Here is a 72,089-nt window from a genome sequence, read left to right on the forward strand (position 1 = left end):
GGAAGTTCTGGCTCCTGACATTCCCTGTTGCACAGCCTTTCTAGAGTTGGCATTTTCATTGACGTAGCCTAATTAAGACTGCTGAAATATTAAGGTCAACATTTTATTTATAAATGGTATTTGAAAAGACAGCACAGTTGGCAATACTCGGAGGTGAACCACAGAGGCGCTTCTGCGCATCGGTGTCTGTGGCCGGCACATCTCCCATCAAGCACAGCTCCTCCTTGGGTAGAAGGTCGCAGGCTCTATTAACACGCCCTCATCAGTCAGCAGTTTGACTGGACGCTGTGACTGAGAGTCTGATGGTAAAATATGATTCCTAAGGACAGATTATTTCTACACTTTCATTTCTAACATTTCCTTTACTTCACTCCACAGTTAAGAATAAAGAGGTAATTTTCTACCAGGAGGTTAGAACACTCATCTTAAATGCCCAGGTGACACAAAATAATTCCATTTGACAATTGCTGGCTGTGTATCAGTGCCACTAATCACAAGATACATTTCTTCTACTTTTTCATTCTCTTTCTTTATTTCTCTCATTCCAATTTACACTTACAACTCCCACCCTCACACACACACACAGAAAGAGAGAGAGAAACACAAACTCTACAACCAATGAAAAGCCAATATAATACAATTCATAAAATAGCATATGGTAATTTCAACTATCTTTTAGATATTATGTCCTTCCTAATTTTTGAATTTTCAATTTTCTAAGCTTCCTGAGTTACAGTCAATATGTATAAATTGTGTATTCACCGTGTATAAAGTGACTTAGGAATAGGCACATGCTGGATAATTATTACCATAGCAGTTTTAAACAGCTTCCTTCCATATCATATTTGCATATGTGTGTGTAAGAGAGAAGACAGGGCTAAAGAGAATAAAGATGAGGGTTGTAAAATAATAGAAAAAGACCTCTATGTTTAGGGGAGAGTTGTAGATTTTGAGAAAGGCTTCCAAATTCTGCATCCTGTACAGGCAGAGTTAACCTGCTGGTCTCTATAATCCTTTGACATGACACCACCCCGGCCCTCCTTAGTGCTCTGGCAGAAGAAGCTATTATATGCAAATGTTACTGATTTCAGCCTCTATTTTTCCCATGCTACCCTGGTCTTCTGCTTGGGTTTGAATGACAGCCTCACTCCTCTGAGATGGTGTTGGGTTGTGTACATTGCTTAAACTGCATGAATAGTGCAGAACATGGAATATTGTAGATGTCCAGTATACTGTTGTTTTATCACTGTGATAGTAAAACTTGATTTCAGGCCTGGCATGGTGGGGCACACCTTTAATACTCTGGAGGAAGATGTAGGAGGATCACCGTGAGTTCGAGACCACTCTGAAACTACACAGTAAATTCTAGTTCAACCTGGACTAGAGTGAAACCCTACCTGGAAAAAACAAACAAACAAACAACAACAAAAAAAAAATTGCTTTCAGGAATATGTGCTTCTTCCATCCTGTTACCTTTACCCAATCAAGTCTTCAGAGTTGAGCCTTGTTAAATATTTGTAGGTTTGATCTGCTACTACATTTTAGCCTTCAATGACCTCATTTTGAATGCCTGCACCATGAGTCAGGTGACTCCTTTTCACCCAGCAGTGACAAGCTACTGAAAGCCCAGCTTGTTTCCCCACTGCCTTTAAGCAGGCATGCCTTCCTTGGTTCCTCACTCCACATAGTACGAGAGTAGATACTGTTAGGCACAAAGCAAGGTGGAGCATTGTGCTGTGGCTCCAAATCCCCACAACTTTTGTGACTTTTGCTACGGTGTCTTCAAGAGCCATGGAAAGCATGCCCGCACGTTGGTCACAGGGTCACTGTGAACCTTAGACATTGTGGAGGCTGACACTGGTCTCAAATGGATCTCAAGTGGATCACACACTTGCTTGAGTTAATTCTCTTTCTTTTCAGAATTTGTGAACTTCATTTTGGGTAATTTATCTATGCTGTAAATCAGTGAAAGAGCACTGGTTTTCCCATTGTCTTTCTTTCTACCTGAAAGTTTGACTAATACTCTCTCTCTCTGTCTCTCTCTCTTTCTATGTAAACCATATAATGGAATCAACTTTCTTCTCTTTCAAGAAGATAATGGCCATACTAAAAGAGTCAAAAACAGATTCATGAAGACCACTGAGAGAGAATTGGAGCCTTGGCTCATGCTTAGACTCAAAAACATTTAAAACACACAAAAGAGAGAACTTTTTGTTTCTTGGCTTCCTTATTTCTAGATCATCTGTCTCAGTAGGAAATTGTTTACTAAACTTGAAATGGATGCTATGATGTCATCTGCCAGACCATTAAAATAACGTCTTTTAGAATATGATTTAGAAAAAAAAAATCAAGTTTGGGATACAAATCATAAATCAGGAAAACTATTCTCATTATCAGTCTTTGTGTATAGGACCTTTTGTACAGATATAAAATTTTAAATATTAACTTTATTCTAATACTTAACTTCAAGAATTTACTTAAACTTATTAACCTCATAACAAATTGAAAATATATAATATGGGCTGAAGAGATTGCTTAGTGGTTAAGTGCTTGCCTGTGAAGGTGAAGCCTAAGGACCCCTGTTCGAGGCTCCCAGGACCCACATTAACCTGATGCACAAGAGGAGCATGCATCTGGAGTTTATTTGCAGTGACTGGAGGATCTGGCATGCCCATTCTCTCTCTTTGTCTGCCTCTTTCTCTGTCTGTCACTCTCAAATAAATAAATAAACAAAAATGCATAATACATACTAAAATATCTATAACATATAATAACAATAGCTTCAAGATATTTTCCAAATTAAATCACTTGTGCTGACCTAAATTTGTGTCCACCCTAAGACTCTTTCTCACTTGCAGTGACATTTCTATTTTGTAGTTTCTGTGATCATTCTCAAAACTCCTTCTCTAATCCTTATTTAATTTGCTTTTCAAGAAACATCAAAGAATTTTGAAGTACATTTTAGCATGTCACAAATTCTTTTATTCCTCTCCATCAACGTGAATTTTTAAGAATAAGAATGTTTCTTCATAAATTACCATTCATTATCATTCTCAATAAAAATTAAATTATTTCAATGGCATTTATTTATATGATATCCATCAAAATTTTCTCAAGTGTCATGTAATTTCCCTAATTCTTTTTTTTCAAATTAGCATCGTACTTATGTTTTACATTTCTTTATTATAAAGTGAGGATTTTCAATCTCTGGTTTTCTTCAATATTTATTAGATGCTAATACTCTCTAAGTAGCTGAAAGGCATTGTTCTTCCACCTTCAACCTTAAGTCCCCTCTCTCCCTCAGTCTCTGTCTTTCTGTCTCTCTCCTCTCTCTCTTTCTTTCACACACACACACACACACACACACACACACCTCTGATCTCTTACACACTGAATCTGCATTAACTAGCATCATGTGCTTCTCCATGAGTACTAGAACTTTTGGGTCTTAGTAAAGAATTAGTGACATATATTTGGGCCTGGGCATGGGTTTTCTTCCATGAGATATTTCAAGGTACATGAAGTAACATTGAATCTTATGTTTACCAGATACTATCCTGATGTTTCTTTCTTTCTCTATTTATATTCCCTTTTGCATACAAAGAAACATAGGAAGGTTAAGTCAGATTGTAAGGAAAATGGTGAGTTTTTGGAATATGACCAATGTGAGGAGCTTGGAATGTGAATAAATGCATTGGTTGTATATTTTCCAGAGTTAACTTTGAAGTATTCTGTATATTAAACACTTTAATTGTTCAAAGCTGATAAAAATCATATCCTGAAATATGAAGTTTAGTGTGAGTTACATTATCACTGTGAAATCGGTTTTGTTAATAGTGCAAGCTCTATATAGTTGTCTTTGATTAGTGTTAAAGTCAAGCCTCACTCCTTGTTTCACTTAATGATCTTGTATCATCTTATTTGAACAGGCCATTTATGAACATCCAAATATTACAACCCCTTTATGTATTTATGTAATATTGAGCGAATGAATTTTCATTAATATGTGTTTTCAACCCAATAACTTAAATTTACCAGACAGACTGCTTCCCAACACATGCAACAAATGTATAAACCAGGCTATGCCCTTAGGAACTCCCAGTGAGTTAAAGGAATCCAAATATGTCACAACCCACACAGACTATGAAAGGGTAGAGTACTTACTTTCAGCAAAATATGTTGAATTCACAGAACCTAAACTGTGTCTTTCTTCTAAAAACTTAAGTGATTATACAAAATATAAACAAAACCTGACACTTAAGTATTTCAGTTCGGATAAGCTAAGAAATGGTGTTCTACATGGAAAATCATAACCCAAGCTCAAGTTTTTCCATTCATCATTTTCCTAGTCAAACATATCACGTCTAAAGGAATCAGATACTGAACAAGATGAAAACCACTTCTACTAGAGAAAATAGCTCAACCTACAAATAAGCAACCATCTCCCATGCTGAGATATGTTTGGGTTCAATTGGAGAAAAATGAAAACCTGCAGGATACAATATGAGAAAAGTAATTGGAAACCAGGTGTACTGATACCAAAAAATAACATCCTATGACATTTCGAATGTGCATTGGTTAAAACCAGTAGTTAACATGCAGCAGTCTTTATTCACATCAGGAACAGCTTTTAGCAGACGTTTCAACAGGTCCATTCCAGATAGCCATTATGTTTCTAGGTAGTTTAATGAAGGTATTGTTCCTAATGTTAGCCAGTAGAGAGGGAGAGGGAGAAGGAGGGAGGGAAGATCTAGAAGATTTAGGTTAGATTTAATCCTACCCTCTCCAGTATCTTATGGTTCAGGTGTTTCCTGTAAGGGCCTGGTGAAGGGTCAGCCATTTAGCCTGCCTTTTAGGAAGTAGAGTTTTATGGTACCATTGCTGTTTGGGTCTAAATCAATCATGGGCTACAAGAGGGCCTACACCTATTAAACTCTGTATAAAAAAAGTAAGGGTTATCTCATTTGTCCTGGTGCTAACTTACTCTCTGTTGGAGACTCTGCTTCTCTCTTTCAGAGAGATGCAGATCCTAAGGAGAGAGCCACCCCATCATACCTCAAAAGGGGCCCGGCTGAAACTAAGGAAAATTGCCGAAACAAGCAAGGGTGCTGTTTTCCTGATGAACTGGATACCAGCACATGCGGGAAGAAGAACAACACAGAGAAAAATCAACTCCTACCAAATCAGAGAGCCAGAGCCTCAGAGGCCCCCAAAACCTCATCACTGCAACAGACCAAAAATGAACCCAACATGGCTCAGGGAAATTTTGCAGAAGAGTGGGCAGAAAGAATGTCAGAGCCACAGTTGGGTCATGATATGCAGAGACATTTATCATACCGATAACTGTGGGCTAACTCCACAATGCACAACCCATATACCTCAACAAGGAGGGGCCAATGGGGAGGGGGTAGGTCACAGATGAGCCTAATAATGGTACCAAACTGCCTGTATTTGCTGAATAGATAACTAATAAAAAAAATTATAAAAAAATCACATGTCAATTGTACATTAAAGTGACAATAGTTTGAATACATTAAGACAAATAAAATATAATAAGAAATTTTAAAAAAGAAAGATTCAAATGTTTGCTTATTATACTTTTGAAATGGTTTAGGAAATCATTTTTATATACCAAGTACATAAATATATGATCAAACCCAAAAACATATCTTGCATATATTTTCTATGAGGAGAGATTAGGGTTGATACAAATAAATCATAATTGTTTATATTGATGAAGATAAAATAGCTGGAGCAAAAATTTATTATACCATTGAGATGATAGAATCATTTTTGGGTTTTTTTGAGATTTTTTTATTCATATTTTTATTAATTGGTTTTGTACTCAGTGCATACAGTCAAGCTTATACCATTGTTTTGTTTTTGAAACAGAATTTCTCACCTTCCTCCCACCTCCTCCATGGATCTCCCTGTCACCGCCATCCCTGGACAGGGATCACACGCCTCTACCACGGCGCCTCACTTTTTTTTAAGCATCAAAAATATATCTTCCTGATTTTAAGGCAAACATGTTATCAAACAAACAAGCTATATGCTGAATGCCTATAAAGGTTTCTTACAATATTTGTAGAATTTGATTACTTGACAGATAGCAAACATGCTGATAATATTTGGATTGTGGCACTGATATCTCAAATGACATTAACATGGTGAATGGTGAATCTATTCATAATTCTGTTTGTTGACATGACAAATTAAACAGCTGTCAGTCACATCTGGGAATGTATGTCTGAAGCAGATAATCTGTTAAGTCATGTGGCTTAAATGTATGGCTTTTGTTTAACTTTGGAAGGTTAAATTTATGGTAACGTAATTAGACTTTAATAATATGATTAGATATTTCAAATAAATTATTTTACAGGGAAAATGTAACAGTATATTTTGATGTATACTTTTTGCAAAATTAATTTATTTCCTGGTATAGTAATTCATTTAAATATACTATATATATTATATATTAGCAAATCTTATCTATTGATTTATTCTGATTTTTAATTAGCCATCATGAAGTAGGTTGTTATAATTACTTGTCTGATTGATTTCAAAGATACTAACAGTGTCTTGCTAGGTGGTGCCGGCTAGACTCAATCTCAGAATCCTCTAACCTGTTTCTCATCAGGAGTGGACTAACAGACCTGAGACACCATACCCGGCACTCATACGCTTCTTAAAAAAAAAAACAGAAATATCTTTATTATGGTACCTTTATTTCATCTCAGCGTGTATAAAACTGACAGATTCTGAATTGCTTTACCCTGTGGTAAGATTTTGCACACATTGGTTCCACCTGGTTCCATTGGTTTCACCTGGTCTCTGGCTCAAGAGTGACAGGTGAAGAGGTGGTTTATCTCCTCATTCTGGCTGCCTTCTAAAGAAGAGAAACAGATCCTCCAAAGGCCTCTGAGGTCTGCATAGGTTCAATGGGAGAAGCATTATTAATTAAGAGAGATTTTAGTGGATGTAGCCTCGCTTTTAGCTAAAGACTAGTGAGAGCTTCTTGTTAGAGTCTGTGATTTTGTTATGACTGACCTTTATTTCTCCCACCAAATTTAAATGATGGTATTATTGAAATAGCAAACCTTTCTTGGCAATTAATTAGTCTCAAGGTTTGCAATATATTATCCCATGCTTTTCTCACATTTGAAATTTCTGCTTAAGGAGTTTAGGACATTCTGATGGCCTCTTGAGTAATTTCTCTCTTCTCTCTTGAAGCGTTCATATTCTTTCTGCTGAAAATTTCTCTTTTCATTACAATGAAATGTGGAGAGTTTCTTTTCTAGTAATGGTGAATCAGGATTCTAACTGCCTCTTATATATTTTGATGTGAATACTGTTCCTTAGATTTGTGATATATTTTGTAACTTAATTTTATTACATTCATTTTCTATGAATTTATTTTAATCTCACCTTCTTTTACAATAAGCATTCTTTGGTTTAGTCCTTTGGTTGGATACCAGGGTTCTTTTTAAATTTATTTATTTATTTATTTATTTATTTATTTATTTATTTATTTATTTATTTATTTATGGAGGCGGGGGACAAAGAGGCAGAAACTGGGAGGAGCATTGGTGTTGCAGAGCCTCCTGCCCACCAAAAACAAACTCCATACACATCTGCCACTTTGTGCAACTGTCTTTAAGTGGGCAGTGGAGAATCAAACACAGGCTGGAATTTGCTGCAACCAAGCACCTTTAACCACTGAGCCATCTCCCTGGCACCTGGTCTTTTACATCCAGCGCTAGTTCCCATGGGTGGCACCTTTATCTGCCCTCTGTACCACAGCAGCCCTGGGTCTGTGTCCAACTCATAACCAATCAACTGGCCCCACACTGGGGAGGGGAGGGGAAGGGGAAGGGGAAGGGGAAGGGGAAGGGGAAGGGGAAGGGGAAGGGGAAGGGGAAGGGGAAAGGGAAGGGGAAAGGGAAGGGGAAAGGGAAGGGGAAAGGGAAGGGGAAAGGGAAGGGGAAAGGGAAGGGGAAAGGGAAGGGGAAAGGGAAGGGGAAAGGGAAGGGGAAAGGGAAGGGGAAAGGGAAGGGGAAAGGGAAGGGGAAGGGGAAGGGGAAAGGGAAGGGGAAGGGAAGAGGAAAAGGGAAGGGGAAAGGGAAGGGGAAAGGGAAGGGGAAGGGGAAGGGGAAAGGGAAGAAAAAGGAAAGAAAAAGGAAAGAAGGAGGCTGGAGAAATGGCTTAGTGGTTAAGTGCTTGCCTATGAACCCTAAGGACCCCGGATTGAGGCTGATTCCCCGGACCCTGGTTAACCAGATGCACAAGGGTGCGCACGTGTCTGAGTTCGTTTGCAGTGGCTGGAGGCCCTGGCACGCCCATTCGCGCTCTCTCTCTATCTGCCTCTTTCTCTCTGTGTCACTCTGAAATAAATAAATAAATAAAAGTGAACAACAACAACAAAAAGAAACAAGGGACTTCTTCCCCTTGCCAAAGGCTTTGCTTGTGAGAATTTTATGATGTTAGTTTCCATTTGTGGCATCTATGAGCAAGTTATGACATGCAAAAAGGCCCCTTTGCCATCTCCTGCTTGTTGTTTGCACAGCTACATAACAATTGAACTGTAATCTGTTTTTATATATTTTATTTTTATTTATTTATTTGAGAGAGAGAGATTCAGAAATAGGCAGGCAGACAGAGAGAATGGGCGCGCCAGGGCTTCCAGCCACTGCAGACGAACTCCAGATGTGTGCACCCCCTTGTGCATCTGGCTAACGTGGGTCCTGGGGAATCGAGCCGCGAACCCGAGTCCTTAAACTTCACAAGCAAGCGTTTAATCGCTAAACCATCTCTCCAGCCCTGAACTGTAATCTCTTTTAGAGTACATTTCCACAGCATTTCCTGTGGCATGTACATTTCCCTCCCAAGTACATTTTTTTTCATACTTCCATAGAAACTTCACCACAGCTCACTTGAATCAAGATATCCAATATGAAACAGGGTGTGGTGGCACATGCCTTTAATCCCAGCACGTGGGAGGCAGACAGATCACTGTGAATTCAAGGCCACCCTAAGACTACATAATGAATTCCAGGTCAGCCTCAGCTAGAGCCAGACTCTACCTTGAAAAACCAAAAGAAAGAAAGAAAGAAAAAAAAAAAAAAGATATCCAATGAGCTCAGTATCCAATGACATTGAGTAATTGAAAAACAGGAAAAGTCCTGCTCTTCAGTTACCTCAAGGCAGCATTAAGTGAACACTCCCTGTTACAGTGGCAGCAGATGATTTATTATCCCACAGTGTCACCAGAGGGATGTGAGCTTGCATGGGGGATTGGCTGATAAGAGCCACAGTGTGTGGAAGATCTCTGTGATGCTATGATATTGGTGACTCAAGCGAATGTATTATTAAAGAAATGCTGTGTTGACTACTAGCTTCTGTAATATGTCATTAATCTGATGTCACTGCTAAGATGTGTATGTGTAATTTATAATCCACAATGTAAAAGGTGACACCTAACGTTCTGGCTAAGCAATCACTTAAAGTATTCATTGTTTGAAAACTTTGTCCTAAGTACTCAGATTGCTATGACTTGGTGACTGACGATTATTTAAGGATAAAGGTGATGTATTGAAGTCGCAAGACAGGGAAAATGGGAAGAATTGATAGAACGACTCTGTGTGTTTCTTAAGAAGACATTTAAGCCAAACCATCCCTGGGATGTTTGGTTAATTAAGGATACTGCTTCACTCACCAGAGGGACAATTTATAACTTGAGGCAAGGCCTCTAATTTTAAAAGAATTTTAGCATGCTTTAACATGTGTTTTCACATGCTACTTAATAAGGACATTGAGGGATAAATTCTGAGGCTTTCTAAATAATTGAACAGTCAGATATTAAAATCGATTCATCTCATATAGGTTTCAGTGACGTGACAGGGTCAGAGCTTAAGTGGACAACTAAGGTTTTCATTTCTCTTGTGTCAATAATGAACTGCTGCTTTAATCCACTGGCCATCTTGACATCAGTTTTCTTGTTTTTAAAATATATTTATTTCACTAAGACAATCCTTAGGATCATAGCACAATTATATTCAAAGGAATTACTGTAAAACAAAATTTAAAAACAAAACTATCATCTTCACATATTCAGAAGATTTGATGTTTCACAATAAATAACTTTACCCACGTATAAATATAGGTCACTTTCCGTTTTCTTCTTTTTTAACATGATAGTACATTTAAACATGATTAGTTTTTTATGACATGAACATGTAATATTGAAAGTTCCTTAAGAATGAGCTTCATCATAAATAATAGCACAGCCACCTTACCTCATTAATATAGCCTTCACCAACTCCTTCAGAAAAACATGGGCAAACTATCCTCACTTCAATAAAACTATCAAGCATTATAAACTTTCTTAATAGTTGTACAAACAGAAAAAGATAGTGAAAGTATTTATCTCTGAAGCTCTCATGTTTAATTTTGTAATAAGCTAACTTATTGAGGCGCACTGCTAATTGAACCTTCCTGATTGGTAAGATGGTTGAGGGTTACCGGTGTAGTGTATGATGACGTTGTTACCACACTCTTCTGGCAGCACAAATCTTAGAAGTGCTGTGCAAATTTGTTTTAACATTTGTTAGCCCACAAAAGTTGTTGGAAGCCTGGGAGAAATTCCCAGTAATTGCTGGGTTGCTGAATCTGTGTATTACATAACACTGTGCAAGTTTCTAAGATAATGAAAGTAATCTGGCTTCAGAGAGTAAAGATGAGCCACATAGCAACCTCCTGTTGTGGCTGATCCAGAGACTGTACACAATCTTTTGATAAAATGAGCTTCTGTTCTCTTGAAAATATGTGTTTGCTGTTTTCAGTTTTTATTTATGTTTTGGAATTGTCTACTGTGCTATTATTATGTTATTATTATATAACAATTGTCAAAGAAATTAGTTTTGAAAACACTCTACCTATTTATTTTCAAGCAGAGAGAGATGGAGAGAATGGCCACGCCAGGGCCTCCAGCTGCTACAAATGTGCTGTAGATGCATGCACCATTTTGTGCACCTGGCATACATGGGTGCTGGTAATCAGCCCAGGGTTGAGAGGCTTTACAGGCAAGTACCTTAACCACTTAGCCATCTCTCCAGCCCCAAAGAAATTATTATTGAAACAGTGGTGCCTGTCTGAGGTTCTATCTGTTAGGAATGTGCAGCCATCCACAGGAAATCTGCCATGCCAAACAGACAGAGGCATGATCAAATGGCAAAGAAACAGAAGCCACAACTACCCCAAACATAGTAGAAAATGGAAAGAACATACTTAACTATTGTTCTAAGGCCACAGCCATTACTAGTTTGTAATGCCTCCATTCCATAAACCACACAATGGACTGTGGTTTTGTGAATCTTTGTTGTTTCTTTACAAATGAGACCATGCTTTCAGAGATTCAACTCAAAAGACAATTTTTGTATGCTCACCTTGCAAGAAACAGACTACAAAATTTATAAAGTCTGAGTTCAATTTTCCCCACATTCCCTGTGAACTCATCATCTTTGATCATAAATTAATTTACATTTACCAAACCAGATGAAGCTTGGTCTCTTTCACATGAAACAAAGGAGAGGAACTATGGCAAGGTCCAAAACTTGATATCACTTTGCAATTAAAAAGCTTTAGAAAAATAAATCTCCAAAACTAAACATTTTCCCTTATTATAGTTGTATTCCATAATTGAGAAATGAATAATAGTCTAGGCCCATGCTTGCAAAGTCTGAAAGAACAGGTTAAATTTCAGTGCACATGTAAAGCCAGAAGCACAGAATGACACATGACTCAACTTCATTTCAGTGGCTAGAGACACTATCACACCCATTTTCTATCTTCTACCTCTCCTTACATAAAATAAATAAAAATATTTTTAAATAGAAAATAAGCCTTGATTTTTTTTAAGTGAGATATTAATGATAGATTTCATCTGCTTTCCTTTCTGTTGAAAAGCAATCTAAAAAGACACCCAATACTAATGACTGGTCTCCTCATGCATGTTTATGCACACATGCACATGCATCTGTACATGTGCAAATGTACATATACTTGAATATGCATACAAACATGTACGCCCATGTGCATACACATAAGAAATGGTGCCAAATGATATGCTTGCTAAATATACAATATTATGATATATTAATTTTTACTCTATAATATATTATCAATCAAATATTATATTATCAATAAAAAGACAGCAAATTGAGAAAGTACATAGAATCTGAAATTTTGTTTAGAGACTCTTGCATTTCAGTTCTAAATATCATAAAATAATCTAGTATAGTTATGTAACATGTTAGAAGGACCAGTAAATTCTCTCCTTTGATAATCTTTAGATTATCTTTAGATAGTGTCTCTTCCATTTTGGGGGGATGAGGAATAAAAAGTAAAGTGCGGAAAAAAAAGTAAGGCATGGAAAACTCGATTCCCTAACAGGGCATGGTGGTGCACTCCTGTAATTCATGCACAGAGGGAAGAGATGGGAGGAATTATAGAAGTTGGCACCATGGCTGAGAAGAAGTGACAGAGGAGTGTTCAGCACCGAAATATCTCTACCACACTTTCCAAGACTCAGGATGCACTGCGGAAAAGGTGGCAGAAAGAATGTAAGAGTCAAAGGAAGGGTAGAACTCCTTAATATGTGCTCCTCCAGACACAAAATGACCTGGATATCCATGACCTCACAGTGCCTGACACTCTCTACACAAGACCATCATAATAGGAGGGAAAGATCATGACATCAAAATAAAAGAGAGACTGATTGGGGGAGCGGTATGATGGAGAGAGTGGGGTTTCAAAGGGGAAAGTTGGAGGAGGGAGGGAATTACCATGGGATATTGTTTACAATAATGGAAGTTGTCAATAAGAATAAATAAAATTTAAAAAGGAAGGATGGGGGAAGGAAAGAAGTGAGGTAAGGGGGGAAGGGTAGGGTGGAGAAGAGGGGAAAGGAAGTGGGAGGGTGCACAGTTAGGGTGATTTTACCCTGAAGGTAAAATAGACAGACACGTCTTCACTTGCTAGAAATCAAAGACGATCTGACTTCTTATCTCTTGTGTAGTTCCCTAGACTGTTTTTCCACAAACAACCAGGACCCCTCCTGGGAGGGAGGTCATTCGTAGGATTTAAAGACTGCGGTGCTCAGCCTCTTGCTGAGACAGCCCCTAGCCCGACCTAGCCAGCTGCCCCTCTGATTCGCTTGAGCTGGAAGATGGCCCACCAATATAAAGTTATGAATACCTTCGCAAGAGGAAGGCAGGCTCTCTCAACACTTGGGAACTTCTAACTCTGGGTGAGATTTTCCCTCAGCTGGGCCTGGGCTTCTCTGCCTAGGCTCAGTCAGAAGAGACCCCTCACCACAGGCATTTTTTTTTTGTTTGTTTATTTTTATTTATTTATTTGAGAGTGACAGACAAGGAGAGAAAGAGGCAGAGAGAGAGAGGAGAGTGCACGTGCCAGGGCTTCTAGCCACTGCAAACAAATTCCAGATGCGTGCTCCTCCTGTGCATCTGGCTAACATGGGTCCTGGGGAACCGTTCCTTGAACCGGGGTCCTTAGGCTTCACAGGTAAGTGCTTAACCGCTAAGCCATCTCTCCAGCCCTCCACAGGTGTTCTTCATCGCCTCCAGCAACCCACATGGCAGGAGCTCCTAGAACTTTATTTAATCTCTTTTCTTTTTGATTTTTTTCCAGGCCCTCCATGTGGGATCTCTAGCCATGTGGGTGTCTTTTCTTGGCTCTGTACTTCCCTCAATAAATATAAAAATTTAATAAATATCCTTTTTTAATTCAATTCTCTGATTAAAACTAGAAACACATCTAGGGGGTTCAGGGACTTTCCTGGACCCCTAGGACCCCATTACAGGATGACAAGGAAGGGAGGGAAGGCATTTTTTTAAACTATGGAAAAGAATAGAAATGCATGAAAAATTTAGAGATAAAAGCCTGCTTATGAAAATGATTAAGACAACAGTAGAAAATTTTATAAAATATCATGTCATTGTTAAGGAAATAATATTTTCCAAAACCAGGAATAACTAGCCTCAAAATTCAAAGAACAACAACAAAAAAAACTATTATAATCAAAGTTGAAACAAAAACCTGACATCTCTCACTGACATCACTGCAAAAATAAAAAAGGAAGAAAACATCTAAAACTATTAGTTAACTGAATTCAACCATATGTTGACAGAAATATGCATAATGTGTAATGAGTGTTGTCAAGCAAATGTGAAGTTTTATCAATTTATTGATCTTTTTGCACACTGGTAAATGAAAACAAAAAAAAAATGGAGCATCTATTTTAACTTAGAAGAATAAAAATATCAAATACTTCTCAGCAAATAAAACGTGTTAAATTTGGAAAAGATTTTTTTTCTTTTCTTCTTGTTTCTTTTTCACAAAACACCACTCTGCTCACCTTCGACATAATGGAAAACTACCAAATCCTCTGCTGCTAACAGCTGGGGCAAAGCCAAGATGGCCTCCTTCTTCACTGGTATTTAGTGCTGCATGGCAGGTTGGAGGTGGCCCCATCGGGAGGAGGGAAGAAACGAAACTTGTATTTAAAGTCAATAAATCGCTGCAGTAGAAATCTGAAAGCATTTATGAAAAGAACTATGGGGCATAATTGAGAAAGGCAAAGCTTAAAGATCTGCAGTCAGTGGGTAAAGGTCAAATGTATTTCTGTACACCGGCAACAGCAGCATAAAAACTGAAGTTGAAGTGCGTCATGGTGGGCTGGAGAGATGGCTCCGTGATTATGACACTTGCATACAAAGCCTAAGGACCCAGGTTCAATTCTCCGGGACCTATATGCGCCAGAAGCACAAGGTGGCACATGCATCTGGAGTTCATTTGCAGTGGCTAGAAGCCCCTGTTGTGCCCATTCTCTCTCGTCCTCTATCTGCCTATTTCTCTTTATCTCTTTCAGATAAATAAATAAGTATAATGAAAATATTTTTTAAATATGCCATATAAAACATTGAATACCTAAATCTGGAAATGTCCAAAAAGACTCGCTTTCTGAAAACTATAAGAACCATAGATTGGACCAAATGTGATGGTACGTGCTTGAAATTCCAGCCTTGGGGAAATGTGGGCAGGAGCACAAGTTTAAGGATATTCTGGGCTACACTGACAGATGGAGAGCAGCTTGAATTTCTGCCTCAAAACAAAACCAAACAATGAAAGATACAACAAGGAAGAGGAGAGTCTCATTCCTTATGAAGATATACAAAATGATGAAATGTGCTCTCAAAATATTTAGTAATTAATTATGCATGTTCCCTTTAATTCATACTGCTTTCACTTTTAGTTGGATAATAAAAGGAGATTTATTACAGCTAAAGTAGTGTAAGTGTATTTAGAAAGAAGTCTTTGAGAAATCTTCAGGCTGTTTTTCGAAGTGACTGGACTGTTTGGCATTTCCACCACTCCTGTGGTTACAATATTTACCTGCAATCAGTCTTGTCAGTGTTCTGGAGTTTTGTCTTCAGTAATAGTTGTGTAGTGATATCATATTTTAATGCCACTTTGGTGACTTTTTCAAGAACTTATAAAGTATTTCCCACATATTTCAGTCATTTTGCATTCCAAGTATCACTGCCCAAGGTCTGAATTTCTCAACAATCTCACTGATAATTGTTGAATTTCCCATTGTTTTTATTATGGCTATCCTAGTATAACCTGGTTTGTTTTGCTTTTCTCTGTTATGTAAAGATGGCAATCATCATTTCTTATAGCTGCTAGTCTAATTCTCTTTGTAGATGTTTCCTTAAACTGGTTGATCATTTTGTAATGAGTCATTTATTTTTGCACAGCACAGTATTATATGCTATGAATGTATGACTTCTGTCAGAAGAATTACAAAAATATTTCACCCTTTTTATAATGCCATTGTTGTCTGCTGTCCATAACTTTGAAAAGATAAATCTATTATCTCTTTAGTTAGCAATCCTGTAAAAGGAAGGTAAGTCAGATAGTCTAACATTAAAGCCAAAGTCATGGAAATTTAACTGTGAGTGAGAGCACTTAGTTTGGAAAGGCAGACATGCATATGATACGTCTTACTGTGGTATGTTGAAAACTCGATAGTGATTTCCTTCAAGTAGCACTCTGCCCCGTCTATGGACTGACGCCGTATGTAGAGGGCAGCTTTGCTTTATGATAGCATCCAAGTAAGGTTTCAGTAGTTGTCTGAAAATCAGTTTGGTCAATAGCCAGAATCCTCATATACGAGCAGACATTTACCAAAAAAAAAAAAAAGTGGGGGGTAGATTTTTTTGCCAAAAAGTAACATTTACTGTATGCACCAAAAAGTAACATTTACAAAATACAAATTAAAACTAAAAAGAAATTATACTCCCTATCCAATAGCATACATAAAATAATGATGGAATGCACGGAGTCACTGTTAATGTAGGACTTTAACATAATACTGGCACAAATACATCTTAGCTGTCCAGAAGTGTTGAAATTAGTAAAAAAAAAAAAAAAAAAAAAAAAACATCATGTCATTTGCAAACTATAGGCTATCAGTCATTAAGAGGAATTAATTATTAGAACATGTGCCACAGATAATCCTGGTGAGCTTGACAAGGATGAAATGGTATGTTCTGCGATTCCATTTTCAAGTGTTACATGAAACATGAAAACCTAAATAAATAAACCATTCTAGGACAGGTGGCAGCTGGTGAGGAGGTGTAGGCAGCGACGAGAAGAGAGGTCACACAGTCCGTGAGCAGGCTGTGGGAAGGGGAAGCCATGTTCATTCTCATCATCATACTTGCAGATGTACAAATATGTGTGGGTAAAATTACATTTGTAAATGATGCTACATATGCTCTACACTACTAAGTGAGTATGAGTTTACACCTCTTCCATATACTCTACTGAAAAATAATACTTTTAATTTTTTTTTTTTTTTTTTTTGAGATAGGGTCTCAGTCTAGCCCATGCTGACCCGGAATTCACTATATGGTCTCAGGCTGGCCTCAAATTCATTTTCCTGCCTTGGCCTCCTGAGTGCTGGGATTAAAGGTGTGTACCACCACAGAGCTGAATTCTCTCTCTCTCTCTCTCTCTCTCTCTCTCTCTCTCTCTTTTTTCCCACAATTGTATGTGTGGTAGTTTGAATAGATGGCCCCCAATATATTCAGTTGTTTATTTGTTTGTAGTTTGCATCTGCTGCCACCTAGCTGGAGGCAGTGTCACTGGGTAGATCTTAGGGTGTGGCAGTGGGTTTCAGATTTCAATCTAAAGATATGCAAAGCGTGCCCAGCTGGAGTTCCTGAAGTGTGCTGGGTGGCTTTTGGCTTTTGGCTTGTGCTTCCCTCTCTGTGCTTGGTCCTGTGAAAGCAGGCCAGCTTCTTCTGCCACTATAGAACTTCCCCTGGATCTGTAAGCTTCAATAAATCCCTTCCTCCATAACTGTGCTTGGTCTGGAAGTTCATCTCAGTGAAACTGAAGCTGTCTGCTACGGTATGTATTTATTTTCTCATGTGTGTGTGTGTCTGTGGGGACACAGGCCTCTTGCTGCTGCAAACAAACACCAAATACTTGTGTCAATTTTTGTTCACAGCACCCATGTTAGGAGTGCTTGACAATTGTACATGGGACAGTTAGCTTCCAAAGTCTTTAACTACTGAGCAATCTCCCCAGGCCCTTCTGTACATTCTTTCAGATAAAGCAGAAATCCCTGCATTCATTACTTCAAGTTTTGCTCACTGACATTCAGGGAAACACTGTATAAACTTCTGGCTAACCACTTTCATGTATTTCAGCTTAATCTTCTTCCAGCATCTACTTACAACAATAATGCCTTCACAGACTAAATATGTGGACTTTGATAGAGGTTACAATGAAACAAGCAATTGCAATATCATAATAATTGGATTCCTTGTGCTACTTTTTCTTTCAGAACTAGTTGTATTGCTATCACATATAATTACATCACTTCCATCATAGACAACTCTAGCGGCACACAGACTTGGCAGGCTAAGACCAAATGTTCACTTCATAACAGGGATCTATATTCATTTAAAAAATATGCTTAGGGCTGTAGAGATGGCTTAGTGATAAAGGCGCTTGCCTGCAAAGCCAAGGGACCCAGGTTCAATTCCACAGGACCCAAATAAGCCAGATACACAAGGGGGCACACACATCTGGAGTTCATTTGCAGTGGCTGGAGGCCCTGGAGCATCCATTCCCTCTTTTTCTCTGTCCCCCCCTACCTATTTCTGTATCTCTCTCTTTCTCTCAAATAAATAAATACATAAATAAATATTTTAAAAAATATGTTTACTTGGTGTTGAAGACATGTGTCAGCAGTGACAGGCTGTGTTCAATTTCCCACCACCTACATAAAGCCAGATGCCCAAATTGGTGTATACATCTGAAGATCATTTACAGTGACTGAATGCCCTGGTGCAACCATTCTCATTCCCTCTCTCTCTCTCTCTCTCTCTCTCTCTCTCTCTCTCTCTCTCTCTCTTTGTATGTTTCTCTTCCTCTTTCTCTTTCTCTCTCTGACCTTGCAAATTAATGTATAAAATATTTTTAAAATATATTCATTCATATTATCAAATATTTGCATGTGTATTACAGAAAATGTCCCCCAGGTCAGATGTTAAGGAAAGCCATCATGTATGAATATTTCAGAACATCAGCAATGATGAAATATGAACTTAAGTTTTTCTACAGAAATTGTGGAATTTTTGTAGGCTGAGTAGGTCTACAGCCCTGTGCAAAACCTTAGTAACAATTCTCAACAGGACATCCCTGAGGACAGACACTATATCTATATATATATATCTATATCTATCTATATCTATATATAAAATAGATGTATATTTTGAAGTGGGAGGGATGTTGCCAAAATAGAGAAAGATAATCCAGCAAAGAAAAATAAAGCACAAGCAAATATCCAATCACTGGTTGAAGAGATAGCTCAGTCAGTAAGGTGCTTACCTCAGATGCATATGTCCATGCCAGGTGTGGTGATGATGCACGCAATGAAATCTCAGCACGGAGGGGCAGAGACAGGTGAATCACTGGAGGTTGCCAGCTAGTCACTCTAACTCCAATCAATGAGCTTCAAGCCATGAGAAATCTTGTCTCAAAATGAGATGGACACCCTTTCTTTATCTCTGTCCCTCTCCCTGTGTCTCTCTCTGTCTGTCTGTCTCTCTTTCTCATACACACACACAAACATGCGTGTGCAAATGCACGTACCTACACCCGCTTCTGTACCCACACACAAACAAATGCACACACGCATACACACACATTCTCACCTAAACAAAAACAAACAGAATGCCCCACATGTGTCTGGTTCTTTGCTTTACATGCGCATATACGTCCTTACAATCCACCGTAATCAGGTTGTCAATTTTGTAGAGTTAAAAGTTTAAATCTACTTATATCTATAAATTCAACTATGTATTAATAGTGAAAACATAATAGCTCATCTTTTATAATCACAGAGTAAAACCTAGGGTAGTATAATCACAGTGTCATTATGTGCATGTAATAAGGAGATATTTGCTACATTATAACAAGATTAGAAAAGAAATGACAGAATTAAGTAGCTCAAGACAAGTTGTTCAAGTAGAGAATTGCTCAAGATTTGGGTCCAAGAACATGAATATAAAAGAAAAAGAAATATTTCGACTGCAGCTTAGAAGGAAAGAAGATGTGTCTGCCTTGGGAGACAGAAAATGTAAGCCTTGTGTAACTGTTCTCATATTTATTACCTAATGCTGCCTCACTATCATCCTAAAGAGAAATATTTTTCCACAGTGCTTGAAGGCAGGGCACTTAGAGTTTTCAACTTTTCTCCTTAATCATATTAACAGAACAGCAAGCCTATCACCAATGGGGTTCAGTCCCTGAAAATTGAGATGAGTATCATTTTCTGAAAATAGCCTTCTTGTCAAATATGATGGAGTAGTGCCTCAGCAGAAAAAGATTACAAGAAAGAAGCTGTGGGAATCATAAGACACGTACAAGAGACCCGAACTTACTCTTTCATAAAGCAGAAACAATGGAAGATTTCTTCAGACTCTTAGTGGAGGTCTACATTTAACCACGCACACTGTTAGATTGTAAGTAGCTCTTTCTAATAAATAGAAGACGTGTGCATAGTCTAACCGATTTTACATACTATAAAATGGGTTGAATCAGTTATATTTTGTCATTAAAGAGATGAGATGCTATGCCACATATGTCCAAATATGTGCATGTACATGCACACATTATTTTTCTGAAAACACATTATTTTCCAAGCATTTGAGCATATGCATTCATCAACATTCATTTAAAAGTATAACATGCTTATTTTTTTAAAAATACGAGATTCACATGTAAAAAAAACACAACAAAACAATATTGCTGGGCTGGAGAGATGGCTTGGCAGTTAAGGCTCTTGTCTGCAAAGCCAAAGGACCTTGGTTCAATTCTTTAGGACCCACCTAAATCAGATGCACAAGGAGTCACATAAGTCTAGAGTTTGTTTGCAGGGACTAGAGGTCCTGGCTTACCCATTCTCTCTCTCTCCCCCCCCCCTCTCTCTCTGTCTATGTGTCTCCCTCTCTCTCTCTCTCAAATGAATACATAATTATAATAAAATAATAAAATATTTTTAAAAAACAATATTTCATTTTATTATAATTTACATGTGTTGTATGAGGATATGTACATGAATGCATGTGCATATATGTGTGTGCATGTCTGTGTAGAATGTGTGTGTGAGAGAGAGAGAAAGAGAGGGAGAGACAGATAGATGGCCAGAAGTCAATGCAGAAGTCAGTGTTCAGTATCTCTCTCCTCTGCTCTTAGATTACAGATCATACCACTACACCTAGCTTTAATGTAGATCCTGAGGATGTGGCCTTAGGTGTTCATGTTTGTAGGACAAGGACTGTGACATTTACCTAGCTCTTCCATTATATGATTTAATATTTAATATAGTACCAAAGCAATAGGTTCAAATGTTATAATGGCTTCAAATAAAAAGCTTTCATTTCAAACAAGAATTCTTAAAAGTATCACTCTATTGATTATTTTATATGGCATAAGAATGCTTTTTTATTTTTTTTAATTATCTTTGCAAGAGAGAGAGAGAATGGTCATGCCATGGTCTCTAGCCACTGCAAACTCCAGATACATGTGCCACATTGCATATCTGGCTTACGTGAGTACTGGGGAAATGAACCAGGGTTGTTAGGCTTTGCAGACAAACACCTTAACCACTGAAGCTTTCTCTATATGCCCATACGCATAGTTATTAATACTTCTCCTTCATCAACTAATATATTGGTTCTCAACTTGCAATATTCCTAATGATCCCCAGTGAATTGAGGAGACATTTTTACTCTATGAAATTTGGGAAATGCCAGAAAGCTTGATTATATCATCTTTTTTTCTGTTATATTTATATTCTCTTCCTCCTGATAAAGGAAAATAATGAGCAAATGGAAAGAATTCCATCTAAATTATCATGTTATAAAAACACTCAATGTATCTGGCATGGTGGTACATGCCTTTAATCCCAGCACTTGGGAGGCAGTAGTAAAATTGCCATGAGTTCAAGGCTGCCCTGAAAGTACATAGTGAATTCTAGGTCAGTCTGAGTTAGCATGAGACCTTCTTAGAAAAAAATAATACATTAAGCCTTTATTTGAAAATATGAAAATTAAAGGTAATAGGTTACCTGCTAATAAATATTTGAGAGAATTACAGAAATTAATGAAAGCAGACACAAAACTACTAACAAGAAACAGAACTCAAATGCTCATTTTTTCATTTACTTGAGAGAGAGAGAGAGAGAGAGAGAGAGAGAGAGAGGGAGAGAGAGAGAATGGGCATGCCGTGTACTCTAGCCACTACAAATGAACTACAAACACATGCACCAATTTGTGGATCTGACTTCAAGTGGGTGCTGGGGAATAGAACCTGGTCATTAGGCTTTTTGGGAAAATGCCTTAACTTCTGTGCAATCTCTCCATCCTTCAAATATTATGTTTTTTTAAAGGCTGATTCATCTTAAAGATTTCATAAGTCTTTCCAGGTACAGGATTCCACTGCCCAGGTGCAATGGAGGAAGGTAACACTTCCTTCCATTCTAAACAATCTTGTCACCTTACCTCCATCAATCCTCTTTGACACAGTCATCATAAATACATTATGTAGAAGTAGGACTCTTGTCAAGGAAAAATTTTTAAAAATCTATGTGAATAAATAAACTGAGGTGTAACACACAAATAAAACTAAGTATATACATAAGTAAGTACTATTATTTCTTTATGCTTAAATAAGATGAGACATATTTTTAGGTTGGTGTAATACAATTTTTCTTCCTAATCAACTACTTTATAAGAAGATAGACATATGAACCCCTTTCTGAATTGAATAGCTGAGTTACAAGGTCTAGAATCCACAACACCCAGGAAAATGGGAGGATATTAGAATTTAAAAAGGGTTGGAGAGATGGCTTAGCAATTAAGTGCTTACCCGTGAAGCCTAAGGACCCTGGTGCAAGGCTCGATTCACCAGAACCCACGTTAGCCAAATGCACAAGGGGGTGCACACGTCTGGAGTTTGTTTGCAGTGGCTGGAGGCCCTGATAGGCCCATTCTCTTTCTCTCTCTGTCTCTCTCAACTAAATAAATAAAAATAAACAAAAATATTTTTAAAAATCTAAATGCAGCTTATGAGTGTATAAGCACATATGTGAGATTATGTTATTTAGTTTCATGTACTACTGATTTCCTTATTGTACACATATCTCATAACACAACACATATATGTGATACATATTTATATTAAAATAAAATGGACCAAGGAGCACTCACATTGTGGAATATAGTCAGGAGCTGTCAAATGTTCTCAGACATTGCATGGCATGGTAAGAATCTCAGCTTTTCCGTGGATGACCCAGTAGTTGACCATGCACCTCGCAATGGAAGCCACATATATGGCTATCTTCCAGTTGGGTTAATCCCTGGCCATTCTCACAAGATGAGAAAACTACCCATCCTTCTACTGAAACATGATGATCATTGTTCCAGTAGCCAGGAAATTATTACCTTTCACACTTGGCTTCTTGTTAGATAACTCAGTACAGGCATAGAAGGGTTGACTGGCTCATGGTATTCATCTTTGTATTGGTCCTGAAGAACTCTCGTGAGTGTGTGTGTGTGTGTGTGTGTGTGTGTGTGTGTGTGTGTGTGTTATTCATTCTATTCTTATGTTTCTAAAGGGATGATAGGAGCAGGAGTTGTAGTGGATCTATTATTGAGCAGATTTCTAAACATTTTCCACTTACTATATGAATGCAGTGAATTCATTTTATAGTTCCTCTCTCTGTGTCTCTCCCTGCCCTTCCCCATATGTGTGTGTTCACCTCACTAAGTGCAGAAGGCTGTTTTAGAGGTCAGCGTGTAACTCAAGCTGCCCTTGAAGAAAACCGGGGAATATTTATTTCTATGTTTTAATATGAAAGCCTATCTTCTAATGTGGATTCACTCTTCCTGGCCTTGTCCAGGATTTCTTGTTTTTCCTTGTGGACTTGGCAGGCCTTAAAGCATTTTTGTTATAAAAGTTATGTGTGCAGGTTGTCAGGATGCAGTGATAGGTGTTTACTCACGGGGTTCTCCTTTCTTCTTTCAATCCTTAGAAAACCTGCTACATATCACGGCACTTCTGTACCAGCATTAATTTCAGTTTTTCCCTTTGTAGCATATTCGTTTTGATAGAGTCTTACTTGTAAAAGCCGGCTGGCCTCGGAGTAACTGTGCAGTCTATCATGGCCTCAAAGTTGTCATCGCTCTGCCTCAGCCTACCAAGTATGGTGGTTATGAGTGTGCCCTGAGATCCTTAAGAATGTCACATTTGACATTTTCAGTTCTCCTGTGTATTTGTCCGTCATGATATTCACATTGATTAAGATCCATGCTTGGGTGATTTAATTCAGAAAGATCTTAGGTACGTCTGTGTTCCATAGGACAGAGTGTTTGGTTTGTTGTTTTATCATATGTGATAAATTTCTGTCTTTTTTTGTCATATGGATGATTGAGTTTTATGGGGTAAGTGAGCCAAGAGCATGAAGTCTATAGTGCTCTCTTTATTTTTGTGAATTTTCATTATCATATTCATTGATTGAGGGCACTGTGCACAAATCCTTTGTGTTTTTGTGCTTTATTCATGTGAGGACTGGCATTTGTTTACTCTGTCTTACAAGACACTTGGACAAGGCCAGTGCAGGTATAAATCAGCCTTAATTATTCAAATATTAACATTTCTTTGTTTTGCCAGGCCTGGTGGTACATGCCTTTAATTCCAGCCTGAAAGTAGCCTAAGCAAAAGGGTCACATGTTCAAGGAAATCCTAGGCTACACAGTGAGTTCCAGGTCATGCTGGCTGCATCATGAGGCCATTCCTCAAAAAGGAAATAAGGGATGTGAGATGGCTTACCAGTTAAGGGGTATGCAGTGGAGCCCAAGCATCTAGGTTAAATCCCCAGTACCCACGTAAGTCAGATGCACATGGTATCACCAGCATCTGGAGGTTGTTTGGAGTGGCTAAAGGCCCTGGTGCAATCATTCTCTCCCTCTCTCTTCTTTCTCCCTCTGTCTTTCTGCCTATCTCTGTGTATCAAATAAATGCATAAAATTGTGAGCTGGGCATGGTGGTGCATGCCTTTAATCCCAGCACTCAGGTGGCAGACGTAAGATCACCATGAGTTTGAGGACACTCTGAGACTACATGGTGAATTCTAGGTCAGCCAGGGATAGAGTGAGACCCTGCCTTGAAAAAGAAAAATAAATAAATAAAATTTTAAAAAGGAATGCAATAAACACCATATAAACACATATACAATATCTATCTATCTATCTATCTATCTATACAATTATTTAGTCACTTTAACAGCTAAGTTTTCAGAATTTTCCTTATGAATTTCAAATGTCATTATACAATTTATATCTAATATTAAAATAATTGTCCAAGTTATATGTTTTTAGTATTTTGGGGATTTCATTCTAGCCCAGCCTGACCTAGAATTCACTATGTCGTCTGAGACTAGTCCTGAGCTCAAGGGGACCCTCCTTTTTCTGCCTCCTGAGTGCTGGGATTAGAGGCATGTGCCATTACACCTGGCTATATTTTTACCTTTTTAAGATAGTGTCTCACATGGTATCCCAGGCTGACCTAGAAATCACGGTGTAGCCCAGGTTGATCACTGGCGGCAGGCCTCCTGCCTCAGCCTCCCCTGTGCTGGGGTTACAGGCACGAGCCACCATGCTTGCCCCAACCTCACTTTCTCTTTAGTTTGTACGTTTACTTATGTGGCACCCACACATGCCATATGCGGGTAAATCCACGTGTATATATTCATGCGCGTGTGCATTTGGGAACCAGAGGTGCTTGTTGGGTTTCTTCCTTGATTGCTACCTTACTTTTCAGAGGGCCTCTTTCATTGAACCAAGGTTCGCAGAAGAAGGCGGTTTGCAGGCCCGAAGATGTTCTTGACTCGTCTTCTCAGTGCTGTGATTACAGGTGTCTGTCGCGCAACCCATCTTTTATTCGACTGCTGGAGACAAACTCAGTTTCTCATCTTTTTGCTGCAGACACTTTACTAACTGAGCCATCTCTCATGCTTTATTATATTTTGAAAATATTTATTTATTTATGTGTTTCTGTGTGTGTGTGTGTGTGTGTGTGTATGTGTGTATTTGATTGAGAGAGAGAGAATGGGTTCACCAGGGAATCTAGCCACCTCAAACAAACTCCAGAGGAAAATTTCACCAAGTGCATCAGGATCATGCGGCATCTGGGAAATTGAATCTGGATTCTTCAGCTGCGCAGGCAAATGCCTTAACCACTGAGGAATCTCCACAGCCCTCCATGATATTTTTAAAAGCATGTACCTTTCATTATTAAGCTTATCATTTCCTTGTTTCTCAGTCCTTTCTTGACCTCACTTCCTCAACCTGGGCATGGTTCTGATGCCAATTCACTGCTTATAGCTGTAGAGGCCACTTCCTTGTTTCTTTGTTTTTCCTCATTTTTATCATGAGTCAGAAACCATCATGTGTCAGTTCCAAATCCTTGGGCGCTGAAAATGTGATTCTGAACGTTGTCCTATGGTGCCATCTCGTGGATGATCTGAAGTATGCACGTTCACGAAGGGATGTTCTCAAGGGCATCATTCCAGAATTCTGTACTAGAGGCCCTGGGCCTTGAAGAAGGGGAAACCAAATCTTTGGTCAGTTGCTGTTTTAAGATGAAAGATGGGAGTCAGATTCATGCCAGAGAGCATCAAGAATAACATTAACAGTGCCTCATTTCTATGAAGCAAATTCTCAACGGCAACTTGATGTCACTTTTTATGTAAACTAGAACATGCCTATAGTATGAAAATAAAATTCAGAATGAAGGATATGTTACAGTTTGTTGATGTAGATCATAATGTAAATGGCAGTTTTTGCTTGAAAATACTTGGCTAAGCTTTTCATTTTAGTATTATTTTACTTCTTTCTTAACTTTAAAGCAGATGGAGGCAATTTGAAATACACAAGAAAAGAGCGGGAGAAAACGGGCAGTGTTGTAATATGAGATTAGCATGCACACCTCATCCATCACCACCAAGGAGCAGAGACACCTTGGCTTGGTAGCCATGACAGATATATAAGCTGAGCACCACAGTGATACCCAGGTCCACCGTAATGGTGATGGAGGGGTGGCTGCTGTCCAGTAGATCAAGGAAAGGAAGGCAGGAGGCTTCCCGCCTTCATTCCTGCCCATTCTCCAGCCACCTCTGAGGCAAGTGACCTTGGGAAATACTGGAAAAAATGTAAGGTCAACTGTAAACCCAGCTTAATGGTTCACCATCCACGATGGAGTGAGACTTTGTGGTCATTCAGCTGCCTTTAGTTCACTCACATTCCTCTAAGAGGACCTTACCCACCCTCTGTCAGGAAACTCAAGAAAATCATGGGTTCCGGGAGTAGAAAGTGTGGAGATGACAGATGTTCATCTATGTATGAATATGCACGAGGCACAATGAAAAACCTCCACCTCCACTTGAGTTTTGCACATTATCAAGTTTTAACATGAGATAAACATAAAGGAAACACACACATTATCTTAGCATTATTTCACAATAAAAAACAGATTTCAGATATTTCCAAGAAATGATAAAAATATGCAGTAATAATTACACTGCTGCTGAAATTATAATTGATAATTATATAATATCTGCATATAATGAAATGCTATGCATTAGTCGATAAATTTCTAATTACTATATGTCAATAAAAAAGGGATTAACAAGCTTATAAAGAAGATATCATGTGCCTACACCATCATTGAACCCTTAAGACTCAGACAAGGATGCCCAAAGTTACCTGGAAAGTGAGACCCAACCATATCTGTCTTTTGAGGGCCATTCTATTCATAATTTATTTTTCTATAGTTACTCAAAGAACATGAACAGATGGGTGAAAACATATGCATAGGTAAGCTGGCCTCTTGCTCCTGGTTCCACACTTCCTGGCTCCTGATTCCCCAGCACCAGGTTCCCTTCTTCTGAAGAGTTTGTGCAAGGGGAGTAGGCCAGAGATCCTAGTTCCCTACCTCCCAGGTCACCAAGAAATCTGATGTAATTGAAATTTCCACTACCTGTGCATCTGTAGTTAGAACCTCATCCTATATCAATCCAGTTCACATTTAAAACAAAATACTCACTGAAGATCCTACAAAGACAAATATTTGCTTTCTCCTGAATAAAATAAGACTTTTCCAGGAAATGGGTAGGCCAAATGGAAAAAAGAAAAATAAAAAGTCAGAAACCTGAGAGCCCGTCTCCAAGGATGCCCAGTCCCAAAATGGAAGCCTCCATTGAAATCAGAGAAAACAATGGACATTGAATCCCCAAATAAAAACGCAGCATGCTAAGTGACCCTGATCAAAAGAATAGCAGAACTGGGGGCTGGGAGGATAGCTTAGTGATTAGGGCATTTGCCTGAAAAGCCAAAGGACCCAGGTTTGATTCCCTAGGACCCACATTAGCCAGATGCACAAGGGGGTGCACACATTTGGAGTCTATTTGCAGTGGCTGTAGGCCCTGGCATGCCCATTCTCTCATTCTCTATCCCTCTTTCTCCAGAAAATAAATAAATAAATATAAAATAGTTAGTAAAAGAATAGCTGAACTGGAAGCAAAGGATCAAGAAACCAACAGCTGCATAAATGAAATTGAGCAGAATTGTTTCTTAGAGTGGACAGCTTTTGTCACTAGGCTTAACTTAATTGAAGAAAACCAGAGAACCCTCAAAGGAGATATATAAATTATTTGTGTGTCAGCAAATAAAGAGTCTTTTAAAAAGTATTTTATTTACTTATTTATATAAAAGAGAGTAGAAAGAAGCAGGGAGAAAGAGAGAGAGAGAGAATGGGTGCACCAGGGCCTCTAGCTGCTGCATATGAACTGATGCATGCACTAACTTGTGCATCTGGCTTACATGGATCCTGGGAAATGGAATCTGGATCCTTTAGCTTTGTAGGCAAGTACCTTAACTGATAAGCTAGCACTCCAGTCCCCTTGTTTTTCCTTTTAAAAAATATTTTATTAAGTTATTTATTTGACAAGTAGAGGATCTTAATGACCAGCAGATTAGGCTTAATGAAGACATGATCAAATGTAAAAATTTATTCCAGGAAGCATGAAGAAAATAAGGCCTTGAAATAAAATCGTACCTCAAAGGAGAAATGGGCACGATGAATATAAATAAATAATAAATAAAATAAAGATTTGAAAAACCTCTCTAGAACCCCTCACGAACAAAGTCAGTCAGAACAGAACCACTGAGGTGGAAAACAAGACAGAAGAACTTGTTCAGGAATGCGAAGTTCAAAAAAACATGTGAACAAAAAAAATATTTTGTGGTATTGTCCACTATATATGAGTGGAGCAGGACTTCCTGAACAATGCCCCAGTAGCCCAAGAAATGAATCTCTCAAACAAAGGGATCTCATCAAGCTCAAAAGCTTTTGTACAGGCCAATCTACCATAAACAGGGTCAATAGATTGCCCACGAATGGGAGAAAAATTTTGCCAGTAATACCACTGACAGATGCCTAATATGTAGGAGCTACAAAGAACTTAAAAAAAAAAAATCTAAACAATAAAAAAATGTCAAGCAACCAATTCATAAAATGGAATAGAGAAGTGAATATGGAGTTCTCAAAGGAAGAAATAGAAATGGCTAACACTCACTAAAGAAAATGCTAAACATCCCTAACCATCAGGGAAATGCAAATTAAAACAATTTTGAGCTTTTAGCTTTCCCCTATAAAGATGGCAATCATTAAAGAATCGAACCTCAGAAAATGTAAGCGAGTTGTATATGGAAAAAAGAACCCTCATTCTCTGTTGGTGAGAAGGCAAGCTTGAAGTGCCACTGTGAAAATCATTATGGAGAGTTCTAAAATTTTTGAATATAGCACTACCAATAGACCTTTACTGGGCATTTACCCTAAATGCTCCACATGTCACTACAGAGATATTTGTTCAACCATATTTATAGCTGCTCAATTCATAATGGCTAAGAACTGGAATCAATCCAGGTGCCAATCATTGGACTAATGGATAACAAACTTGAGGAACATAAACACAACAGAATTCTACGCAGCAGTAAGTAAAAACACTACAATGAATTTTGTAGGAAAATAGATGACTTTAGCACAGATCATACTCAGTGTACATACACAATCACAGAAAGAAAAAGACTCCATTTTCTCACTCATCTGAAGTTTCTAACCTGGATTGGCTTGTATTACACTGGATAGACAATTTGAGCCCAGAAAACAGGAAATGCAGGGTTTGGGGAGCAAGGGGAAGGCAAACCAAAAATGAACTGATAATATAGACACCTTTCTCCTTGAAAGCAGATTAAAGATAATAACCCCTCAAAAGGAGCACAGGAGGAGTTCCCTAATGAAAGGCCCTGGAGGGGATGGGATGAAATCTAACCTTAAAAAAACGCTGGCTCTGAACTATACCAGAAATAGGTGATACACACATTGAACTGTTGATCAGAGAGACCGACGAGGTCCCCCAAAAAGTTGAGGCTTCTGGCAATGCACTTGATTACCCGCCTGAGGCTAAAGCTAACACCCTATTGCTGACGTCACCATGTGCTGCCAACACAAAGCATGGAGAGACCCGGCTGGAATCTGGAACAGAGCCAGTCCCGAGACAGTTAGCCCATTCACCCAACTAGTGCTGGAAAGCCCTGCATGAGCTTTGGGGGTGCGGGAGGAATGGCCAACAACAGTGTGAGCAAGCAGGGTTCTAAGCCACTCGGTAACAACCGGTGTGGCAAGAAGTACACACTAGTGCAATGGTGGGCACAGTCCTGGTGGGTCACCAGTGGCTTTCCTAACTTTCCTCTCTGCGGGAGAATCTGTGTTTCTTTTCTTTCTTCAGAAGTTAGGGAGAGTGGAAGAGATAAAACCACCCCTTTCATCTCAGGTAAACCCCAGGCGAAACCAGAGAGGAAGTGGGGAGAAGAGCAAGAGTGCTGCTTTCACTGACAGCCTGACAAGCAGCGCCAGGGTGAAGGACGCAGACGCTGAGGACACTCAACACTCGCCAAAGTAGAGATCCAGAGGTTTACTGAAGTCAACTTAAGACGTACCAAGGCTCAGGAAATTTTGCCGAAGAGGGGACAACAAGATTGTAACAGTCACAGGTAGGGGTACCACCAGAGGCACTGCCAGCCCCCTCTCCTGCCCCCCATAACTGACTGCTGCTCCCACAATGCATAAGCCCCCTATGGTGAATACCAGCGACCTCATTGAGGAGGGGGCCCTGAGGAATAGAGGCAAGGAGGAAGGAAAAGTTGATATTAATACATGATGTATCCATACAAAATATGTTAATAATAATAATGATAATAAAATGAATTAAAATTCGAATATCACAATTAGCTAGAGGAGAAAAAAGGTTGAAATAGATTTTCACAGTCAGATTAGAGACCATCCTGAGGCCGTGGGCAGTGGGGTGATAGGGTCCTCCGATCTGGAGCCTCGGGTGACATCTGACCATGTCTAGCTCTCATCACCTCCAAACTGATGGGGCGGGTGGAATTGATGGGAGTTGGGTTAAGTCATGAAGGTGCTCTGAGCATTCTTGGAAGCAGAGGCTCGGAAGCAGCGCGTGGCTTCGAAGACCATTCTGAGCTCCGGCTGCATGGTGCTCTGCGGAAGCTCAAAGCGCAGCTTGCAAGCGGCCAGACAGGCAGGGCTGGTTGTCAGCACTTTGCCATTCTTCCCATTATTTTCTCGTGTGCATTCTGCCAAAGTGACTGCCCCTCCAAAATAAAGGTTTTTCTTTGTCTCTCAAAACAGCAGCAACAACAACAATGCAAAAAGACAAATGCAAAAAAATGCAAAAAAAAAAAAAAAAAAAACAACGAATGCAAAAAGAATAGCAAACATCAGTGAAATTCTCTTTTACATGAAATTATGTGGCGATCTAGCCAGCATCAAATTGCCAAATTGTACAAGCATGTGTCTTTATTCATACATGTTGCTAGAATTCTGGACTTGGAAGAAGAAAGGTATTCATTTATCAATGCTGTTATGCCATTTCTTACAGAACGTGAGAATCACTGATGTAATCAGCGGGACGTAGCAATGAGCACAGCTGACTGGCACACCCCCTGCCCTGCGGCGGGCTCTGTCTCCTGGAGACCCTCATTCCCTCCTCAGTGCCTGACTGCACACACCAACAGATGATTGGCAGCTGTCTGGATCAGCGGAGGCACCAAGGCTGAGCTCTTTCTGGAGCACTTCCTGCATTGGGTCACGGCCATGCCATGCCTTCCTGAGCTGTCCCTGATCTTCTTCTGTTGCTTTTAGTCATTTCTCATGATGATTATTAACTCAACACACCATGGGAACCACACACCACACACCACCCAGTGACCCCCATGTAGGAAACTATTATGATGGTGGCCAAAATTTGAGTTGTTTCCCATTGCCAAGCTACACTAAGTTTACCATGTGACTTACCATATTTAAGCATCATGATGTCGTTACAAACATTACTTTATATTGAGGTGCTTGATGCCTCACGATTCACTGACTTTCCTCAAACACCCATATTAATATGGGCACATAAAGAGTCCATACCCAGTTTGATCTCACACCAAATTAATTAATAGCAAATAAACAAATTAATTATTGGGTAAAGATATTCCTCAGGACTTCAAATGTCTCAGAATTTCATTATTCCTAATATCTGTAAATATGGTGACCACAAACGTTGAAAATAAATGTATGTGTAATTCATCCTTTTATTGAGTTAAAGTTGTTCCAGTATATTCAGTTACAATTACATTACTTATTTGTCAGTGAAGTTCTGCAAAAGTTAGCTCAAACTAAGGTTAAGGAGACATAATCAGTCTGATATTTTAATTATCTTTTTAAACATTTCAGTTGCCATAATATTTATCTGCTTATGTAAAGCTTTAAAATGGTTTAAGATTATCATTTGGTAATAGAAAATAATTTGTAATATGATGAATCTATCACACATTATCAAATATAATAGGAAATTGAAAATATTATGTCTGGAGTATAATTATTCCATCTCATGAAATTTGATGAATTATGTCAACAAACTTTATATAAGCCAAATGATTTCATTTTGAAGCACTTGTAATAGTTCTTAAAATAAAAAAAAAATCATTATTTTGCAAAAGCTCATTTTATAGTGTATAATAACCATCCCAATCATAAATACCAAGTTGTAACTTACATAAATGATAAGAATAAGAAACCTGGATAATGAGTTCATTAACTCATTTTAATTGTTACTTGGGGAGATGAAGAGCTTGACACATTGTGCTGAAAATGCTGTTCTAAAATGTAACGGGGTGAGAATTGTATATCTGAGAAGCACTTTTTGATTTCCAGTGAGGTAGAGAAGTATTTGCTTATGCCAGGAATGCTTAACACTAAACAAAGTCTGTTAATCTGAAGAACAGTAAATAATTAGGCCCAGAATGTGATAATTGGTAATATTTTATACAGATGTGTCATAAAAATAAATACTTTGATAAAATAAGATTATCTTAAAAATCTAGTGTGATGTATAATATGAATAGTTTACTAGCTAATTGTGTTGGAATTTTTGTTTTTCTCTGTTTGACTATAATGTTTACTTACTCAATTTAATGAACAGTATATATCAACATTATTATAAATATTGATCCACTGGGCCGTATCTTTAGGTTATGGGCTTTGGCTGAGGCAATATAACATAGCAAAAATAGAGAAAGACTATAATCTTGGATAGACTTGTTTATTGCATCCAACTGACTTAAATAGATTCTCATGTTTTAGGTTACTTAATCATTGCCAGCTTTTAATTCTAAATTTAGGCCATTAGTTTCTGAAGCTTTCTGTATGAATTTAAGGGATCCTAAATTGGTAAATACATCTTGCAAGCAAGGTTCAAAAAGCCTACATTTTTGTGGTCATACATTGGACAAAAGCACACCCATCACCATATGTGTGTATATATATATATATATTGTGCAAGCCAAAGTCAGAGAATAAATGCCAAGAAATATGTTCCTACAAGCACAAGTTGGCATTTTTTCCTATTTATGATATCATTATTTTTGTAAAATACAAAAGAAATGAACTCAGGTTTTATTCCATAATAGTCAGAAGATTGAATGGATTTTAGTCCACAAAAAGTGGACTTCCTGGGCATTAAACTGTAAAACCAAAAGGCTACATTGAGAAGTCCAACTGTACCTGACAGTCTATAGGATCCATGTTTTTATAAAAAAATATTTATTTATATATCTATTGATTTATTTATGAGATAAACACTGGAGAGAGAAAGTGGGGGGAAGGGCATGCTAGGGCCTGCATTGTGCCACCTGTGAATCCGGCTTTACTACTAGAGAATCAAACCTGGATCTTTTGATTTTACCAGAAAGCACTTTACTAAACACTAAGGCATCTCTACATCCCAGAATGCAAGTTTAGATTCAGCTCATACTGGATGCATGTACTGCTATTCCTTCACCACAGCCTTCTCCAAAGATAAACACTATATAATACATCTGATCCTCTTTAAAATTTTTGAAGAAATAATATGAAAACAATGCAAGTGAATGAATACATCAGTAGTGGAGACAATCATAGAGAAAAATCTAGTCATGAAATATGCTACTTTAAGCCATTTTGCTTAAATAAACTAAGAAAATTTAAGCCATCTGGGTGCGATGTCTCAGACCTCTAATCCTAGCATTCAGAAGGCAGAGGTAGGAGGATCACTGTGAGTTTCAGGCCAGCCTGGGCTACAGAGTGAATTCCAGGTCAGACTGAACTGGTCTGAGAATATACAAGATCAATCGAACAATGTCAATGAAGGAATGCAATAATAATGAATATATTGAAAGAACCATATGAAAATCTAAACTGAAAACAAATGAAATAACTGAGTGAACTTGATAAGAAGTCAGAAAACATCTGTTCATCAATATGGAGAAATAGAAGTATGCATACTGCCCGAGCTGAGGGAATATCAACAAGAAAAGAAAACAACATATTTGAAATATCATGCGCTGGAAAACTGAGCAGTAATGGTGGAAAGATTCCTGAAACATGGAAGCAAATAAGACGTGGTCACCACTGTCCCAGCTGCTTGCCTTTCCTGTAGATACCATGGGTATCCCATCTCAGACGTGGTACCCAGGGTGAGCCCGAGATCTCTGTGAAAAACGAGAATGAGTCAACAGTACATAACAACCACAAGTTCGCAGGAAACCACACAGATGAGGGAGAGAGGAGGTAGATCTGCACAGGAACAACTCCAGACATTTGTGAGGCGCCTCCCCGTGAGCAAGGAAAATCAGACGAGCTATCTTTTCCTGGGGAAAGAGCCATCTGAGAGAATGAGAAGGAATACTGTCTGGTAATCAAACAAACATCAAGAATAAATGACTGCTCTTATTAGTGGTAATATGAAGCTCAAGTAAAAAGAAATGCTGTATTTAACTGAAAAGGATACAATCAATCTTTCCTAGAAGTTTCATTTCATTTTTGGAGTGAAGTAAGTCATTTTCTCTCTTGCCTGGCACTCCATGCTCATCACACAAGAAAGTTGCTATTGTGTAAGTAGTAGAAACTGTGGCAAATATTCCTCATTTTCACAGTGATTACCAACCCGATTACAGGCAAACCAATGTATCTCATGTTGAGCCCATCACCGGACTTGACCTCACAAAATCCTTTCCCGACAGAGTCAATTTCTGAAGCTGGGGTTTCACAGTACAACCCTTCATCTGCTCTCGCCCATGGGTTGAGAGGAAGGGGAAAATATATATTTTCTTCAATATGTTCCTGCAGTCCTTCAAGATGGTTTTCGATATGATATGAGACTTGCTCCCCTCTTCAAAAGAACCCACAAGAAAATGGAAACATTTCAAAGTGTCCTTTTGAAGCATGGTTTTTCAATTGGATACCTTCTTATGACCACTTGAGTCAAAATATGACCTCTAGTATCCTTCAGAGCCTGTCCTCCTGGTTCATCTGATGAAATATTTCTGCTAAGCTTATAACATTCATCAGTGTACTTTCATTTCAAGCCAGAGCCAATCTGTAGCTCGCTATTGTTTGTTTGCTTTTTTTTTTCCTGAAAATGTTGCTACAATTATATTTTTACTTCTGGTATCCTGGTGAGACAAACTCCTCCACCACTAATGAGCCAGGTCACATAATAAAGGAGAAATGCACATTCTTTACTGCTAAGCAGAATTAACTGAACTAGTCTTTTAGTAATAACATGCGGAAATAACGCTTTTGTTGTAATTCCAAAATTCAAGAATTTTATCAAGAACAATTTTTATTTTTTGGTGGTTTTTTTTTTTTTTTTTGGTTCTTTTGTTTTGTTTTGTTTTGTTTTTAGTAGGGTTTCACTCTAGCCCAAGCTGACCTGGACTTCATTATGTAGTCTCAAGGTGGACTCAAACTCAAGGCAGCCCTCCTACCTCTGCCTCCCAAGTGCTGGGAGTAAAAGCATGCACACCACACCCAACCAAGAAAGATTTTTAAACATCCACAGTTTAGCTTTACTCTTTCAGCCAGAGAGGTGAGGCCTCACAGAATCCAACAGCCAGGGCCACTTCAGTATAGATGCCAGCACTGTCCTTCCATGTCTCCCTTTGAGAGGCCCAGCGTGAAGAGAGGGCTTTCGCCATAGCTGCGCCTCTGAAGTTTGGGGAAACATTATACTAGGAACAGGGGCTGAATTTGACGTACTTTAGCAAATGTTAGTGGTAACAGGGCACATATGGGTGGATGAGTTTTCACACTTGTATACTTACATTAGTTGATGACTGTTTTCAGCTGACTGCACTCAACCCCTCCTGTGTTACGTATAGACCGGCCACACAGTGTGCAGTGGGGCGTTTTCAAGTTCTCACTTCCCTTCGCCCTAGATTTTCATCCATTCTACCTTACATAGGTGTAGCAGACAGCTTCAGGTTCACTGAGATGAACTTCCAGGCCAATCACAGTTATGGAGGAAGGGATATTTATTAAAACTCACAGATCCAGGAGAAGGAGCTGCCCTGCCTTCGCAGGTCCAAGCAGACAGAGTGAAGCACAAGCCAAAAGTCAAAAGCCACACAGCACAGCACACTTCAGGAACTCCAGCTAGGCACACTTTGCATATCTTTAGATTGAAATCTGAAACCCACCACCAAACCTTAAGATCCACCCAGTGACACTGCCTCCAGCCAGGTGGCTGCAGATGCAAACTACAAACAAATGAACAACTGAATATATTGGGGGCCATCTATTTAATCCACCACAATAGGTTATAAAGCTTTTAGAAGGTGGGCCCTCAACAGAGAGTATTAGTCACATGGAGGCAGGCCTTCTGATATCATTGTTCATCATCATTTCCTGTTTGGCTTTGTTCCTTCCTGGCTATTGATGCAAGGTGACCAGCTGCCTACTGCTTCTGACACCATGTCTCCTTTCACAACGAACTGCACTCTTGGAACTTTAAACCAAAATCAATAAACAATTCTGTCTCTAGGATGTTTTTATGAAGTATTTTGTCACAGCAATGAGAATAATAATACAATGAGATTAGGAGATTTAGTTCAGGAAGAGACCAAATTTCAGTTACTAATCTCTTTGAGGCGTGGGATACAACCATCATTGCTTCAGTCTTTTTTGCCCAAGCACTGAGCTTTCACTCAAATAAGTTAGCTTGGTTTTACTGTTCCTTAGAAGCAAGACATTTCTGAGTAAGCAGTTGAATAATCACGCTACACATCACACTGCACAAAGGTGGTAGTAATGTTTTCACTTATAACAAAGACCCATAGGGAAAGTTTGTGAAATCCTATTTACTCTCTAGCGAACACATTGAGCCACACCCATCCCTAGGATAATATGTGACTTACTCTATTTACTTTTTCTTCTAGTTGATCATGTGTGTGTGTGTGTGTGTGTGAAAGAAAGAGAGAGAGATAGAAGGAAGGAAGGGAGGGAGGGAGGGAGGGAGGGAGGGAGGGAGGGAGGAAGGAGAAAGAAAGAAAGACAGAAAGAAAGAAAGAAAGAAAGAGAGAGAGAGAGAGAGAGAAAGAAAGAAAGAGAGAGAGAGAGAGAGAGAGAGAGAAAGAAAGAAAGAAAGAAAGAAGAAAGAAAGAAAGAAAGAAAGAAAGAAAGAAAGAAAGAAAGAAAGAAAGAAAGAAAAGAGAAACATAGGGTAAGTTTGATAAAGAGTTGGGATGGTGGCTATGGATATAACTAGACAAATTTAATCAGGAGTTAAAGGGCATGAAAAATGTTAGCTACACATACTAAAAAGTAAATAACTGTGAATTAAAATTCATGACTTTTCCCAAAGGAAACACCAAATTTCACAGAACTTTCATAAGCAAAATCACTACACAATTATAAAAATTAAGGGAGTTGCTCTTCATCATAATACTGCATATCCATCCCCACAATCCTTGTATGTATTCTCAAGAAGCACACACATATGGGCGTCATGGAAGCTGTGGGTTGGATTAAGGGATATTCACTACTTGTGCATGTGTGCGGATGTGTGTGACCCACAAGGCACCATTGCTGGAAACATAGTAAGCCCACTGACTGTGGGCAGTGATGTAGAAGTCGTGAATGTAGATCTAGTGGAGCTTGTGAGATTTCTCGGTGGTTAGCGTGCTTGCCTGCAAAGACTCACAGCCCAGGACCCACATAAGACAGATGCACAAAATGGCCCATCTGTCTCGAGTTCATTTGCAGTGGCTGGAGACCCTGGCGCACCCATATGTGTGTCCTCCCTCCCTCCCTCCCTCCCTCTCTCTCTCTCTCTCTCTCTCTCTCTCTCTCTCTCTCTCTCTCTCTCTCTCTCTCTCTTGCATGCGTGCATGCACCAAATAAATAAATAAAACTTTAAAAAATAAATCTGGGGGCTGAAGTGATGGCTTAGTGGTTAAGTGCTTGCCTGTGAAGCCTAAGGACCCTGGTTCGAGGCTCGATTCCCCAGGACCCATGTTAGCCAGATGCACAAGGTGGAGCATGTGTCTGGAGTTCGTTTGCAGAGGCTGGAGGCCCTGGCGTGCCCATTGTCACTCTCTATCTGCCTCTTTCTGTCTATCTCTGTCGCTCTCAAATAAATAAATAAAGTAACAAAAAAAATTAGAAAAAAATAAAAATAAAAAAATATATCTGGTCTACGAGCTAGCAAATTGCACATATATCCAAAGTAAATTAGCTTGGTATTTTGAAGAGATATCATAACTGATAGGAAAAACTGGCCTGTTATTCCCAATAGTAAAGGCATCTAAACACCGTAAGTGCCCAACAATATATGACCTCCATGTAAAATGGAATAATACCAGGTGTTAATAAAATGAATGAAATCTTCTTTTTATAGCAATGTGGATGAAACTGAAGGGTATTAATTGGTAGAGGGCAAGCACCTAAATGCAAGTGCCTCATGATCTTAACTGAGAAAGAACCTTTGCAAGTTGATCTCATGGAAGTAGCCAGTGTAACAATGCTTGTCAGGGAAGGGGGCAGGGGGTGTTGGGAAGGGTGGACGAGGAAAGCTTGACTAACGGGTGCAAAGACAGGAGTCACTTTTGTACTAGGTTACGCAGTAGATGTGTCACTTGTTTAGAGACCTTCCGTGATCACCTAGTGTTTCCAGTTGTCAATAGTGTGCCACAACTCCAAGTTATCCCACAAGAGAGCAGCATAGAACTACAAATAAACCCACTTCAGCTCAGACCTCTGAACGGAATCAATTTGATTCCACCAATGACAGCCCTCTTGAGAAAACATGTTGTTAAATTAATCAGAACTTTAAACAAGTAAAATGAACTCGGAAATGGCTTTTACAAAATGCTTTACATTTTTCTAATTTATATTTATATAACTGTTAACTTGAACTAATATGAAAGTTCATGTTGGTTATAAATCAAATAGATCCAAAATCTTAAACCATCATTTTCTTCATACTTCAGATCATTAGTCTATATAGTTTTGTTTTATAAAAAAAGACTATCCTATTACTATACTGACTTAGGTATGGCAGGCTTAAACAGTGCTTTCAGAATTTCAAAACAATTTCCTGTAATTTTTCCTACCAATACTCTCAGAAGGTAACATTTTCTTTCAATGAGAAACAAACATTAAAAACAAACAAAATAAACTTCCCAAAGGAGGTTACATGCCTTGGTTGTAGAAATAGATTTTAACCTTAGATTAGAATATGGAGCATTTAATCTTAGAACTATGTCTATTCTTTTAGCTGTGATATATATAGATTGAATAGAGGACAAGGAGATAAATTATGTCCCAGGGGTCTGGAGAAATGACTGAGTGGCTAAGGTGATTGCCTGCAAAGCTCAAGGACCAAGATCCGATTGAATAGATTTATATATTATTATATGTAATTGTTTTAAATTTTTGTATTTATTTGTAAGCAGAGAGAGACAGACAGAGATAGAAAGATCACGGGTGTACCAGGGCCTCTGGACACTGCAAATGTAATCCTGAAGAATGGGCTCCTTTTTACATCTGGCTTTATGTGGGTACTGGAGCATCAAACTCAGGTCATTAGATTTTGCAGGAATGCACCTTAACTGCTGAGACATCTGCCCAACCCTATTTAGATGCTTCAAATGAATATTCATATAAACACATATAGCTTTAAAATGAAACAAAAGAAAAGAAATTCAAGATAATAAAGTCACAATTTCTGGTACCTTGTTTATAAAAATTTCTCAGCTGCTCTATTTGCTTCAGTTTGCTTGGAAGTATTAAAGAATGAAGCATAACTCAACTGTCCCTTTTATAATTTAAAGTTTCCTCCACCTAAGGAATATCATGAAGTGAATGCCAACCCTATGTATATTTCTCATGAAAATTTCATAGTATTGATCATTAAAATGGTTCTGTTTTATAATAATGTCATACTCTTTGTATGATTTTCCAATTTATATTAATTTAAACAGATGTGTGTTTCATTCAAATTAATATGGAGACTATTGTTTTCTCATTGTAGAAAACCAATAAATGTCTTTGTAAAATTATAACACCATCACAGACCTTCCTGCTAATGTATTTTACTTTATTTCTATTTAATAACAACTTTGAAAATTGTGTGACATTTATTTTGAACATGCATAAGCAGTTGGAGTTTTGTTATTAATGACACGTTGGTACTTCTTGCATTCCTTGGGTACATGGGTATTGGTCATTCATATTTGGCCCAAGAATAAGCCATCACCAATTCCATCTGAAGCAAAAGTTGTGGATTTTGTCAACTGTTTGATAAAGCCTTTCATGTTTTCAATGAAGTTATTTTATTTCATGCAAAGTTTCATCTCTTCAAACCAAACACAGTCCAAAATCCAACAAATACGTTAGGTATTTTTGGTTGTGTTTTGTCCATCTATAAAAGGTATCTTGAAGTCTTAAATCTTAGTAACACGAGAAGTGGCTTTGTTTGAAAATTGCAACCTTAACTGAAGTAATCAGGTTAGAATGATAGGATTAGTGTAAACTATGATCTCATATGACTTGTTTCCTTATAAAAATAGAGATAGTCATTGCCAGAGATAAAATGATGTAAAAAGCTATGGGAAAAAAATTCACATATAGAGGATGGAATGGAGAGATTTCTAAAGAAATCAAAGAACAGCTGGGTGTGGTGGCGCACACCTTTAATCCCAGCCCTTGGGAGGCAGAGATTGGAGTATCACCGTGGAGTTTGAGGCCACCCTGAGACTACATAGTGAATACCAGGTCAGCTTGAGCTAGAGTGAGACACTATCTCAAGAAAAACAACAACAACAAAAAAAATGAATTTAAAAAACACCACATTGCCATGATGTCTATAACTAGAATATATATCTTTGCAGGTTTAGAGGTCTGTGTTCGCCTTAAGGTTTTGTATTGAATTTCTTGTTAGCAAACTAAGAAAGAGTTGGTATCTGTTCTTCTATGCCAGTACATTTATGATGTTTTAACTGAATTCATTATTTTAGCATGCAGAGATTCAGGCATCACTCATTCTGGAATCTTCAGGGACAATTAGCTTTAGTGAAAATTTCTAGCTTCTGGTACTCATGCATTCCATCCCCTGTTTATGAGATAAAACACTCACTAAGGCACTGTGATGGAGGGATTATGTTGACATACGGGCCCAAATTAAATGACTGTTTAAAATAGGAATGTAATCTGGACATCACTTAATCACATGAGTATTCCATGTGAGAATGCAGGCTATGAGAAGAGGCTAAAGTTTATTTGACATCAAATGTGAGGGTAAGACCTGGGACATAAATTTTATTTAACTTGTTTATTTATGAGAGAGAGATGCTGGCAGATAGAAGAAAGAGGCAAAGAGAGAATGGGCATGCCACGGCCTCTAGCCACTGCAAATGAACTCCAGACACATGTGTCACTTTGTGCATCTGGCTTATGTAGGTACCAGGGAATCGGATCTTGGTCCTTGGGCTTTGCAGGCGATCATCTTAGCCACTCAGTCATCTCTCCAGACCCCTGGGACATAATTTATCTCCTTGTCCTCTAAAGACATCAGCCCCTGCAAGACCTCAAAGGCAGACTTCCAATGGTGAAAGCTGTGAGAAGTCACATGTAAGCTATGCTGAAATCCTGTCCTTCATCCTGGCGGCTTGGGAAAGACAACATTGAATAAAAATAGATAAACAGGGCTGGAGAAATTGCTTAATGTTTAAAGTACTTGCTTGCAAAGCTGAAGGATACAGGTTTGATTCCCCAGAAACCATGTAAGTCATATGTAAAAGATGGTGCATGCATCGGGAGTTTGCTTGCTGGGCTGAAGGTCCTGGTGCACCCATTCTCTCTCTCTCTCTCTCTCTCTCTCTCTCTCTCTCTCTCTCTCTCTCTCTCTCTCTCTCCAATAAAAAATAAAGTAATTAATCACAACATTGAGGCTAGACAGAGGATAAAGAGTTCAAGGCCAGTATCAGGTACATAGTGACTTCTAGGCCAGCATGGGTTTTATGAAACATCATCTTGAAGCACCAAAAAAATAAATAAATAAATAAATAAATAAATAAATAAATAAATAAATAAATAAATAAAAATAGGGTGCTATTTTTCTCTAAGCCACTTCTGGGGTCCAGTAGACTAACCTTTTCCCTTTCTGAACTTCCTATTTTTCTGTATTCCTGAGTTGCTCATACATGTGATCTCTCATGGATGAGATATGTTCCCCTTACACTTTCTTCTTGAAAAGTTTGAGATAAAAATGTAATACACTGGGGCTAGGGAGATGGCATAGGGGTTAAGGAACTTGTTTGTGAAGCCTAAGTACCTCAGTTTGATTCCCCAGAACCCATGGAAGCCTGAAGAACAAGGTGGCACATGTGTCTGGAGTTTGTTTGCAGTGGGTGGAGAGTTCATTCTCTCTCTGTCTTTCTTTCTCTAATAAATATATTTTTTAAATGTAACATATAGCCATAGATAAAAATACAATGTAAGAAATTTTTCATTTAAAGGTTTAAACCTCAATAAAAAACATGAAACAGAAAATGTGTGGTAGGAGCCTATTGTTACTGTATCATGGCCTTTCTCTCTGCTGTAAACAAGTACCAGAAGCAACTTGAAGAAGAGGAGCCATTGACCTGGCCTGGATGCACAGAGCCCTTCCATGGTGCCATTATTTAATACTTTTAATGCATATATGATGTCATTTAACACATGTGTACCTATTGCTTTATTACATGCATTTTATTTATTATGAATTTTTATATAAAAACTAAAATATGATATGGCTCATTAGTTTCACAAACTCATTTAATATCTTAAAATCCTGTAAATATTTTTTAGTTATAGTCATTTTGTGAAGAAAGTAAAAAAGTAATAAGGTGAGATATGCCATTAGGTCTGGGCACACACCTATAAGGCCAGCAAATGGAAGGTTGAGGCAGGAGGATCAGGAATTCAAGGCCAGCCTATGCTACATAATTAGTCTGAGAACAGCAAGGGGTACATGAGATCTTCTATAAAAAAGAAAGAATGAAGGAAAGGAAGGAAGAAAGAAAGAAAGAGAGATAGAGAGAGAGAGAGGGAGGGAGGGAGGGAGGAAGGAAGGAAGGAAGGAAGGAAGGAAGGAAGGAAGGAAGGAAGGAAGGAAGGAAGGAAGGAGAAAGAAAGAAAGAAAGAAAGAAAGAAAGAAAGAAAGAAAAGAAAAGAAAAGAAAAGAAAAGAAAAGAAAAGAAAAGAAAAGAAAAGAAAAGAAAAGAACAAAACAGGGCTGGGAAGAAGGCTTGGCAGTTAAGGCACTTGCCTGCAAAACATAAGGAAACATGTTCAATTCCCCAGAACCACTGTAAGCCCACAAGGCGGTACATGCATCTGGAGTTCCTTTGCATTTAGTGGAGACCCTGGTGTGCCCATTATTTCTCTCTCTCTCTTTCTCTCTCTCTGCCTCTGTCTCATAAAACAAATAAATAACAAATGAAAAACAGATAACAATAAATAAAAAATAATCATATCATTAAGTATGAGTGTTTATATAATGATTTTTCTTACTTTTGCAGTGATTGCATTGGGTGCAATGGATCAAATCTAGGGTTCTGTGAATGTCAGTCAAGTATTCTACTGCCAAGTGACCTACATCTGCAGTTAGAAGCTGAAGGAGATAAATCTACAAACTGTGAAATTCCTATATTTCTAAAGTAGAGAAACATTTTGTCTTAGATCACTGCGCTGCTATAGGCAGCTGTCATAATCTGGTATGTCAACAACTAAATCAATTTGTCATTTTTCTTATTCCTAGACTCAATCTAGAGAAAAAAACCAAATGGTTAGGCTTGTATTATATGAGTAATAATATATGCAATTATTCATTCATTAATATTATAAATAATATTTAAATTCCTTGTACTTCAGGAGTAAGTATAATTTAAGGAATGGAAATAATATATTGGGCTTTATAACTAAAATTGTACAAGAAAATATGATTGCTGGGTTAAAATGTCCTATGACAAAGCACTTACTTAAGTGGACATAATATCTGAGTAACTTGTAAGCTTGACCATCCATTTGAATTCCAATAGGAGCAGTTTTATGACATTAAGTAGATCCCTGTTTCCCTGCTATAATCGTCCACTGTGAAGCAGTTTGTTTGTTTGTTCATTCTCTCTTATGCGGTAATCTCGATCATTGCTGCAGCAGCATGGCCTAAGCCAATGAGGTTTCCATTTGTTTCACTAATAAGACACAAGGTTGACATGTTCTGAGATTTTATTTCTTTCTGATAAATGAGAGTGGTGAGAAAAGAAGAAAAAATGACAGCTGATATTATTTTTCTTGCTTCTTTGCTTCAAATTTGTCAGGATGAAAACAGAAAGTGAGCTGTACCCTCTCCAGCATGGCTGTAATTACTTCTGTGATCTTTTCCAAGTGATGTCAGAAGGAGCCCTTGGTCACTGGCTTTTCTTGGCCACTGCTTGTCATATTGTAAGGCTGGAAACCACAGAGCGAATAAATGCCACTTTTTTTTTTTTTTTAAATCACTTAAGGAGCAAAAAGAGACCAAGTTCTTCCCTTCCAAAAAGTACCTTATTATGCTTGCAATTACTTTTCAATAGAAATCAGGGTATTGGACCTGCAGTGAGTCAAGTTTATGCTACATTATCGGAATTAGAAATGCTTCCTTCAGCCTGCTAAAAGGAAAGAAAATGATGTCTCATTTCTATACAAGGATGAAATGTGAAAGCTTCGAAAGGGGCACATAAACTGGAAAGTCGTGTCTTGCTCTCAGAGCAGATTGGAGACGTGTGGTCAGAAGAATTGATTTTTAGCCTGTAAGATTACTGAAGTAGCAATGTATCTAGAATAAATATATCAAATGAAATCAGTGCAAACAGTGTGTTGTAGTTACCTTTGCCATGCTGGATCAAGCTCCCGATGGAAAGACGCAGACAGGATGAATTATTTCATTTTGGCTTACAGTCTTGAGGGGAAGCTCCACGCTGGCAGGGGAAAGCATGGCATGGGCAGAGGCTGGGCGCCGCCTCTGCCACGGCAAGTGGAAACAGGTGCTAGAGAGTGAGCTGAGTTCTGCCAGGGGGAGGCGGCTATGACTCCCCTAAGCCTGCCACCCAAACACCTCCTCCAGCAAGTCCTCACCTCCTAAGTCACCGTCACTGGGAACCAAGCATTCCAAGCACACAGTGACACATTAAAATCACTTGGATTCATTCTACCTTATTATTTTTGCAAAATGCTACCTAGCATTTTGTTTAATTGTATTAAAATAGGTAATACAATTTATTTTAAACATATACTTTTTACTCTGTGGTGTGTGTGTGTGTGTGTGTGTGTGTGGTATAGTGTCTGTGTTTCATGATGTGAGTGGTGTGATGTGTCTGTGTGGTGCATTGCATGTGGTGTGTATGCAGTGGTTTGTCACTGTCCATTGTGTGCCCTGGTAGCAGCCTGGATGCTTGCCTGTGATGGGACTCCTTGACTTGAGGTGGCTGGAGTGACTTTCAGGTGTGCTTCTCCATTGCTCTTCCAGCGGGTCTCATTTTGGGCCTGAGCCCCAATTTACACCAACTCTCAGGTCGGAGATGCTATGTGATAATTCCTGGATCTGTGTTCTCCTGCATGACTGGGGCTACATGGCACCTGGCGATTTGATCTCAGGCAGCCTATGGTTCCCTGTGACCCTCATGCTTCTACAGGAAGCTCACTTAAACACTATGTCATGAAAATATTTCTAAGTCATATGGGTTCTTTTATAAGAAGAAAAGTTTGATTCATTTAATAGTGGAAATCTGTGAAATTGGAGCTGTAGAGATGGCTTAGCAGTTAAGGTGATTCCCTGCAAAACCAGAGGACCCAGGTTTGATTCCCCAGGACCCACATAAGCCAGATGTACAAGGTGGATCATGCATCTGGAGTTTGTTTGTAGTGGCTGAAAACCCTGGTGCATCCAATCACCCATTCTCTTTCTCTGCCTCTTTCTTCCTCTCACTCAAGTAAGTAAATATATATTTTTTCAATTTTGAACTTAATTGTACTTGCATCCACAGTATCTTTTAACATGGTACAAAGAAATCATATTAATCTCAAGTACCTTCATCCATATCTTTAAATGTATCACATATATTCAAATTGTCCCTACACGCACATCATATGTGTATGTGTGTGTGTGTGTGTGTGTGTGTGTGTAAAATATCTTATTCTTTTATATGGAATTAAAGGGGAAGAACTGGGATGACTTCACCCATGACACATGTCTCCACCCATTTCTTCTATATTTGCTCTCTTCTCTACTATCTAAACAGCTCTCAAACTTGGAAAGTTAAGTTCCTCCTGAGATACCATCTACATTCTAGACTTAGGATAGCTCCCCTCTTGTGAAGTAAGTACACTGATCTTCTTTTTAGTCTTAATACTACCTTCTGGTATTGCTATAGATGAACCATGTCCCTTTAGAGTCACCAGACTCAACGCATGGTTTCACTATTACATCAAATATAAAATCACTGACCTTTGATTTATTCTAATTTAATATCCTTTGAACTGCCATTGCTGATTTAGAAATAAATGGTCACTACTAGAAGTAATAGGCTGTGTCACATTGACATAAGCATTCTTTTGAGCTCTAAACAAATTGAAAAGGATAAAGGAGTCACAGAACAGTTGTAACACCATCCTCCCTGCTACTGAAGATGGTTTGTAGGCTCCTTTTATATCAGGGCAAGAGGGATCTTCCATCAGAATTGTTTACAAATGGACCAATGACAGACCCAGCTAGTTTAAAAACATTTACTAAATTTGTATAATTTATAGAAAATTTATGTAGGTAGTTGGGATACAGGGGTGTTTTAATGAGACACCTGCCTAATTATCATTTTCGCTTAGATAAATCATTAATAATCAAGTTTGTTTTATGTAAGTATTTCTTGATTTTCCAGAAATTATTCCAAGTAAAAGATTTTTTTTGGAAATTTTCTCAGTGGGTATACCTCTCTCCCCTGCATTTCCTGGAATGCTTATCAATATTGTAAATAATAAATAAGTGTATTTACTTTGAATAAAATTTCAGTCGGTGGATAGCAAAGCATGTAATATATCAAGTTTCTAAAACACTGATTTCCAAATTATGTGAGAAAATTTCTCACAAAAACTAAATTTCCAGGGCTGGGGAGATGGCTTAGCAGTTATGGTGCTTGCCTATGAAGCCTAAGGACCTAGGTTCGATTCCTCAATAGCCATGTAAGCCAGAAGCACAAAGTGGCCCATGTATCTGGAGTTTGTTCTCAGTGGCTAGAGGCCCTGGCATGCCACTTCCCTTTTGACCTGCCCCCCCCCCAATAAAGAAATAAAATAAAATATTTTTTTTTAAAAAGGAAATTTCATTGCATGATCCTTTAATATTTTCACCTTTCCATTTTATTTCTTTGATGTATTTGCATTCTAAGCTGACTATGGTAGTTACATTTTTAAAACTAAATATATTAAGAAAAAAACAATATTTGGGGGCAAAATTATCATTCAAATATAATTTGGTTACTCAAAATTTATGTCATAAAATAATAGCTATCAATAATTACAAATGCCATATACCTAGGTTTTACCTCCATTAAATGTATTGTTTACTTAACTGGTTATAAAATCATAGAATTGAGTTAGGTTTAAAGGACATAGTATAGTCAGACATGAGGTTTCGTGCCTGTCATCCCAGCGACTGGTGGGTCAGGGGGTGCAAAGCTGGATGATTTCCATGAATTCAAGCCAGCGTGGCCTATATAATGACTCCTAGGCCATCCTGATGACAGTGAGATTATCTCAAGAATCCAGAAATAGATTGAATATTAAATCAATGAATCAATCAATAAAGGACTTATACACCAAAAGGTGTAATTTAGAAAGTAATTGTGGACCCCCTCATTCCCCTAACTTGCTTCAACAAGAATCGGGAGCTTCACACACATGTGCACATTTCTGCACTTCATATGCTCAGGGGGGGTTGTGTTTATAGGGTCGACACCATTTCCCATCCACTCTGTAACTTTTTGCTCTCCCTTCACTCACCCCCAAGTGCCTCAGAGCTCACCCACATGCAGGTGGGCTGCATCAGGCTTATTACAGAAGCACTTTTTCTAGGCTAGCCAGTCATTCCATTGATATCACAGTTGATACAGAAGTCACGTGGTATGGATTTTCTTTCAGCTAGTTCCAAACAAAACAACCACCCTTGTAAACATCCTCGGAGGGCTGTAGTTGGAATTGTTTCATCACAGATGTCTTGTCGATACACAGATTACAAAATTCCTATTTATCTTGCTACCAGAAGTGTTGGAACCTCCAGTAGAGAAAATAACCTGATTTCTAAAATAGGCATCTCTTTCCTCTGTCTATAAAGAAGATTTTGTGACATCCAAACTGGCCTTTTCCTCTTTTCTTCATTTACATTTGTGTGTGTGTGTGTGTGTGTGTGTGTGTGTGTGTGTGTGTGTGTGTATGGCAATATCTTGCTCTACATGTAGCCCATCTGGCCTCACATGTGGTACGTAACCCAGTCTGGTCTCAAATTTATGACATTCCTCTTGTTTTGTCCTCCTGATAGTTAATTATTTTATTATAATATTGCACATATGTTGAATGGACAGCATGGTGTTTGGAACTATATTTACATTATGAAATTGTTGTCTTCTGACTACCCACTTGTGTATTCAAACTGGCACATACTTCCAATTTTTTTGTGTGTGTTGTGAGATGCTTAAAACTGACTCTGCAGTTTTTCAAGAACATAATTCATCCTTCTGAAGTGTCATCTTCATGTGATGTAACGTATTCCCAGAACTCATTCTTCTGATCTGACTTAAACTTTGTGGCTTCAGTAACGCCCACCCCTTCCTCCTCACACTCAACCCCAGTGAGACTGATTATGATGTCAGGATTTGAATACAAAGAGGGAATTAGCTCCTGTGTTCTTTCTTCCCACACCCACATCTAAGTTTCAAACACACTACTTTACTAAGAGATAGCATGGTAGGCTGAAGCTAAGGTGTAATCATCACCACAGTAGGTTTATTTTGATAGCTCCCAATTAGCCTGGACTATTAGGAAAAAAAAAATGTTTTCCACTTATATTAAAAAAAAAAAATTGGGGGGGCTGGAGAGATGGCTTAGCAGTTAAGCACTTGCCTGTGAAGCCTAAGGACCCCGGTTCGAGGCTCGGTTCCCCAGGTCCCACGTTAGCCAGATGCACAAGGGGGCGCACGCGTCTGGAGTTCGTTTGCAGTGGCTGGAAGCCCTGGCGCGCCCATTCTCTCTCTTTCCCTCTATGTGTCTTTCTCTCTATGTCTGTCGCTCTCAAATAAATAAATAAAAAATGAACAAAAAAAAAAATGGGGGCTGGACAGATGGCTTAGCAGTTAAGTGCTTGCCTGTGAAGCCTAAGGACCCAGGTTCAAAGCTCAGTTCCCTAGGTCCCACATTAGCCAGATGCACAAGGGGGCGCACGCGTCTGGAGTTCGTTTGCAGAGGCTGGAAGCCTTGGCGCGCCTATTCTCTCTCTCTCCCTCTATCTGTCTTTCTGTCTGTGTCTGTTGCTCTCAAATAAATAAATTAAAAAAAAATTTGAAAAAAATTGAAGGTAGGATGGGATGAAAAGGAAGCATAACCTTTCTTTTCCATGGTAACCTGATGTAAAACAAATGCACTGAGGATTTCAGCATTGCCTAATGTGTACATACAACCACATGAAAAATAACAAGGAGGAAGCGTAAAGGGTAAGCAAATGGCAGCGTCCACAATGAACTGAGTCAATAACGCAGGATCTCACCCTGAAGCAAAAGTTGGCAAGTCAATATTGCTCAGTCCTTTGGTCATTTGTAAGACAAACATAGTACGGGGACCTGTAAGTATTTTGTGTCTTGCTCTGAGGTTTTCCTTGTAGTAAATAATAATCCTCAACTAGAAAATATTGTGAAGAAGATATAAAACTTAATTAAATTTAAACAAAGTATCTTTATATAACTATAAACTGACTTGTGACATTTTAAAGAAAAAAAATTGCCGAAGACCTATTTGCTCAGTTAGGCAAATTTTTAAAGAATTTTATAAGGAAAAAAGGTAATAAGATTGAAACTCACATGCTCTGTGAACAATTCAAATGTCACAAAGTTCCAACAAACCCTCAGGGATTAAGGACTGTTCCTTTTGAACACATTCTCTCACTCTCCATATCACTGAGCTCTTAATTGTATTACATTGACTAAAAGTGTACCATATTACCTAACACTCCAAACCTGTATTCATGCACTAATCATCCTTTGCAAGAGGAAAGAAGGGATGCAGTTTGGGAAATAGTAAAACAATAAAACTACAAAAGCGTGGAGCTTTTGGTGAGTGGTTCATTGACAGAGTCCTTGCCCAGGGTTCATCACAGCCAGCACTGAATTCTCAGTGTTACAAGTAGAAGGAGAAAGAGAAAGAAGGAAGGGAGGGAGGAAGGAAGGAAGGAAAATGGGAAGGGGAAGGGAAGGGAGGAAGGGAATTAAGATGGGGAGGAGAAGGGGCAGAAGAGAAGGGAAGGGAAGGGAAGGAGGGAAGTTGGGAATTAAGAAAAAAATAACAACATTACTATTCTAAACTATAGTTTGAACTGAACTCCTGATTTAATGAAAAGCCAACTTCAATCCATTTTTCATAATTTTCTGCAAGAGATTTGGTAACGTGCAATTGTTCATTACTTACTCTGAGCAAAAGAAATGCAAACTGATTTAAAAAGATCTGTTAATTATTTAAAGGACACATGGTTACTGATTTTGCAGTTTTAAGAATGAGACCACGGCAGTTCCCAGAAGATGATCAAATGTATAGAGCTTTTAATCACTGAGTTTATGGTATACACTTTCACATATACTGAGGTAGTCAGAAACATCACTAACCCAAAATCATGTATGAGGAGTCCTCTTTGAATTGCATTTCCCTTAGGACCCATGGCTTTATAGCATTGAAATTTCTTTTAAAACTCTCTGTGTCTTGAAGCACACACACTATGTGTTGCGTGGATCCCCAGGTAAATTTAGCTAAGAAAAGACAAAAGATTTTAAGTATGTGTGTGTTGTATATGACACATACCTCCCTTTCTTCTCTCTCTCTCTCCACAAATATCTATATCTATATCTATACATTTCCATATATGGCTGGAGAGATAGCTTAGTGGTTAAGCGCTTGCCTGTGAAGCCTAAGGACCGTGGTTTGAGGATTGAGTCCCCAGGACCCATGTAAGCCAGATGCACAAGGTGGCGCATGCAGCATCTGGAGTTCCTTTGCAGTGGCTGGAGGCCCTGACATGCCCATTCTCTCTTTCTCTTCCTCTTTCTTTCTCTGTTTGTCACTCTCAAATAAAGAAATAAAAATAAGTAAGAAACTTAAAATAAACATTTCTGTTTATATGCATGGATACATATTCACAAATGTATACAACATACAAGTGTATGTGAAATAACTAAGAAATATTACTAACTCTATCACAAATACTACTAGGGTGTATTGTAAATAGAATTTATGTAATTTCTATTCACAAATGTTGATTTGAAGTACTAAAGAGAGAATTATTAGAGTTCCTATATCAAAATGTAACCATAAAGTTTAAAGTTCATTAGATTATCGACATCAAATTCTAGCATTTAGTCGTGAAGAACAGGATGATGTTCCTGTACCAATACCGAGAATCTGAAAATGTGCCTTTAAGCCAGCAAGGGGAGCTATGGTTCCAGATGGAATTGGTGGATGAGCTCACCTTAAACTAAGGTAATTATTCTTGATTATTTGGGCTTATCTAATGTAATGACAAAGGCCCTTCACAACAGAAATAGGAGGTATAAATGAGGTTGGACTCACAGACGGGTTGAGATAGAGCAGAAGCACCAAGCGCCAAGGGAGCCTTTCAAAAGCAGATCGAACCCCCCCCCCCCCAAGACCCTGGGAAGAAACTGCTCTGAGACATGTCACTTTCAACCCAAGGGTACTCATCTCAAGAAAGCAAACCTGAGTGGTTAAAGGCCAATAACTTCTCGGTCATTTATTTCAACACTGATAGAGGACTAATTTACTCACTGAGATAGGGACGACCTAGTTTTCCTTATGACTTTTTCCTATCTGTGTAGGGTATATACTGAACATTCATTATGTTTACGGAGGCTCAGAGTGCTTCCATTTGAACTTCCATGAGAGATCTTATTCCAAAGTATTTCCTGACAGACATTTGTTTTTTCTCTATAATTTCTTTTTAAATTTATTTATTTGAGAGAAGAGGGAGACCGGGGAGAGGAAGGGAGAGGAGGAACGGGCATGCCAGGGCCTCCAGACACTGCCAGCTTGTGTGTCTGGCTCACGTGTTGTGGGGAATCAAACCTGGGACCTTAGGTTTCTCAGTCAAGTTCCTTAACCACTAAATCATCTCTCCAGCCTGTGCATATCTTCCTCTGCAGTCTGGCTCCCTTTCCTGTCCAGCAAGCAAGCTGCTCCCCTCCCACCACTCTCCCACCAGAGCTCGGCAGCATATCTCTCTCTTTGTCTGCAGGGCACACGCGTCCATCTGTTGCTGAGGGGCTGCTTCTTTGTCACGGAGATCTTCCACTTGATGTTCTGCCCCTGGCCATGTTCCCCAGCAACATTTATCAGTGTCGCCTGACATGAAGTAAAATTCAATTTCCATGGATACAGAAATATAACAACATTTTTATAAAAGAAAATGATTTGGAAACAAATAGGAAATATCACCACTTAGGAATACCGTTGTTTTTACTAAATATATATTTTTAAACATATAAACAGTATATAAGAAATGGGTCACTGGTGGTTCTGACTAAATGAAAGAGAAATGCAGCTCTATTCTACTTCAATAAAAGAAAGCTTTTAGACATTTTTGATGCATCATCTTATTTACATGTAACTTGATTTTTGTAAAATTGATTCGAATTCTAGGCATTCTTAGTGCTGCTTCTTACTACAAGTTCTGTTTTTAATATTGCTCTAATTCATTACAAAAAATTCATAGATACAGCTGCAACATCATTTTAGAAAAATAAAGTATCTCTTAGAAAATAATAAATATTATGAAAATCAAATAATGAAGAACAGAAAGATGGAAGCAAATAAATAAAAATGTATCAAAAACATATCTCTCAGGCAGGGGAGATGGCTCAGTGGTTAATGGGGGGCTTCCTTGACAAGCTTACCAAGTAGGGTTTGACTCCCCAGCCACCAACATAATGCCAGATGCACAAGGTGGCACATGTGTCTGGAGATTTTTGCAGTGAGTGGCAACAGGCTCTTGTATAACCATTTGCTTTTTTTTGTACTTAAACTAATTAAATAAATATTTAAAAGCTATCTCTCCATTTATTGCAAGTGAGATCTCACATAACACATTAGTACATAGATTATAATAAGTGTAGTGTGCAATGACAATATCCTTACTTGCTTCTTCTTCTTTTGCTCATAGAGTCAATGTTTAGCCAGGCATGGTGGCTCATGTGCCATTCCTTGCAAAGCTGAGACAGGAAAATGACTATGAGTTTAAGGCTATTCTTGGCTACCTAATTAGATCCTGTCTCAGATAAAAAAACAGTCTTAAGGTTTGTTATAGTTTTTACCTGTGTACCTCTATTATTGAATTATTTCCTTTGATTTATTTTTTGGGGAGCAGAATTGTCAATCAAGTATGTGTTCAAAAGAGAACTCCTATTGCTATACTTCTAAATGCCAAGAGAGCTGAGAATAACAGCTGATTGATTTTAGATTCATGGAGAAATCTAGCTCACTATGAGATTGCTGGATTACACATTTTTTTGCCTTACAACCATTGGTACATTGAGGTTAGGGAAACTAGAGTTAGAAAGCCTAATCAAGGCCCCCTTGTGAAGGATTTACTTTAGCTGCTTTCGTTTTAACAAGTTGTTTTATTTATCTATGACAGTAAGTTTTAAATAGAAGGATGGTTGGTTTACCAAGACTAAGGACCTCACCTCTGAGTTGAAGTATATAGTTAGGCCATCTGCAATCATAGTAAATTTTAATCTGAGAGTCAAAGAGGAGGAAACATAAAAATTTTATAATTTGACTTATCTGGGGAGATGAGAGCAAAGGTGCTTGCAGAAAATATGGCAGGTGAAAATGAGGTATTCAACTCACATTTTAAAATAATAATGTTCTTCTGGTATGTTAACTTGATACAAAATTCTAAGAAAATTATTAAAGTGAATGTCACACCCTTTCTTTCATGATCAATTTTCTCCTAGTATTCATGTATCAAAGGCTGTGCATTAGCTACATATTTATTATGCTAATGTGCATATATATATATATATATATATATATATATATATATATATATATCCTATGTAATATTGTCATGCATATGTAGGCACAAATCATCATTATAAAATATATCAGGCTATCTTTTCATGACATATCAGTGATAAATGGAGACTAAACAAAAAAGTCATTTCCGGGCTGGAGAGATGGCTTAGCGGTTCAGCGCTTGCCTGTGAAGCCTAAGGGCCCTGGTTAGGGGCTCGGTTCCCCAGGTCCCATGTTAGCCAGATGCACAAGGGGGCGCACGCATCTGGAGTTCGTTTCCAGAGGCTGGAAGCCTGGCGCGCCCATTCTCTCTCTTTCTCTACCTGTCTTTCTCTCTGTGTCTGTCGCCCTCAAATAAATAAATAAATTAATTAATTAATTAATCAATTAAAATTTAAAAAGTCATTTCCTTTAGATATTTATACACTCCTATGAAAAAATCTCCATGTTTATAAAAATTAAACACATTCAGTTATATGACTGAATTGATGGAACACCAAGATGACTTCAGAACAGATGTGCAAATATGTAAAAGTCTTCATTGCATACAATAAACATGAATAATTACCTCATGGAACTTCCACATACAATATGTGGAATATCCACATATTGAGAATTGTATGATCTTAGAATATGGAAAAAGGAGTTTTTAATATTCTAAACCATATTAGGTTGTGGGCTAGAGAGATGTGTGAGCAGGTAAGGCATTTGCCTGGAAAGCCTACCGACCTAGATCCTATTCTCCAGTACCAAGTAAAGCAAGATGCACAAAGTGGTGCATGAATCTGGAGTTCATTTGCAGCAGCTAGATTACCAGGTGTGCCCACTCATATTCTCTCTCTCTCCTTGAAAATACACAAATAAATGTTTTTTTAGGAACATTAGATTGCTTTTATATGGAAATAAAAATGTTCTTTTACATGGCAACTTATGTTTATTACTTAGAAGAAAATTGTGTGAGTGAGTATGTGTACAAGGTTCTTGGATGTGGAGAGAGAAATGTGAATTTTGTTCACCATGCTTTCTATAACTGTTCTATTAAATTATAAATGTTATCACAAGGGGCTCTCTCATAATTGTTCACTCCTTCAGTTGACATGGGTTAATATTTATAGTTTCTCCTTAACGTTGTAGACATAAAGCTGATTATCAATATTATTCTATTTCCGTTGTTTTTTAACTCTCCTCTTTGCTGTTGCAATTAATTTTTCAAACAACTTTTTATATTTATAAAGATCTGGTCTAATTAAGAAACAGATATCAAAACTGTACAATCCTGAATGAAAAATTAAGTGACAACTAAAGGGGCTGATGTTTTTAAAAATGACCCAAATCTTAATAAACTCTTAAAGATAACTTTAAAACATAAAAATATATAAGTCACAAAGATAGGAGAAATGTATGTTAAGAAAAGAGAGAAATCCTAGTTAAGAGATAGGAACAAGATCGAGGCTTGGTGAAACATGCCTATAATTCCATAATTTGGAACATAAACGCAGAAGGGTCAGAAATTTTAGGTCATTTTCAGTTACATGATAAGTTCAAGGTCAGCCTAGGTCCCAAGAGGCCCTTTTCAAAAGAGAGGAGAAGAGAAACACAGAGATAGAGTGAAGTAGTGCTAATTTCAATTTCACAGGCACCAACATGAGTTTTCTATCTTTCCACATGTCACTGGGAAATGGCAAGCATTCCAGATTAATGGTACCTCAGCAGTAGAGATATTTCATAATATCTTCCAACTCTAGTATGCGTGCTTGAAAACAATGTAGGAGAGAGAAGTCTGTGGGGTTGAAATTCCCACAGCAGCAGCTCTCAAGGAGTGTTGGGTTCTTAGACATGTGTTAAAAGAATTTAGAATGCACACTCAAAGGAAGGATAAATTATGACATTTATGTTCGATAGTTGGAAGCAAGAGAGAAAGCACCCAATACAAAGCAAATTTTCCCTCTTCTTAGCTTGTCTGAGAAGGAGGAGGAGCTACCTGGAAAATCTCCCTCCTATCACCAAAGAGACCAGGGACTATGGTGGTAAGGGGAAACAAAGGAGATGAAGGGGCTCACACATGTAAATCACTTAATGTAAATCACTTATGTAAATCAGAAATCCACATATGAGCCCCTCATCACCTGGCTGAGGTGTACAGGGGGGGACTTGAGTGGTCGGTGGACTCACGAGGCTGACTCTGTCCACAATTGCTAAGCTGGGAAAAGTCAAGAAGGAGGAATCTGGAATCTGGAATCTCGCTAGTTGCCATCTTGAATGAGAATAGATCAAACATGGATTCTAGTCCCACCAAAGCAAGCAAGGTGGCTTTCATGTTTTCAAAAGCCAGTCTCTAGCCACATACCTACCAGGAGAAAAGCACGCTGTGCCTGATCTATATAAATATTTGAAAATAATTAACATCTATTGACCATGACAAAGCTCTTAAACTGAATATATTGTAGTATGAGAAAAACCACCATGAGGAAAAGAATTGAGTTCAATAGTTTTTTATGTATTTATTTGAGAGAGAGAGAGAGGGAATGAGAGAGAGGGAGAGACAGAGAGAGAGAATGCCATACCAGGCCCTTCAGCCACTGCAAATGAATTCCAGACACATGTGCCACCTTGTGCATCTGACTTACGTGAGTACTGCAGAATCCAACCTCACCACTGAGCAATCTCTCCAGCCCAAGGAAAATAATTTTGTCACCCTGGGCTTGTTATTTTCAGACGTGTGCCCCAGCCTGGACTGCACTTCCTTCAACCGCTTACAGATAGGTAGCGGAGCTCTTCTTGTTGCTGAGAACCTGATGTGGTCTGTGGTTTGGTTTTACAAGTCGGGTCATGTTTCTCTTTCCATTATCACTTTCATGAGATGACTGCTCCTTAACTTTCACTCTCTTTTCTCCCATTATTTGGTACACTTGCTTTGATGGGAACAATCGCTCCTTTATGTACAAGCTTATCCTACTGAATTATTTGAGTCCTGTTGGAGTGCTGTTCTCATTTATGACATCTCCCTCAACGTAATGCTCCATCTAGAAGCTGTGAACATGTCACCTCAGGGTGATGGAGATCTCCAAATTGTCACTTTCCAAAGCTGTAACTGGCACTTGCTTCAAATCGGTGTGATTATGTCTAAGCCGTGTGGTCGGTGCGGACAGGGCTGACACGCACAGATACTTTCTACGGCTTTTATGCCTTTCCTCCTCCCTCAGATCCAAACATCACTTTTTATCTCTTGACTGAATATGACAGCCGTGCAATTTCTCTTTCTCTGTGAATCCAATTAGTCTGTCTATGCTTCTGAGCCTTCTAATTTTTTGTATCTGCCTTTTCTTGCTTCCTTTTTTTTTTTTCTAAACAAGTTGTTTATATTCTAAGAATGTTTGTCTCAGATCTTCATGCTTGTCTGCTTTTCAAATTACTTAGCTTCTTCTTCCGCTTCCTGTTACGGGTGTGCTAATGAGCACCCTCATCTCTCCATCCTCACACTTTGATTTAATTTCTTCCCTTCACACACACACATTGGGTTACTTGAGGTGCATTCAGTAGCTCACTTAAAAGAAGCTGGCAAAATAATCCTGACAAAGTATCACCATTGATTTTTGTACTCTGTAAAGATTTACAAGAGCTTAATTTGAATGTTTTGAAATCTAAGGACATTGGACAACTAATTGTTTCAACCACTACATTTTTGGAAGAGATGAAAGTGAACACAGAGAAGAATTTAGAAGTCATTTGTAGAGATATATGAAATCTACTCTTGATTCTTTTCTTTGAATAGAAAAAGTTTAAATAAAAGATATCATTACCATTTATAGAAACATTTTAAAGTATATTACTTATAAGCTAATGGAGGAGATAACCAACAAGATAAGTGTGCACACACTTATGTTTGTGATGCTAGTTGGGAAACAAATCAAATTAAATAATTAGTTTACTAATTTTTTTTCTTTTTCCAACTAAAAGATTCCAGTTTTCACTGGGACAATTAAAACTCATCAAAGTAGAAAAGCAGAGGCTGCTGAGAGCTCAACACTACAGAAGATTAATAACCTACCCTCCAAGACTCACAGAACAATGAGGCAGAAGGGGCAGAAAGAATATAAAAGACACAGAGTGGAAAGGTGAAATCTGAGGTATCTCCCCCTCCCAACACACACACACACACACACTCACACACACAAACACACACAGTCATTCACTCACACAGACTGACTAGTGAATTCATGATTCCACGATAACTTCTGATAACCCCAATGAAAAGGACCCTCAGTGGAGCAAGGGTGGGGAAAAGAATAACTTGATGGGAATATGACCCATTTAGAGTGTGCTCATATATTTAAGTCTTTAATATTTTTGTTAAATCTAATATTACATTGATTCTATTATTGTCTGGAATATTTCCTCTCATTTAGTCATGCAGTTTTTTTTTTTTCTTTCTTTTTGTCCCTTAATGAACATAAATTTAAAATCAATGGTCCCTAAGCTAGGAAAAGATATATCTTCAAAGCAATTCACTACATGAAGCTTCTGAATTGTGTCATATATTATTTTTTTTTACTTCACTACTTATGTAATAAGTATAAAAGTGTGAGCATTTAGACTTAAAGCAAACAAAGCTTATGGTACCTATTGTGTCTACAGAATCCTTCCCGTGCCTTTTGGAGGAGCCGGAAGAGGGTTTCTGGTAAGTATTCCTTTGCTGTGGCATATCTGTTACTTCCCAGGGTTTTCTAACTCACTTGGTGATGTCTCAGACTCCAAAGCCCCTTTATTTACTCCCCAAGATTGGTATCAAATGCCTAGTATCTGGTAAAGAAAGAATGATTGGGGACTTGATCAAAAATGCATACTTCTCTGCCCTTTGGATTTGGTATGCTAAATATTCTATTACAATTTAATTGGCTATTGAGTAAACAACATCATTTCCCCTAAAGGCCCACTGAGAAAAAAACAAAGGGGACTGAAGTGGCTCTTACGTATATGTTTAGGAACTGAGTACAATATAAACTTTAGCTCTCCAAAGATTCAATAATCCAAAGCTTCTATTTCTTCTGCCATATCTTTTGCTTAATGTCTCAATTTCACGTGAGCTTGAAACATAATAAACCCTTGAGTAGGAGAAGCAGTTGCCCAGTTTGCTTCAAACCAGCACCTTAATACTTGCTTCTATGGTAGAAATAAGTAACAGCTAACTGACAAGTGCCATGAGAAGAAATACAACTTAGTCACCATGAGCGATCTTTGTCTACTATATCAGGGTCTAATGACAGCTCACTCTTCTGGGATTTCTCAGTGGTTAAGGCACTTCTCTGCAGAGCCTAAGAACCTGGTTTCAACTGCCAAGTACCCTTGTAAAGCCAGATGCACAAACTGGCTCGAGCATCTGGATTCTGTTTACAGTGGCTAGAGTCCCTAGTGTGTCCATTGTCTTTGTTTCTCTTCTATTTATCTCTGCTTGCAATAAATAAATAAGTAAAAAATCTTCTTTTCTATGTCACATACCTTATCTCCACACAACCTTTATGGTGGCCTTTATTTTACACAATAGAGTCGTGAAGTGCACAATTAGGAACCATTTAAAAGTATATTCTGGTCATCTTTCTGGTCCTCTGTGCCTGTCTCCTGAAGTCATATTCCTCACTGTGCCTAAATGAATCATACTGCATCACCAGCAGACATTAAACTTGCCCTAGAGTGTTCGGGTGCACAAGATCCATGGTACCCTAGTGTCTGATCACATGAGCCTGTAATCTTGTGGTTGCTGAGCTATGGTCCATGAAAATGAGAAGACTGATTCAGAATGATGATAGGACATGAACAAGGAGATGTAAGAACTGATTTAAGACTCATGACTTTTACCCACTTAATTAATTCAGATCCTATCTTCAAAGAACAACTTAGGAGGAAAAAGAGTCTGATTTATGATTGTTATAGAAAGTAGATATTTTCTCCTCAAAGCTTTTAAGTGCTTGATTATATAAGATTTCTTTCTGAGATAATATGAGTTTATCTCTATCTCCATTTCATTTTTTTTCCATAAAAGTAAACTGCTTGAATTAAGTTAATTTTAATCTTAAGTTCAAAGTCATAAGTACATTCTAATAATATGTGCTAATTCTAATAAACATAAGTAATTTATTGTTTTATTTAGTATAAAAGCAAGGAGAAATGTATTATCCTATGTGATGTCATTGTTATGTTTTCTTGTAAAGATATCCAAGTACTGCATTTGAGGTCACAAACACCTGATTTGATTGACTTCCCAGCCCCATTTCTCAACTGGACCTTGCCACTCTGACTTACATATATTGCACCTCTTTCCCTGAATGTTAACCTCTTTGGAATAAAATAATTTTAGAACTTATTATTCAATTGTGCTTATTTTTTTAATATTTTTATTTATTTGCTTATAAGCAGAGAGAGGTAGTAAGACAGAGGGAATGGGCATGCCAGGACCTCCAGCTGCTATAAAGTAACTCCAGATGCAAGCACCACTTCATTTTACATGGGTACTGGGGAATCAAGCCAGGGTCTTAGGCTTTACAAGTAAGTGCCTTAACTGCTGAGCCATCTCACCAGCAGCCTCAGCAGTTGTCCTTTGTTGTTTTTTTTTTTTTGGTTTTTCGAGGGTCTCACTCTAGCCCAGCAGGCTGACCTAAAATTCACTATGGAGCCTGAGGGTGATCCTCCTACCTCTGCCTCCCAACTGCTGGGATGAATTAAAGGCGCGTACCACCACACTCAGCCGGTTGTCCTTATTTTTCCAAACAAATAAAAATAAAATTATCTTATTCTGTAATAATTTTTTGTCCAGGGTATATATGTGAAGTGACTCCTTTCTGGTCTCAATCGTCTACTACATCTTGGTGTCAGTAGAGGGCCAGATGACATGATAGCTCCATATCAAATAAGCGATGTTAATGACGTTCTGATCTTTACAAATGAGCTGTGATATGAGATGGAGATGAGATATGGATGATTAACAAAGTACATTTTTACATGTGTGGAAATTTTTGGGTTAGATAGGTGTATGTAGGCAGTCAGGGCGCTGCCTGCAAAAGGCCTGAAGACCCATGTAAAGCCAAATGTGCAGCAGCTCATGCATCTGGAGTTTGTCTTCAGTGGCTGGAGGCCTTGGTATGTCCCTTTTCTCTCTCTCCCCCATCTCTTTCTCTTCTCTCTGTCTCCTTCTGCTTACAAATTAATAAATAAGACTATTTAAAATATTGTCAATAAAATGTTAAATATCTTGACCCTGTAATAAGGCAGAATGTATGAGTCCTCTAAAAAGGCATCACAATTTTACACTTTCACATATTATAGCACTAAGATAGAAAAGTATAACCAAATCAGTCAACATCACCTCTGCTGTATTTGGAACCTTCTTACTATGCACAGTGCCATATATGTAAGCACAATCTGGTGGCCAAAGCCACTTCTCAACAGGACATTTCATGCTGACACAGTTTAAGTCAGCATTCATTAAACTAATATCCTTCACAAAATACCCTCTGATATCATGAAACCAACTCCATTTTACACTATTTCTAATGGTAAAAATATTATGTATATATGTATATGTATATGTAGATAGATAGATAGATAGATAGATAGATAGATAGACAGATAGATAGATTTTACATATGAAAATCATACTTCATAACATTGTCTTAGTGACAATGCTTTCCTAAGTATGTGTAATTCAACAGTGTTTTAAATGCAAAATTTAGGATGACAGAAAAATAAGACACTACTAAAATATGGGGTCAGTAGATTTTTCTTTTTCCTATAGTCATATGATTTAACTTTGAGAGCCTGGACAAATAGAAGTAAAATTGTATTACCCTGTGAGTTCTTTTTGTGATATACTATGTTTATATAGCTTACCATATACATAAAATATGTAAGAACATTTCTGTGACATATCTAGATAAGCCTTGGGTATTCCTGAGTCACAGTTTGGTTCTTAGTCTCGGGTAATTCAATATTGGTGTCTGTGGAATCCCAGGGCATTGTGGTGAATCCCAGACCAGAAGTGTACAGAAGACCACCTGAATAAAAATTTAAAAGCAAAGTCTTTCTGAAGTTCCCTCACAGAAGAGAGGAGAGCAGCACCCGTCCTACATTTACAGTGAGTTTTAAAAGGCAAAAGAACACATTCCTTTACAATGTTGTTAAAAACACGAAAGCCACCCCCTCTACACACAATTGTCTTTAGCAAGAGCAAGCAAGCTACCATGATAACAAAAGCAGAATTTGCAGTTAGCACCAGGTACAAAGCAGATACCAAATATCAGGACATCTTGACCTCAGGGTGAGAGCAAACACCAGATGCCTTACTGAGACCACATCCTCATATTTTTAAAAAAAATTTGTTGGGCTGGAGAGATGGCTTAGCGGTTAAGCGCTTGACTATGAAGCCTAAGGACCCTGGTTCGAGGCTCAGTTCCCCAGGTCCCACGTTAGCCAGATGCACAAGGGGGCGCATGTGTCTGGAGTTCGTTTGCAGAGGCTGGAAGCCCTGGCGTGCCCATTCTCTCTCTCTCCCTCTATCTGTCTTTCTCTCTGTGTCTGTCGCTCTCAAATAAATAAATAAAATAAAATAAATTGTTTATTTGAGAGCAAGAGAGAGAGAGAGAGAGAGAGGAGAGTGGGCACCCCAGGACTTCCAGCCACTGCAAACAATCTCCAGATGCGTATGCACCCTTGTGCATCTGGCGAAGGTGGGTCCTGGGGAATCAAGCCTTGAACAGGGGTCCTTAGGCTTCCCAGGCAAGCACTTAACCACTAAGCTACCTTTCCAGCCCTCACATCCTCATTCTTATAATTAATGCTCTGTGGTAAGCTTTAATCTCTTACGGTTCCTCAAGAATGTCAAGATGGCTGAGTGACCTAAGATGGCTTCCCTTAGGTCTGTTCATGAGAGGTTGTTTCAATATAGCTATCAACTTTTCTTGAATTCTTAAATCATATGACATAATAGTACCTCTCATAGATTATATACCTTTGAAAGGCCAGGGGTATAAAAAAAAGTCTAAGAATTTTCAATTTAATATTTTATGTATTTATTTATTTACTTGAGGGAGAGAGAGAACTACAGGGAGAAAGGGCATACTGGGGCCTCTAGCCATGGTAAATGAACTCAAGATGCATGTACTACCTTGTGCATCCGGTTACTTGGGTACTGCATTATAGAACCTGGGTCTTTAGGCTTCACAGGCAAGTGTTCTAACCAGTAAGCAATCTTTCCAGCCTGGCTTTGCAATTTAAATGAAAAGGAAAAAAAAATACAAAGAGGTAAATACAATAGATTAATTATTTATCATTGAAGCTAATGCCACTTACTCTCAGCACTCTGACAAGTTTAGAGTCAGCCTCCATTCCAGCTCCAAGGTTAGCGAACCACTTTGAAAAGGGAGAAGAATGTAAAAGGCAGAGGATGAAGAGGAGTGCTGTGGACAAGGGAATGGAATGGTTTCATCTAGGCATGACATGAGTATTGCATTCATGACAATACAGTTACTACTATAACCTGCACAAGACCCACACAATACTGTCATGGATGATGAAGAGTTGGAGGAAAGCTTGAGACTATCACACCTACTTGAGGAATTCATACACACGCACACACACACACACACACACACACAAACACACACACACACACATACAAACGCACAGACACACACATACACAAACACACACACACAGTAGGGAGACATCATAGCACAAGAGTAAAAGGGACTCAGGGGAAGTGGGATGGAGAGAAGGCAATGGATGGAAGGGGATTTTAATAAAAATTCCTTAATGTGGGTCTGGAAAAAACTGGCTTAGCAGTCCTGCAAGTCCTAGGGTCACAGGTTTGATTCCCCAGTACCAATATAAGCCAGATATACAGGGTTGCATATGTGTCTGGTGTTTGTTTGCAGTGGCTTGTGGCGAGAGGCCCTGGTGTGCCCATTCTCTCCCTCTCCCTCTCAAATAGATACTAAAATAAAGAACTAAAAATGCATCAATACACATAAAATTATTGCTAAATGTTATAAAATATGCTTTTAAGATTGAGAAATAGCATTGATCAGTTTAAGAGGAATAAGCAAAGATACAAATTTAGCTATGATTAGTAGCAATGGATAGCAATGTTTGAATTAACAAATGATTTGGGGCATTTTGATGTAAAATTAGTGATATTTCAATATGAGCTCTGGAGCATGCACTTCATTTGAATGGTGATACATGTAGAAGGATGATTGCCTTGGACAAGTCTTATGCAAAGAGCAGACAACAGAGTGCATTGGAACTGATAGAAGAACAGCACTCTTTGGAATGAGAATTGGCAGGATTGGAGAACCAGTTTGGATTCATTGACTTGTCTTAGCATATATAGTCTGCTTGCCAGATTAACAAATGTAAGGAAAGTAGAAAAAGTGAAGAAACAATAAATAAAAGAAGAATAAACCTTTCCTGGTTTGAATTATATTTGGGGGATTTTTTAACATATTTATTTATTTATCTATGCATCTGAGAGGGAGGGAGAGACAAAGAGAGTGAGAGAATGAGCATGACAGAGCCTCCAGCCACCACATATGATCTCCATATGCATGTGCCACCTTCTGCATTTGGCTTTACATGGGTACTGGGAAATTGAACCTGGATCCTTTGGCTTTGCAGGCAAATGCCTTAACAGCTAAGCTCTCTCTCCAGCCCTCAATATTTAATTCTTTTCCACTTAATGAATAACTCAAATAAAAATATCATGATATGGGCTGGGAGTGGTGATGCATGGCTTTAAACCCAGCATTTGGGAGGCAGAGGTAGGAGGATTACCATAAGTTTGAGGCCACCCTGAGGCACAATAGTAAATTCCAGGTCAGCCTAAACTAGAGCGAGACCCTACTTTGAAAAAAAAAAGAAATCATGATACAAGATTTTCTTTTCCCCCCTTACTGGCCATGTCATTCAGATATATACACTTAAAATGTGAAGTAGAACACTTGCTATTTTCAATTTTGTTCCAGTTACCAAAGAGCTGATAAATAAAAAAGCTTGCTAAACCCCATGGAAACGAGAAGTTTGGTGAGCATAATAAATGCATTTAGCTAGACAAGAGCAGGTATTACAGGCCTAGGACTCATGACCTCCCCTGCCATTGACTTTTTAGTAGGTTTTCAGTAGCAAGCATGCATTCCGTCCCATGGAGTGGGCCTCCAATCCAATTAGAGAGTGGTATTTTCCCCCCATAACAGACATGCCACTATCGCACCCACTGGGTCATTTGGCCTGTCTGGCCAAACTTGAGGCTTACAGTGTCCATTGTTGTTTCTCTCCTCTAGTTATTTCTCTCTCTCCTGCAGAGCTGCATGCAGCATAGCTCCACAGGTCATCTTGCTTCAGAAGATGACAGTCACCTTTGATATTCATCACTTGTTGGTGTCTCGGTCTCAGATTTTCATGGTGTGGAGAGAAGCAGAGAGCATCCTGTTCGCTAACACAGAGGCTACCACTGACTGCCCTTCTCTCAGTAGTAAACAGAGAAGCAGCTGATGGGAGACACTGTGATAACTTAAATCTATGGGCTTATGACTCAAATATATGTTATGGATTCAGCCATAAACTCAAATATATGTTATGGATTCTGTCAGTTGGACTACATTGAGGAGGTTTTCAGCTCAGCTCCAGTTTGATTTATCAGTAACCCTGTAGCCCAAGCATGTAGAGTCTTCAGTAATAGGGTGTTACAGTATATTCCTGGTGGGTAGCCAATAGCCTTGGTAATAGCCTGTTATATTTGGGGTCATCAGGGACCTCCCTGTCTACCAACTCACTAGAAAGAATTCCATCCCTGGGCACTGAAATTTTCTAGTAACAGTCTATAGCTTCTTGGTGTGCCATTATCCAAACAAGTAGGTTTCCATATAGCTTGTTCATAACATCTTGAAGTTTGATCAAACCTCTATATCAATTCTGTATCAAATATTATTGGACATACATGTTACATTTCTACATTTACTTATTCAGGAGCTGTGAAAAAGAATATTCACATATCTAATACTTTTAATACTTTGTCTATGTTTTTGTCATGGAAACAGACTCTAGGATCTTTGAGGAAACTGTTCTCTTTAGGCTAGTAATCAAGAAGAGAGAGTGGACTTTCAAAATCCTTTCAATGTTTTAAAAGGTACAGATCATTAGTATTTATGCTGTCATCCTACAGGATTTTGTTATTATTTGAAAAATATTTAACTTCCCTCTATATAACTCAGGTACCTTAGAAATAGATTCAAGTAACAATCCAAAATGCTTACTATTCCCTGAGGAGAAAATGAGATACAGGGTGCGTATGGGTTCCTTTTTAACTCTTTTTTCTTCTCATTTTATGACTTCTTTTTCTCCTACCTTTATTTTATTTTATTTTTTCTATTTAATTAATGAATTATTTTTTTGAGGTAGGTTCATGGTCTAGCCCAGGCTGACCTATGTAGTCTCAGGATGGCCTTGTACTCACAGTGATCCTCCTCCCACTGCCTCTTGAATGCTGGGCTTAAAGGCGTATGACACGAAGCCCAGCTTCATTATTTTATATATGTATGTAGGTTCAGTTATAACAAGGTCGCAGATGAGTGACCATGATCTTGTAGGCCCCAATACAGAAGATGGCATCATTCAAATATCTGTTTTCCAGTGTCTTACAGGGGACCAGCAAATAGCTAGAATGACATATGCATTGGTGACATGAATGAAAGATAAAGGGAAAGGGACTGGCAGTCTATTCTCCTTAGGAAAGCAAAAATCAGCCAAGCAGAGCAGAGGATACTTAAATCTCATCATGTTCAATATCATCCACAGGTCATCTCGCTTCAGAAGATGACAGTCACCTTTGACATTCATCACTTGTTGGTGTCTTGGCCTCAGATTTTCATGGTGTGGAGAGAAGCAGAGAGCATCCTGTTCGCTAACACAGAGGCTACCACTGACTGCCCTTCTCTCATAGTAAACAGAGAAGCAGCTGATGGCAGACACTGTGATAACTTAAATCTGTGGGCCTATGACTCAAATATATGTTATGGATTCAGCCATAAAGCACATAAGAACCAATTCATCTAAGCAGTGTGCCAATGTTTGAAATAAAATTTGGAAGGAGAAAGAAAGAGTGAGAGAGGTAAAGAGAGATTGAGAGAGAAAGAGAGAGAGAAAGAGACTGCACCATGCCAATAAGAAATGCATTAAATGGGCTGGAGAGACTGCTCAGTGGTTAAAGCGCTTGCCTGCAAAGCCTCATAACCCAGGTTCTATTTTCCAGTAGCCACATAAAGCCATATGCACAAAGAGACACATGCATATGTAGTTCATTTGCAGTAGCTGGAGGCCCTGGGCATGCCCATTCTGTCTGTATGTCTCTCTTCTCTCTATCTTTCTCTGTTTGCAAATAAAATGCTACATACACACACACACACACACACACACACACACACACACACACACACACATGTGTGTGTGTGTTGTGTAAAATACATTACTCATTACTCATCAGGGAATATAAAAACATAAATAGGCAAATACAATAAAATGGACTTAAGGAATGTTTCCAATGTACCTAAGGGAAAAAAGAAATGAACACTGCCTTCAAGACAACATTTATTAACTCATTTCTAAAATTTCTTTCCTGGTGAATAATATTAATAACACGATGTGCTCGGTGTATAAGAAAATGCAAGTTTAGATGCATTAAGTGAAGCTTTGTGTGAAAATTACTTGGAGGATACTTCAGTTTTAGCTGACATGTTGATCTTTAAGACTCACCTCTTGCTCCAGAAACCTAGACACCTCACACATGGGTAGGAAGTGTATCACTGGGTAAAGCTTCATATCAATGGCGATGAGCTTCACAGAAATGGAGAGCAGGAGGGGGGGGGTGAGGTTGTATAGATGAGCTCAGAGGTTGAAGCATTGATCTGTGATCTGAATTGAGGGGAATGGACAGTTTTCAATGTGGCCCACATGTGAATGAGCATGAAACCGTTCACCAGACAGGCTCAGCTGCCAGGAGAGGAATGCCTGGACATGTGGAGACATTACTCATACCTGGTCGTGAGTAATGGGGAGGGCTTCCCATGCTGTTCCCAATTTGAAAGTTGCTCCTTCACCTACAAAAAGAGCAAGATGTCGACGATTTCAGAATCCATTCCCTAGTGGTTTTCAGAAGTAAGGGCCATCAGATAGGACCTGAGTACTATATGTGAATGTAAATTAGCTTTTTCATTCTTTCTTTGAAAATAAATGAAGAAAGAAAAAACAATTCCAAACTTAATGCTGTCATGGGTTTACCCAACGCCTCTGGAAAGCAGAAAATTAATAATATTCATGTATGGCTTGTTGTTTATACTTTTACTTTGGAAAAGAAAAGCAGGAAAAGGTGTTCGGAAACCTCTCAGAAATTAGCAATCACAGACATCAATTGCGCCCCTCATATAATAGGTGAAGATCACATGGCCTTGGTGTGATCAGAGTTCCCTCAGAGGCGGACCCAAACATCGTGACTACTGGACTTGATATGGATTTCAGAAGAGGTGAAAATGTGAATGTTGCTGAACTGGAATAAGATAAGCAGCAGAAAATGCCATTTTCAGTATTTCAAGTAAGCACAGGAGCCCATGAATCTTCACAGGTGAACCAGATGAACAAGAGTGAGCTCAACTAAAACAACAAGATTCCTACAAGACATCACAAAGGGGCCAGATGACAAGTGTTAGTGCTTAGCCTGGCAAAATGTGTTTCTTCCTTTAACATATCTGCTCTCAGAAATATGAAGTTTGTCTTGTTTGTTTTTTACATTCAGAAATCTAATTTGAATTTCTAACCTAACTTACAAATTGCATGTTTATATTGGTAAAGCAATTTCAATTTACATTTAGATTTTTTAGTGTGAACATATGACTAGGTCATTGAAATTAAGGGAATAATAATTATGTATATATTTTTTTATTTTATAAAGTCTAATAGTTTTGAAAAATATTAGGAGGATATAATCACCCATCAAGTTGATATTTTCAGAACAATCAAAATGTCCCAAATCAAAAGTGTCCACACCTGTCTTATTTTCCAATAAGACTTAACTAAGTAAACTATTGATTAACTAAAGAAACAAAATGATGGAAACATTTTCTTATTCTATAATTACAATATTTTTAAAAATATAATATACAGAGTGAGGCATGATGGGGCAGACCTTTGATTCCAGCACTCAGAAGGCAGAGGATTGTAAGTTGGCTGTCACCCTGAATCTACAATAGTGAATTCCACGTCAGCCTGGCTTAGAGCAAGACCCTACTCAAAAAAACAAAAAAGAAGAAGAAAGAAAAGAACACATAATATAAAATACCATGCTATAAAGTATTCTATTTTTTTTTAATTTTTTCGTCATATTTATTTATTTGAGAGTGCCAGATAGAAAGAAGGAGAGACAGAGAGAGAGAGAGAGAGAGAGAGAATGGGCACGCCAGGGCCTCCAGCCACTGCAAATGAACTCCAGACGCGTGCGCCCCCTTGTGCATCTGGCTAATGTGGGTCCTGGGGAATCGAGCCTCGAACCGGGGTCGTTAGGCTTCACATGCAAGTGCTTAACCGCTAAGCCATCTCTCCAGCCCAAAGTATTCTGTTTTTAACTAACTAATTTATTTATTGGAGTGGGCCTCCAGCCACTGAAAATGAACTCCAGACGCATGTGCCACCTGTGCTTCTGGCGTATGTGGGTCCTGAGAAATCAAAAGTTTAGTCTTTAGGTTTCACAGGCAAATGTCATAACTGCTAAGCCATCTCTTTAGCCCCAACTTGTTTTATTCTGGCATTCAATCACAATACATCAATCATATGGAAATTACCTTAGGAAAAGTACAGTAGGAGAGGAAGTGTCACCCTTACCGTGAGTCTCCATGGCTCAACAAACCAGAATGTAGGGTCCTCTGTGGCAACTCTGCAGCTGTGTGGATGGGTGACATTTCATGCGATAATTACTGTGGATAATGAGATAATTAATAGCTGTGAAAACTGTTATATAAGTTCAATAAAAGCTGCATAAGCAAATGCTCACTTCGTCCCCCATGAGCTAAATCACACCCCAACCACTCAGTGTTTAGGAACTAAGAGTGAGCACTTGGGATGCATTAATGCCTCACCAGAGGCTGGGGTTTGCCTGCCTCTCCCTCTTTCCAAGATATCCTGTTTTCTAGTGGCCTTGCTGGAAATAGCAGTCACCCCTCTTCACAGATACAAGAAGATAAAATCGCTAACTTGTTTTTTATCTCCTTCATGCCTAGACAAGCTTCCAGGGCAAACAAAACCTTATTGTTCTTGGTAGGGAAGGATTCCACCACTGATTCTCAGGCTTTCTAAAGGACACTATGGATACTCTATCCCTGCCATTTTTGAGAGTCTGTTAAAAGATTGAGACGAACCATGGAAATGAATGTTGGGGTGGTTTCATTGTACTATACCGCTGTTGCCCAATCTGCTTGTGATTAAGCTTCATGGTTGATCCCCGGTTTTCATCTTGCGGAGCCTTGCTGGAGGAGGTGTGTCACTGGGGATAAGCCTTGGGATGTTATTGCCCTGCCCCACTTCACACACTCAGCTCGCTCTTGCTACTTAATTTTATTTCATCTTTTATGACATGCAGCAGGAGGGGAAGAAGTTAAAGTGAAGGCCAGAGAGGGAGAGGGGAGGGAGGAAGGAGGCGCACAGCAATATAAGGATGGTTGCTTTCGATGCCTTATTAAGGATAGATTGTGGCACTTTAGTCAATTTCTTTTAACAAAAAGCTATGGTGTGTGGCTTAACCAACTGTAATGTGTTCTCACACAGGCCTGAGCAGATGGAACTCTGGTAAGTCTTGTTGATGCTGCTGTTTTCAGCGGTGAGCATCAAACCAGGAAGCCAGGATGACCCTAGCTCTAAGCTACACTACCACCCTTATTATTCTTTTCTTTTACCCTTGATTCAATCTGGGAGAACAGATGAACTTTTGTGGTTTCATTTTGTTTTTGTTTGTTTGAAACACGCAGATTCATGAAGATGATACTCTTCCTTGGAGATTTTTATGAACACTTTGTCATGGGGCTGGAGAAATAGCTTAGAGGTGA

The sequence above is a fragment of the Jaculus jaculus genome, chromosome 15 (assembly GCF_020740685.1).
Source record: "Jaculus jaculus isolate mJacJac1 chromosome 15, mJacJac1.mat.Y.cur, whole genome shotgun sequence".
Lineage (NCBI taxonomy): Eukaryota > Metazoa > Chordata > Mammalia > Rodentia > Dipodidae > Jaculus > Jaculus jaculus.